Source organism: Haliotis rubra, unplaced genomic scaffold (genome assembly GCF_003918875.1).
Source record: "Haliotis rubra isolate DU_JTF1 unplaced genomic scaffold, ASM391887v1 Scf444, whole genome shotgun sequence".
NCBI lineage: Eukaryota > Metazoa > Mollusca > Gastropoda > Lepetellida > Haliotidae > Haliotis > Haliotis rubra.
In genome coordinates this window covers 167,300-239,388 of record NW_025767129.1, presented here as the reverse complement: position 1 = coordinate 239,388, position 72,089 = coordinate 167,300, and the positions used below count along the sequence as shown (strand labels likewise).

Below are 72,089 nucleotides of genomic sequence, written 5' to 3'. Positions count from 1 at the left end.
TATTCAGCAAATTACATTTTGTGATTATAACGGACAGATTAGATATTCAAACTGATCTTTGATCTTTAATACAATGGTTTCAATGGCATGAGCTGTAAGTGTCAAAAGTGTCAAAGTGTCCATGTGCGTTTTGTTCACTGAGTATGTTGTCAGTAGACATTAATTCACAATATTCTGTAGTAGAAATACAGCTGTTTAGAGGACTTTTTGTCCGCACACCGCGTGTCCAGATAATGAGACAAGTATCATCATAAGAGTGAAAACGTCTAGACGAAGGCTAGTAATCGTACACCATACAGTACCATTTGACAGCAGGTGCATCTAGACTAAAGGTGTAATTGAAATACTAGACCAGGAAGTTCAACCTCCTTATAAGTTGTTATCACATGTGCTACACCGTCAAGGTTTCCTAGATATTATTAAACTCAGGGATAGTGTCATGCTGTTCTACTGACCCCGTGTGGGTGAAGGTGTAAGTCGTCCACAAGCAGTAGCATATTACTGAGGCTAGCGTGTTATGTGACACAGTTTGTCAATTTAATCTTCTCGTGTTCTTAAGCTTGCTCTTAAAAAAGGTGTGTTGTGGGAGAGCGAGAATGGGATAGGAGTGTTCAAAAGACATTGAGGCGGAAGTACACTGTCAAGAGAAGATGCTACTTTGTGCACAAAAATCAGCTTTTTCCTTGGTTTTCTTTGTAGGAGCCATATGCTATTCAATTTACAAGACTTCAAATCCCTGGCCAACTCCTACCACACATAATAATGGATGGCACTTTTTGACACCCGGGCTCGGTACTAAGGGGATACAACAAGTAGCGACAGGCACAGGCAGCTACATTGTGATTCGTGGAGTATCCAAGCTGAACATCGATCTCACCTCACCTCATTTCTCACCCTACCTCACCTCACTATATCTCACCTCATTTCACCTTACAGCCCTCACCTCAACCCACCACACCTCACCTCATATTTCCGCTCTCTTCTCACCTCACCTCACCCACCGTACCTCACCTCACCTCATCTTACCGCCACATGGGTACAATGTGTGAAGCCCATTTCTGGTGTCCCCCAGCCGTGATATGACTGGAATATTCTCTCACTCACTCATTCATCTTACCGCCTTCACCTCACATCACCAAATCTCACTTCACCTCACCACACCACATCTCACCTCACCGCCCTCACCCGACCGTACCTCACCTCGACTTCTGCCCTCACCTCCAAATCTCTCACCACATCTTCACTTCACTGCCTCGCCTCCTCCTCACCTGCCTCACCTCACCTCCTCCTCACCACTCTTCCTTCACCCTCCCCTCTTCACCTCACCTCACCACACTTCACTTCGCCTCACTTCGCCTCACCTCACCTAAAACACCTTCCTCACCACACTTTACCTCACCAAGTTGCCTTAGTTTAAGTATCAACGTTCAGTGTTGCATCGTAATACTGACATTGGTTGTGTAAAACAGGGTAGTTTGTAGCGGAACGCCCATTACAATACTGCAGCGGCCTCGTCCCCTGTACGTGACCCTGGTGGACCAGGAAATGTCACGCTATGTCTGCTGTCTCTGTGTCTCCGTCAGAGTCAGCTGCACAACTGACATCTACAGAAATACAGAAATAGATACTAGGATGTACGTTGTGTATTAACTTACAGATAACAGATATGATTGATCACTAAAAGGTTCTCCTTCTAACACCTTCCTATTGTTGTTAGAGTCTATATAACCAATAAAACAACAGACTCTATTGTTGATAGAGTTTATATAACCAATGTAACAAGAGACTCTGTTGTTGCTAGAGTTTATACAACCAATGTAACAACAGACTCTATTGTTGTTAGAGTTTATACAACCAATGTAACAACAAACTCTATTGTTGTTAGAGTTTATACAACCAATGTAACAACAGACTCTATTGTTGTTAGAGTTTATACAACCAATGTAACAACAGACTCTATTGTTGTTAAAGTTTATACAACCAATGTAACAACAGACTCTATTGTTGTTAGAGTTTATATCACCATGTAACCACAGACTGTATTGTTGTTAGAATCTATATAACCAATGTAACAACAAACTCTATTCTTGTTAGAGTTTATATCACCATGTAACAACAGACTGTATTGTTGTTAGAGTCTATATAACCAATGTAACAACAGACTGTATTGTTGTTAGAGTCTATATAACCAATGTAACAACAGACTCTATTGTTGTTAGAGTTTATACAACGAATGTAACAACAGACTCTATTGTTGTTAAAGTTTATATCACCATGTAACAACAGACTGTATTGCTGTTAGAGTCTATATAACCAATGTAACAACAGACTCTATTGTTGTTAGAGTTTATACAACGAATGTAACAACAGACTCTATTGTTGTTAAAGTTTATATCACCATGTAACAACAGGCTGTATTGTTGTTAGAGTCTATATAACCAATGTAACAACAAACTATTATTGTTAGAGTTTATATCACCATGTAACAACAGACTGTATTGTTGTTAGAGTTTATACAACCAATGTAACAACAGACTCTATTGTTGTTAAAGTTTATATCACCATGTAACAACAGACTGTATTGTTGTTAGAGTCTATATAACCAATGTAACAACAGACCCTATTGTTGTTAGAGTTTATACAACCAATGTAACAACAGACTCTATTGTTGTTAAAGTTTATATCACCATGTAACAACAGACTGTATTATTGTAAGAGTCTATATAACCAATGTAACAACAGACTCTATTGTTGTTAGAGTTTATATCACCATGTAACAACAGACTCTATTGTTGTTAGAGTCTATAAAACCAATGTAACAACAGACTCTATTGTTGTTAGAGTTTATACAACCAATGTAACAACAAACTCTATTGTTGTGAGAGTTTATACAACCAATGTAACAACAAACTCTATTGTTGTTAGAGTTTATATAACCATGTAACAACAGACTGTATTGTTGTTAAAGTTTATATCACCATGTAACAACAGACTCTATTGTTGTTAGAGTCTATATAACCAATGTAACAACAGACTCTATTGTTGTTAGAGTTTATACAACCAATGTAACAACAGACTCTATTGTTGTTAGAGTCTATATAACCAATGTAACAACAGACTCTATTGTTGTTAGAGTTTATACAACCAATGTAACAACAGACTCTATTGTTGTTAGAGTTTATACAACCAATGTAACAACAGACTCTATTGTTGTTAGAGTCTATATAACCAATGTAACAACAGACTCTATTGTTGTTAGAGTCTATATAACGAATGTAACAACAGACTCTATTGTTGTTAGAATCTATATAACCAATGTAACAACAGACTCTATTGTTGTTAGAGTCTATATAACCAATGTAACAACAGACTCTATTGTTGTTAGAGTTTATACAACCAATGTAACAACAGACTGTATTGTTGTTAGAGTTTATACATCCAATGTAACAACAGACTCTATTGTTGTTAGAGTTTATACAACCAGCGTAACAACAGACTCTATTGTTGTTAGAGTTTATACAACGAATGTAACAATAGACTCTATTGTTGTTAGAGTTCATATAACCAATCTAACAACAGACTCTATTGTTGTTAGAGTTTATGCAACCAATGTAACAACAGACTCTATTGTTGTTAGAATTTATATAACCATGTAACAACAGACTCTATTGTTGTTAGGGTTTATATAACCAATGTAACATATGTGTCAATATGTGTGTTATCTACTGCCGGTCGCTGTTGGTTGTCAACCTGCTGTTTATCATAACTTAGATACAGATACATCTCAGTCCAAGGTTGTCACCGTGCTTGATAACAGTGCCAGAGGCTACATTGCAACTTTGCTGAAACCCGTGCTTGATAACAGTGCCAGAGGCTACATTGCAACTTTGCTGAAACCCGTGCTTGATAACAGTGCCAGAGGCTACATTGCAACTTTGCTGAAACCCGTGCTTGATAACAGTGCCAGAGGCTACATTGCAACTTTGCTGAAACCCGTGCTTGATAACAGTGCCAGAGGCTACATTGTAACTTTGCTGAAACCCGTGCTTGATAACAGTGCCAGAGGCTACATTGCAGCTTTGCTGAAACCCGTGCTTGATAACAGTGCCAGAGGCTACATTGCAGCTTTGCTGAAACCCGTGCTTGATAACAGTGCCAGAGGCTACATTGCAGCTTTGCTGAAACCCGTGCTTGATAACAGTGCCAGAGGCTACATTGCAACTTTGCTGAAACCCGTGCTTGATAACAGTGCCAGAGGCTACATTGCAACTTTGCTGAAACCCGTGCTTGATAACAGTGCCTGAGGTTACATTGCAACTTTGCTGAAACCCGTGCTTGATAACAGTGCCAGAGGTTACATTGCAACTTTGCTGAAACCCGTGCTTGATAACAGTGCCAGAGGCTACATTGTAACTTTGCTGAAACCCGTGCTTGATAACAGTGCCAGAGGCTACATTGCAGCTTTGCTGAAACCCGTGCTTGATAACAGTGCCAGAGGTTACATTGCAACTTTGCTGAAACCCGTGCTTGATAACAGTGCCAGAGGCTACATTGCAGCTTTGCTGAAACCCGTGCTTGATAACAGTGCCAGAGGTTACATTGCAACTTTGCTGAAACCCGTGCTTGATAACAGTGCCAGAGGCTACATTGTAACTTTGCTGAAACCCGTGCTTGATAACAGTGCCAGAGGTTACATTGCAACTTTGCTGAAACCCGTGCTTGATAACAGTGCCAGAGGCTACATTGTAACTTTGCTGAAACCCGTGCTTGATAACAGTGCCAGAGGCTACATTGTAACTTTGCTGAATGCTAAACACCAGAAGATGTTAGTTGTTAGTTGATGGTAGTTGATGTTAGTTGATGTTAGTAGCTGTTATTTACTGATCAAAGTAGTTCACTAGCTTGAACAAGTGCCAGTGAAGCAGCAAATTAACTGCTCACAACGGAGGGATAAGGTAACAGTATAACACAGGAAAAGGCCTTAAACGTGGTCAGATAACAACGAGCCACACTGCCTGTTGTCTATCTCATGTGCCCAGTGCTTAATGTAGGCCCCAGCCATGCCATGTGATCTGTCTCTCGCCGTGCCCCAACGGTAGAGGTTGATGCTCATGCTGTCAGGGACTGGCTATCCAATAGTTGGTTGTGTACAAGATGTGCGTGCGTGCGTGTGTTCGTGCGTTCGTTCGTGCGTGTGCGTGTGGGTGGGTGTGTCACCGTGCCCCAACGGTAGAGGTTGATGCCCATGCTGTCACTGTCTTTCTGTACAGTACCTGGTTGGGTACAAGCCGGTATACTGCTACTGTATTTGTAAGTCAGACAGTCAAACATAAAAATTTAACTCACAGATCTCTTCATTAATCCCACTAAGAATCAAAATTTGTCAAGATATATATTTCTGACACAGAGACGGACAGTGGCCTACAGCGGTACTGAAGACACAAAACAAACTGCCCCAACTGAAATCCAGACCCATCTAAAATCTACTGCGAAGAGAGCATTCATAAAGGTGGACTACTTGTTGCTAACGTGCACATAAAGTATGGCAGTAAGGCATGTTTGTAGGAAGTAGGAATAACGATAGGTGCTAATTGGGATGCCTTTCTTGCTGATCTGGTTTGCATTCGAATATATGATTATGTATATGAATGGCAAAGTCTTTAAGGATAATACTTTAAGGACTATCGATGATCTGATTTCGTTCAATAACCATAACATGTTTAGTTCCCTTTAACTGACTGAATCTGTAATATTAGATCAATGCATGAAGCTTCACAGAGCCATTCACTCTCCAAATGACTGCATGGCAAGAGTGGTGACTATATTTGGCAGGGCCACCCTTTGGTGTCCAAGTTTCACTAACGTTGGAGGTACATTATCTTTCAACCTGGGTTTCAGAGAGCGCCATACGTCTCTTATTCAAAGGTCTTAGCATTCAAGGCCCCAGTCAAGCTGTCAAAGTTTTTTTATGGCATACGCATGGTGGATATTTTCAATCTTGAGGATCAGTGACAAAATGATGCCTGATGCAATTCCTAATTTTTACTTATGCGATATGTTCCCGTGGGTTTGGTTGTTTTGTTGTTGTTGTTGTGTTGTTGTGGTTGTCTGTTGTGTTGTGGTTGTCTGTTGTGTTGTGGTTGTTTTTCAGGTAAACAATTGACTAGAATTTGCAAGTGTTTATGACGGGTGTCACCTGTTGGGCAGAGTGCAAACACCCGGCGTCACCTGTGGGGCAGAGTATAGACACCCGGGGTTATCGATGGGCAGGGTACAAACACCCTGTTTCACCGGTGGGCAGGAACGGACACCCGGTGTCACGGTGGTTCATGAACATATGCTCATGATAGTTGGATGTATACGGTCTGAAAAGACTTCCTGTGGATATGGAACGGGTTTAGATAAACTGAATAAACTGTCACGTCACATGTGCCTGTGGGTCAAACATTGTCACGGGTCATGCACGGGGGTAGGGGTGTGGTGGGGGTGGGGTGGGGATGATATATCAGTACAGTTGATATATACAGTACGTACGTCAGGGGAGCAGATGTCCCTCAATAATCAGGAAGTGGTATATATCTAGATTAATACACTGTTATATAACTGTAGTAGTACGTCATCCGGAAAGTAGGATAAGCCAATCAGGAAGCTCGGGTTATTCCGGTAACTCAAGGTTGCCACAAGTACACCAATCAAGATCTTGTTCCGGTAACCCAGAATATACCAATCAGGAAGTTCACCTCGTTTCGCTGTGTGCCTTCAACAAATACACTATGCTTTTTAGTTACGGCGGTAATGGTTAATATAACACTGAACAATTTTAAGATAAGAAGTCAATGGTTAATATAACAATGAACCATTTTAAGATAAGAAGTCAATGGTTAATATAACAATGAACCATTGTAAGGTAAGAGGTCAGTGGTTAATATAACGATGAACCATTTTAAGATAAGAAGTCAATGGTTAATGAGGCTAACTCTTCCGTTCAGTGATGCCCATTAGGTCAATCTCTTGACTGTCTGGTGTACACTCGAGTATGTACACATTTTAAATCTTATATAGCTGGAATATTGCTGCGTGCGGTGTTAAACAACAATCCAGAAACATCTAAACACAGATAAATACATTTTTGAAAAACTAGGAGGTGAATGGTGTTGTTTTTATTGATAGTTCTCATTGACTGATCGATCATGTATGTTTGTTAAAATGTGTCCCAGATGTGTAAGTATAGTCAAGCTTTTACTTCTTGACTTGTCAAGTGGTTTATTCGACAAGAGACGTAGGCCATCGGCCCCTGACACAGCAGTTGTACAGCAGCCACAATACATATTGCCTACATTAACAGATTTGTTCTCAATTGAAAAGATTCCTCAGCATACATAGCCAACTTTCTAATAATATCACTATTAGTTCATTTTACAAACATCACAAAACCTTTCTTTTCTTGGGACATTTGAATATCTACCCATGTAGACCGTGACTTGTCACTACCGCCTACATCTTCCGATTGAAATAACCGTTAGTCTGCTTCAAAGCTGAGGATGCTCGACCCTGTAACCCCATCAGTATCTGCTTGTGTTAACATTGAACAACAACGCTCAGCCACCGCCACCATCAACACGTGAAACACGAAACTTACAACTGCAGAATCTGGGAAATTCCTATTTCATGAAGGAAGTGACATACAACGGTTGTGAATTTGAGGGGATTCCCCTCACGGTATGGAAGTGTCACAGGTTGAAAGGAGCCCACGTACCGACCCGGAAGGTGAAAGAGCAACTCGGATTTACCGGAACGAAGTTTCAGTACGTTGCGATGCAAAAAGGTAGCTCGACATCGCCTTGCACCGATGTTACCCGTTAATTGTGCGTGTTACAACACATCATGACTCTCATCCTCAGAGAACTGTGACTGCTGCTGATGTCGCATTGTCATGCCTGAACACAATAATGATGAAAAGTGCTTTATCAACTCAGGCTTTTATAACAATATTTACGACTTGTAACATTGCACTTTCGTAAAAGTCTTTAATAATGCCAGGTTTGATGAGTTAATGGGTGTGTGATGTGCAGCCCGGCCACGTGAAAAGTGTGGATGAGTTCACAACACAAACAATATCTTCCACAAGACACTACTCAAATAAAAGCTGACAAATGGGTCAAATATGTACATGTTAAACACGCTATATGTGTGTCCAGCACGTCTACACGGAAAGTCATTTCAGTCTATATAAACATCCCTATACCTACAGATGATAAGCTGCATACAGTCCAGGTGTATTGTAGCTTTGATTAGCTTCATACCTTTATATCTATATATAAACATCCACAAACTAACAAATCGATGACGATGTGTAAGGAAATTAAAAATAACATTAAGCAAATATTGAAATATTCTTACATACAGAGTCTGTTTTGAGGCATTACAATTCATTTCCATTTGACTGCCGGCATATTTGACCGACTATCTCGGTGGCGTACCCCTGTCTCAACAAGGTGAGCGGGCCACACCAATGCAGGTCCAGTCTCGTTAAGTAATGGAAAAATATACTGTCGTAGAATAAACTGATTGAAATATACTAGACACTGGCATACATAGCAGAGTCATTATCAACAAACGAGACGCTCACAATAATCACGAAAACAACGCATTAATTAATATTCAGTTTCTAATTTAATACATAATAACTTGACACATACAATATAGGTATTTGAAGCAACCCTTTCTAACCTTCAATGACAATTGCAAATAGTATACACCATGATGTTCAAACACATATTGATGGAAGTGTTTGTTCTAAAATTGCTTTATGGACTGTCGCCAGTGAGCTAGGGATGCAGAAAAGTTGCCACATGGGAACAAAACGTCATTTACAACTGAGAAAAAGACCAAGGTTCAGAAACTGGATCACAGGTTGAAAGTCCCATGCAAGAGGCACATAACATATTCATGACATAGATATATAAATAAATATGATGAAAATTATAAAATTTTCTTCTGAGAGGAAATATACAAATGCATATAATTTTGCGAAAGAGAACAAGATGCAGGAACCTACCTTTTGAGCTCTCGGTTTCGAATAGACATAACATGCTCTAAATCTTCAATTCAAGTGGAACTTTGAAATATCATTAGGAAAGTCCAGAACTGCTGATTGGCTGGCAGCTTCACTGTTCCTTGCCTATGTGGAAATAACCGGACTCGGGCTTTTCCCAGGATCTATTAATAGACAGGGATTACCAGATACCTATAATATTGTCTGACGTAGCATCAGAAATACATTTCTTGGAAGATTTAATCATTTGGGAGGCGAAGGAGGATCGGAGAGGTAGGATAAATTTGTTTGTGAAACCATCAGTTCTAGAAGCTCGTTACTTGTATTCAACTGTAGTTAAAAGTGCTGATTAAGGGTAATATTGAAGTCGCTTCGTACATGGTGGCTCCTGTTATCAAGACGATTAGAAATATTTTACATTTTATAACAGGTGTGAATACAGTGTCTACTACTGGTCGTTTGTTTTCGTAGTGTACAAGCTGCGGGTTTATTGTCGACAATTTGATGTGTCCGATATGACGTTATATTTTGTTTGTGGTTGATTGTCGAGTGAGTTGTTCAGTTATCACCTGGGTATGTTTGATGGTTACTCGTGACCCTGCCACACTCCACAACAGGTCGTGTAAACATCGAGTGCAGTGAATTGGCTTTGACTTCCATCGCATGTATGATAAATGCTATAACGACTGAACTGATTGCACATAAGCTACACTTTCTGGTGTAGATATGTAAATATACATCATATGTCAGACAACAGACGTACAATAAGGCAGATGTTAAAAGTTTTCATTTTAGTTATATGGAAATAAATATCTCGGTTATTTTTTTTCCAATCCCACTTCGAACTCTTGTGACCTTATCATGTACGTTATATGACAAGAAAGTGTTGGCGACACGTGCTGACGGCTGTATATAACACTGAAGTGTTGGCAAGACACATGATCACGACTGTACATAACAGTAAATGTTGTAAGACACATGATCACGACTGTACAGAACAGTAATTGTTGTAAGACACATGCTCTCTACTGTATATAACAGTAAATGGTGTAAGAAAGCTGTTTAGGGCTGTACATAACAGTAAATAATGAAAGACAGATGATAATGTATTGTATATAACAGTACATTTTCCAGGACACATGCTCAGTGAGGTGTTTTGTTCGGTACCATCTCTATAATAATATGGTATATCTTGGAAGATCGTCTGAACCAAAACCCAATCAATACAAGTCAAAACACTGAATACACAACAGTCTCGTTTTCTGTTGACTGGGTTCCGCCCTATTGCGCAACTTAGTACAATAACCAGACCAGAATTTTGAGACCATTCATTTAACTTGATACATAAATATTAATCAGTTTTATTAGATACATCTAAGCATTTGTTTATTGCAACACTACGCTTCTTCTGATCCTTGCAAACACGTCGTGCAGCGTGCTTTGTCGTACAGCGAGCTCTGACAAACAGAAACCTGGAAATCGTGGAAATCTCAAAACGAGGCTCTGCCGCTAGAAACGTTTGGCGGTCTGGTACGAAATTGATATTATATCAACCACATTGTGCGTTACAGAACTACGCTGAATAAGCGCAAAACAATACATAACAAGTGTAACCAGTGAGTCAGATGCAATGTGAATCATTTTTCGACCTCATCAAACAAGGGCAGTCTTTGACGTCTTAGTTAAGGTTAAAATATAGAAATACGGTGTTATTAAAGTTTAAAATTAAAAATTCATTGTAACTACTATTTTGTTATGAAACAAGGAATTGGAATTCTGTGGTACCATAGTTGTTTGTGATGTTTATCTTCACTTTCACACGAGAAAATTCGGATCGGCTGAAATGTAGCTCATTGTCTGAATAGGCTAATGAGACTCATGTTTCGGTTTGACCCAACTTAAAGCCCGGATACGATGCCGAGTAGCCACAAGACACTCCCGTGACATGTATATCGACTCCAGTTGTGTCCGCTAAAGTGGTTGTTTTCAAGAATGGGAGTATTCTATCGAGAAGGGAAAGATGGTATTATAGAGAAAAACGTCTCGAGTGCGTGCCATCCTATAAATATTTGGGTGTTACATTTACTAAAACATTGTCGTGGGATAAACATACTAAAAGTGCAGCTGCCAAGGCTAGAAAAGTCATGTTAGGCATATTAAGGACATTACATAGATTTAAACCAATTCCGTTTGAAATATATTTCAGGATATTTGACACCAAAATTATGTCTATTATACTTTATGGGTCTGAGGTTTGGGGGTTAGATAGTGTAACAAACATAGAAACCATTCATATGTTTGCGTGTAAACGCTTCCTTGGAGTGAAGACATCGACACCAACTTACACAGTACTGGGTGAATGTGGCAAATACCCTGTGTGTATTTTTGCATTCAAACGTTCCATAAAATTTTGGATTAGATTCTTACAAATGCCTAATGTAAGATATCTACAGAAGTGTTATATCATGCTTTTACAAGCAGCTAATAATGGTAAAAATAATTGGGTTTCTAAATTGAAGTACTTACTGTTTCGACTTTGATTTGGCTATACATGGGAGTCACAAACAATAATTAGTAAAAGATCCTTTATTGCGGAAGTTATGGCAAGATTAAAATGATCGTTTGAACAGGACGAGCACTACTCTCTTCTCAGCAGTTCTAAAGCTAGAAATTATACTTTCTTTAAAGGTACCTTTGGAACGGGGTTATATCTCAAACGCCTAACAATTGTGTGTAATGAAGGCTACATCGAAGATGAGTATCACGCTTTGTTGGTTTGTGTTCGGTATAAAACACTGCGTGAGAGGTATATACCTACTACATTTATATCATACCCTACGCGTGATAAATTTAACATGCTTTTGGGATCAACTGATGTTAATGTAGTCAGAAAGCTGGCCATGTATATCTTTTATGCAAGCTGTTCCAGAATAACCTGCTGATTAATTATTATTCTTTCTTTTTCTCTCTCTCTCTCTCTCTCTCTATATTGTCATATACATTATATGCTAACTGGCCACGCGTATGTATGAACATTGGCCGGAGGCCTACATTCTTTATGATGAAAAAAGAAGAAGTACTAATTGTGTCGCCTCCTAGCTTGTCACTAGCTGTGTGCAGGCTTATCGTGTTATACACAGAGCTGACACGAACACGCGGGCAAAGTTCACCTTCTCTGACATATTAATCAGATATATGTTCTATTTCACATGTGCCCTTTTCTGTATTGCCGTGTGTACATAGACCTCTGCTGTTGATGACGGACAGTCAGTGGTTAGATCCACAGTGTCCTACCAGCTTCAACATGGTCTACCAGTCACGTTGTCATCCTATAGCTGGCTCTATCTGTCTACCCCTCACCGCGAGGTGGGTCACCGGGTCAGGGTGCTCCACACGTTACCTACCTGTTTGTTTACGATTGAAGGTCGTTGCTATGTGCGCCAACTCACGGTGTAGTGCATTTCAATGGCGAGTATTAGTGATTGCGACAATTGACTTAACAATATAGTTCCGAGAAAATTACAGACAGTGTTTACTCCCAGGGCCCCCGGTAGGTTAGGAGACTTGTGGTGGATACACATGCATAACATCGTGGTGGGATGACATCACATTTTCTCCTCCCGATTAAATATGGCCGTGACAGTCAGTAAACGTGTTTACGTTGATACAACACACCTACACCTCCTGCCTTACACCTCACACAATGGAACTGGTAACATACAAAGGACGTAGCAATACATTACAGTATTTTGAATTTTTGTTTACTCTTTCAAAAAAGATATTTTTCCAGGAATTTGGAACCCATATCTCAGAAATCGAATGGTCACCATACTCCTAGGTAAGAGGACCTTGAAGTATCCACCACCTGGTTACATTGACCAGAATGTAATTACGTACATCGTGTATTACATGCAATTACGTCATCTCGGTGTATAAGAGGCATTTGGCTTGTGGTATAACATATCACATGACCTGCAAATGCTATGAGTCAGTGTGAGGATAAGGTAAACAGTACTTGTCAGGTGAAGCCAAGTAGGCAGATTTTGTCTTAATGACTTACATCTCACATAAAATCAATGCCTTCTTTCAATCAGTATCCCATGAACATATTCATGTCTAAATAAAAACAAAGAAAGTATAACATTAGAAGGTTTTATTAATGACATATTTACAATGAGGCAGATGTCCAGTTCAGCTTCGTCTACCCACTGATAAATCTTACATGCAACGTTGTAATATTATCCCAGGGCAGAGACCACAACGTTGCAACACGACCCCCTGAAGAGACCACAACAGTGCAATATGACCCCCGTGAAGAGACCACAACACTGCAATATGCCCCCTGAAGAGACCACAACACTGCAATTTAACCCCCGTGAAGAGACCACAGCACTGCAATATGCCCCCTGAAGAAACCACAACAGTGCAATTTAACCCCCGTGAAGAGACCATAACACTGCAATATGCCCCCTGAAGAGACCATAACACTGCAATATGCCCCCTGAAGAAACCACAACAGTGCAATTTAACCCCCGTGAAGAGACCACAGCACTGCAATATGCCCCCTGAAGAGACCATAACACTGCAATATGACCCGGTGAAGAGACAACAACACTGCAATATGCCCCCTGAAGAGACCACAGCACTGCAATATGCCCCCTGAAGAGGCCACAGCACTGCAATATGCCCCCTGAAGAGACCACAGCACTGCAATATGCCCCCTGAAGAGACCACAGCACTGTACTATGACCCCTGAAGAGACCATAACACTGCAATATGATCCCTGAAGAGACCATAACACTGCAATATGCCCCCTGAAGAGACCATAACACTGCAATATGACCCCTGAAGAGACCACAGCACTGCAATATGACCCCGTGAAGATCCCACAACACTGCAATATGCCCCTTGAAGAGACCACAGCACTGCAATATGCCCCCTGAAGAGACCATAACACTGCAATATGACCCCTGAAGAGACCATAACACTGCAATATGCCCCCGTGAAGAGACCACAGCACTGCAATACGACCCCTGAAGAGACCCCAGCACTGCAATATGACCCCTGAAGAGACCACAGCACTGCAATATGCCCCCTGAAGAGACCACAGCATTGCAATATGACCCCTGAAGAGACTGGAACACTGCAATATGACCCCTGAAGAGACCATAACACTGCAATATGACCCCTGAAGAGACTGTAACACTGCAATATGCCCCCTGAAGAGACCACAACACTGCAATATGACCCCTGAAGAGACTGGAACACTGCAATATGACCCCTGAAGAGACCACAACACTGCAATATGACCCCTGAAGAGACCACAACACTGCAATATGCCCCCTGAAGAGACCACAGCACTGCAATATGACCCCTGAAGAGACCATAACACTGCAATATGTCCCCGTGAAGAGACCACAGCACTGCAATACGACCCCTGAAGAGACCCCAGCACTGCAATATGACCCCTGAAGAGACCACAGCACTGCAATATGCCCCCTGAAGAGACCACAGCATTGCAATATGACCCCTGAAGAGACTGGAACACTGCAATATGACCCCTGAAGAGACCACAACACTGCAATATGACCCCTGAAGAGACTGTAACACTGCAATATGCCCCCTGAAGAGACCACAACACTGCAATATGACCCCTGAAGAGACTGGAACACTGCAATATGACCCCTGAAGAGACCACAACACTGCAATATGACCCCTGAAGAGACCACAACACTGCAATATGCCCCCTGAAGAGACCACAACACTGCAATATGACCCCTGAAGAGACCACAACACTGCAATATGACCCCTGAAGAGACCACAACACTGCAATATGACCCCTGAAGAGACCACAACACTGCAATATGACCCCTGAAGAGACTGTAACACTGCAATATGACCCCTGAAGAGACTGTAACACTGCAATATGACCCCTGAAGAGACTGTAACACTGCAATATGACCCCTGAAGAGACTGTAACACTTCCTGATAGCAGTGTTGTTGTTCAATACTTGAAAGGAGAATTATTCGGTTTATTTACATATTTACATATAACTGCCTACCGTGTCAAAAGGCACCTTTAAGAACAATGACATTCTCTCCATGTTGTTCAGACGTGTTGTTCAAAATGCATTAAACCTTCTCATGGGTCGTCCAACGGTTGTGTGATGTACAGCTCGATATTTACAATCCGTCTCTGACAGTGTAGTGAAAGCACTGACGCGTCTATAATGATGAATATGTACAAATATATGATCATCATAATAAGTTCAAGACTGAATGCTGTCATGTCACGTGCATGCCAACCCTTAACAGCCTTTCTAACTGCATGAATGGGCGAGGTTAATTACATAGTGTAGATTAGTTTTGTTTGTATGAACACATGTCATTGTACATATATGATACTGGAATGAGTGTAAATGGATCCAATGTTCGTTAATGTGTGGGCGGACTGAATGTCAGGCAGAACATCACAACAAACATAGTTGTATGAACGCGAAATGTCCTGTGAATAATGACGCGAAATTTGTATGTACAGAGATTCTGAAATATAGCAGCTATATACACGTTCGAGTGCTCGTTTCTGATATTTACAGTGCAAACAAACTGTACACATTGTTGTCCTGGGTAGGACGGGAGTGGCCTACCTACGTCTTCCCTCAGCCCTGATTACGTCAAGAATGACGTCAATACTGTCAGCATAGTTCACGCACACACTGCTGTTGTTGCCGCTACTGTTGTTGCTGATGTTGCTGCCAGACGAGTGTTCTCTATGCTGTAGGGTACTGGCTAAGATCGGGATTTCTTCTTCTTCGGACCCGGAAGTAATTGCACCAAGCCAAAGAATGTCGAGTCTTCTGATAGGTCAAGGACAGTGTTGTCATAGAGGAGATCCACGGATATCACATCTCCCTTCTCGAGATATGTCACACCTGGGTTTTACAAAATAATATCATTATTTATTACACTGTCATTTGTTGAAGCAAACATTACCAGATGTCCTTCATTTACTGTTATTGTATTCTACATAACGGGGAAACACAGAATAGCATTACATATATTCTTATGTCTTCACACTTAAGTCATTATACACGGTATCATATCGTCCATTGAGTACAGCGATACACACTTGTCGAGTCCAGCTCCTAATATTCTGGAGGGAGGCATTATGTACTCAGAATCCCGTCAGGGTGTTTTTCAAGACATATTGAGAACAAATGTTTGATCCTTTGATCCGAGCTGGCCTCACCTGAGTTACTGCATGTTCTGTATTTGGAGTTGAAGGTCTTCCCAGCTGTCATGTTGATGTAGTCCACCCCCTCCATACACTTAAACAGTCGCTGGCCGTTCTTAATGATCGCCTGGCTTTGTTTCAGCTTGCTGTCGTAGAACAGAATCTGTAAACAAAAAGCATTTTTTTTGATTAATCATTAAGATTATATTATATCATAATAGACTATATTGTGTCTTCGTAAATTGACAAATGTGAAAATTGGCAAAAAACTTTCTGACATGAGTAATATCTGCCATGTATGTAAAGTTATGCTGCAAGTAGATTCATAAATATTGTCAAGAGGTTTGAATTTAGATGGACAGATAACCGTATACATTCAACTTTGCAAACATGTTGCAACTAATCGGATGGTATCGATATGGAATTAATTGACAATATATAATATCACAGTTTAGGTGATATAAGATCTCATAACGTGTCTCCAGTATAAAACAAGTATTCAGGACATGTTGGCGTGTTTTCGGTAACACGTGTACTGATGCAGTAACTTGACGATGTTGCTGTACCACTGCACCAGGAAGTTACTGAGATGTTACTACGGTCTCAATAACGCACCGTACCGTAGACGTGGACATGTGTCAGATAAGCCCGGGTTTAGCCTTACTCCAAGGCTGTACTGAATGCTACGTCCATGGATGTATAGTATTGCTATCGTTTAAAGAGGCACATCTAGACAAGCAGACAGCACAGGACACCAGTCTGTTAGAGGGTTAATGGGTTCTTATTATTTATAGTTTTGGAAATAATTAACTAATGGTGATTGCCTTAGAGACTTGTGCAAGTCTACATGCCACTATCTGGAAAACTATATTTTACTGAATGTGTCCTTGCACGTGAATTGTTGTGATTACAGAATTAGTACAGTCACCGCACTGTATGCTACTCCTAAAATGAATACGGCAATTGTTTCTTGATATGAACATCATTCTGTGCCCCTTTACGTACAAGTTATACCTTCTGCTTCTTATTGGACTTTTCCAATGCATATTTTAGACGGACGTTATGCATGGACGTAGTGCAGTTAATTAGAACCACTCACACTCCACACTCCCCCACGCTCGTGACACTCACACTGGCACTCACACTGCTATATAACAGGTACAGGCCGCTCTCCGTGATCGTGAACTTCCCACTGTCCTCGTCCTGTGTGGCGGGCATGTTGATATGGCGGTTCCTGGCCACCCAGTCGGCAGGGTGGAAGAACTTCATACTCCCAGCTGAACAGAAAACAACAGTATGTAATACGGTGAAACTTACAATACTTTTAATGACGATAACATTTTGGTAGATTATTTTATGTATAATATTTACACGTATGATTTCATTTGTTTTTGAAGGTTTCTGAGTGAATATAGTATCTCATTTGGCACTTTTGTCGAATCCGTTTACACTGCCAGTTCTAATCTAAATTAAACTATATAACAGTTTCGTATCTTTTATTTTGCGGAATGACATCAGAATCTACTCCAATCTAAAGGGTTTCCAAAAGCACCTAAATTGTGTACTTTGCAAATAGGCAAAAAAAACTTCATAAAGTGCAACCTTTTGTCTAGTGCATTTATATGCAGAAATATCTGCAAGCATCTGCTATATGCAAACGATGGCTTTCGAATGTTTAAAAATATTAGCTATAATTATCAAGTGAAATTTTAAACAATTAAACTGAAAAGACCCATATACAGTTCAGGAATGCCAATAAACAAGTAAACGTTTAATTGGAATGTTATATCTCTATATCTATTGATCATAGAAAAGTCAAGAAGAATATTACATTTCATTTCAAGAGTTCGGTTTCTGCATGCCCGACCGCCCCATTTAGCCACACTAATGCACATTGTATCTGCAACGAAAGGGTACAACTTTCCTTCAAAACATAATTTATTTGTGTATTTTGAAACTAAAAAGACACAATGCACCGAACCTAAAAGTTATAGTTCAAAAGGGAACCGTTTGCTTGATGACTCGGCGTTATTCCTACTCTAGTATTTCTAAAGACGAACAGCGTGGGGGAAATAGGTCGGTCGACACTATATCAAGTATTTACAGACATATGTTAGTCCACCACAAACTGATAATGTGTAAAAGGCATAAATCCGGATGACGAGACAATACTTTGAACTAGTTGTGTTAAGTCAACATCAAAATGGTTTGTTATGAGAGTAAAACTGTCAAATCTATATTATATGTAACGGCCAAGTACATCAGTAGTAGCTCATTTGAACAGCCAGCATATTAGAACTATTATTCGTAAACCACATGATTGAGACTAGCTTGTGTAAAGGGAAATGTGAGTGCACGTGAAGGTGACATGAAGATTGTCAAGTTGTTAGTTATACTGACCACGCCCAAACTCCTCCTCCGTCCTGTCTTTCCAGAACTTGGGGATGTAGTGGGCCGCACGGATGGACTTGGACTTGGACTTGGACTGGGAAACAAAGTTCAGCTACTAATACTTGTTACAATCGTAATGGTTAAGGTCTCTTGCCACTGACACAAAATATTAATTCTTCTTTAGCTGTTTAATTTTTAAAAATTGTAAACTAAAATGTGAAAGGAATCCTTTATCAGCGTGCCCTTGATTGCTATTGCTATTGCTATTGTTATTGCTGTTGTTATTGATAATAACCAATGACACATAATTCAGAAGACAGCAGTAAACTTTAATAAACTTCAATATATTTAGTTGATATGTCCTCAGAATATTGTCAACAAATAAAGATGCACTCACCTTCCTCCGCCTTTTAGCTGACAAGAAATGAGAAAAACTAATTAACAGTTATCAATAAATAAACATTGCTGATTAAAAGCAATTAACAAAACAAATATGTGTTACATGACTATTTTAATCTAATTCAAGTTGTCAAAATATCGATAAAAAATTACACTTGTAATAGATAAATGTCTTTATGTTTAAAAGTTCTGTGTAAAATCTGTAAATACATAGCTGATTTCACCGGACAAATATGAAAGTTCTCCTTATTCGAAAAATAAACATTGACATTATGCCATGTGTTATGTACATGTGTGAGCGAGCAAAGCTACAGTGGACGGTTGATGTTGCCCAACAAACGCTGTGACATACAAACGCGACCATCTAAACACTTACATTTTTTGGACTTGCGCCGAGGGGCCGCTGTCGTACCTGCCGCTCGTGCAACACGGTGCAGGAGAGACAAGCCGCCCACGGTGTCGCCACCGACATCATCCTCAACCACGTCGTTGATCTAAAATGAACAAAACGAAATCAGATTATATCTACATTACAATGTGGGGTAGAAAGATGCCAGAAAGAAGAATGTCACATCCCCACCCCTACACCCACCAATAAACCCACACACCCACCAGCTGGGCTCGTAAACATGTGTACAGTATCTTCCTGACGTCACATTGTAACATCTCCATAACACAGTGTGTGTGTGTGTGTGTGTGTGTGTGTGTTCGTGTGTGTTTTCAGTGTATTTTTGAGTATGTTTGAATCAGTGTTTGTGTGCGTATGTTTCTGTATGAACATTATATGTAAATGTGAGTGTATGCTTGTGAATGTATAATGTATATTATTAATGAATTGTTTTAATGCGCAGTCATTGTATAAATGTGAGCACATCATTTATTCCAAGCGATAGTTTGTGAGTTTACTTGTTGAGGGGCAGCTAGCTACATCGTAAGGTATAGCCCACATACGCCAGTACCGACACCCTGGGTAGTTGATATCTGACACACACTTCAAAGCAAGCGACATCTAGTCTAGCGTATTTGTGACTCTAAGTAATGCCGTGTTTGTTTACATGTTTTCTCCACCACAGTGATCTCTACAGTCAGCTCCCGGGTAGCTGATCACACAAGGAAGTGCATTTGCTTATCGACAGTTTCTTACCTGAACAAAACGCAATGCTACGGCTGAGCTCGAAAATAGATACGAGGAAACTAATTCGTGGAAATACAACCTTGTCATGGGGTATTATACTCACGTGAGTTGCCTCCCCTTTGTTGACATACTCCACACAAACAGACAACATACAGACAGAAATATCATGTTAAATGTTGTCCAAATTGACCTACCTGCTGAGAATGACTTGTCAGGAATTCTTGGGGGCTAAGATCAATTTCCTCTGTTTCCTCATCTTCACCCTTGTGTGGAGTATTAAATGATTGTAATTTTTGCAACAATAGTTTATCCTCTGCACTTAATCTGCACGTGCTAACCTCTCTGAAATTTGCACGTGCAGCAACCAGAAGTCCGAGCACCGCTATACCAAGAGTCAACGGCAGCAGAAAGTTCTGCAACCTGGCGTGAGCGCACCTGCACCTACACTGTCCGATACTGGACCTGTGGACAGGCTGCGGTCCATCTCCTTTCACAGCTGATGTCCCCTGGATGTCTGGAGAACAGTCCACAGACATCTGAACAGTTGCCCCGGTATTTGAGCCCGCTGGTACTTTCATTGTCAATGACACATCGAGACCAGCGCTGCTTCGTGAACGACTGTTCTGACGGTATTATTGTATCGTGTGTATATACTGTAGTGCTCGGCCTTCCGGGAAACGATCGTCTTCCGTGGATAGTGGGCTCCCAAATATGGACAAATGGGCGGAGTCACTGGGTTAATGTAATGCAATCTCATGCAAGTGTAACTTTAGATATGGGTTACTCATATCAGCTGACAAATCGATCGGACGTCACAACATCAATTACAGAAATTTAAAGGACAGGTGCACATATTCTTTGTTGGGGGGCGGGTCATCGCGACATTCGGACGGTTTCTTTCAAACAGTAAATAATAGAAGGTTCCTGTGTACCTGGGCCAGAGTTGTTGTATATGTAGATTTGAGGACATACAGTCCATTGTCTTTATCTCGAAATCGGTTGTCTCAAACTGAAGGGTACAGAATGGATAATCCCGCGGTGCATATTCTTGTCACTTTCGTGTCACTAACGCGACCCTACATTATCCCACTCTGTTCATTAAGACCCCTGGAGGGCCACGTGGGAGCACAGCCACGTGTTTATTGGAACCCCACATTGTTCCTAGTATCCTGATCCAATGGGCACGGTGTGGTCGCCTAATTGGTAAATTGTACGATCCGGGATTGATTCCTCTCATGGGTACAACATATAGGAGTCCTCTTCCGTAATGCTGCTGAGATAACGCTTAAAGCAGCATAAACCGATACTCACTCCCTCACACAACCGAACCACACAGAGTAAAAGAGCTAACTCAGATGTCCAAATGTCACTTGTTTCGTCTCCTGGCCGACCGTTAATATTTGTCTGTTTGATTGATGTTGAACAAGAATTCAATCCCTATGACATGGTGTTTAAATAATCCGGTCTGGACCGGACAATCCAATGACTGGCATCACAAGCATTGATCTAAAATGAATGGTAATCCTGAGATTCTGTAAATGACACGGTTCCACGTTTGTCATGTTCTCTAAAACGTAACTTGTTCTTAATCAGGTACATTATCAGGGTTCATTTGTGCAAACCTCCGCTTGAAACTTTAAGGTCACATGCAACGTAAAACACAACTTTGCAGATTCTGATAGCTTTCGGTATGGACTTACCGAAACAAATCATCAAAAATGCAAATTCAACTTAAAAAGTTGAAAAATAACGAGGTGAAAAAAAATGCGCGAAATCGTAGTTCAAACAATTTACTAATTTTCCCCCAGCGCTTGGGGGAATTCAAGTGGTTTTAACAGCTGGGCTGCACAGTGAAATAGGTTCGCTGAGCTGGGAAGCGGGTTGTCCGGTGAATATTCGGTGAAGGCTTTGGTGTGAGCTATTTTTCTAATATTTTGTTGATATTTCACAGGCGCGAGCTTTTTATATGTTATTACAGTACATTACCGATTTAACTGTTTATATAATTTCATTTGTCTATTTCACCACACGTTCTTCTTACCTAGTCACTTTCTCAGTTCGATACTTAAAAGCAATGTCATTATTTAGCGTTGACAGAATTTCTAACTGTGATTAGATATGTTGTTGTCACAGACAAAACTCAATGTCTGTTTTATTGACACCTATGTGTCTGCCTGCCTGTCTGCTAATGACAATATTCAATACACAACTTCGATCACTGACCACATGCAATTTGAACTTAACACCTATCAGGCTATACACCATAAACAAAACCGCATTGATTTATGGCCCGAGTTCGGTCTCTGTCACATTATGTAATTACACAGACAAGCAGGTGTGATACTTCTTCACATGACATGTTGTGATGTCTGTTGACTGCAAAATGTTATACACAAAAAATGAGCATGTATTTACAAAACCCAACATCTCTATATACACACACGATGAGCCGTGAGGGCATCTGCTAACGAACCAGCCGTTACACTTGAGTGCACACCCACCCACTCTGACTGGGTTCGGTATCCCTGCTGCTTCGTTTCTTGGGAAGTAAACCCAAGTACACAATATTGCACTTTTGATTTGCGATTGTACGCTTATAATTTTGTTTATATGCTTTTTCATAACCAGCAATGTATGTTATATGTCATGAATAAGTGATAATTGTGTTTTAATTATGTTTGATTTTTTGGTTGCATGTGACCTTTTTAAAGACTTCTGTATAGTGTGCGGCGTTAAACAACATACAGTGGCGGTGGGGTACCATCATTGTTACAGCATCCACTCGCTGCAGACACGGGTTCAATTCCTGACATGGGTTCAATGCGTGAAGCCCATTTCTGGACCTGAAATACGGACCCACCGTGCTATAACTGAAATTATATGAAGTGATATAGCTGAATTACTCACATGCCGTGATAGAACTGAATTACTTACATGCCATTATATAACTGAATTACTTACATGCCGTGATAGAACTGAAATACTTACATGCCGTGATAGAACTGAATTACTTACATGCCGTGATAGAACTGAATTACTTACATGCCGTGATATAACTGAAATACTTGCATGCCATTATATAACTGAATTACTTACATGCCGTGATAGAACTGAATTACTTACATGCCGTGATAGAACTGAATTACTTACATGCCGTAATAGAACTGAATTACTTACATGCCGTAATAGAACTGAAATACTTACATGCCGTGATATAACTGAATTACTTACATGCCGTGATAGAACTGAATTACTTACATGCCGTGATAGAACTGAAATACTTGCATGCCATTATATAACTGAATTACTTACATGCCGTGATAGAACTGATTACTTACATGCCGTGATAGAACTGAAATACTTGCATGCCATTATATAACTGAATTACTTACATGCCGTGATAGAACTGATTACTTACATGCCGTGATAGAACTGAAATACTTACATGCCGTGATATAACTGAAATACTTACATGCCGTGATATAACTGAAATACGGACTCATCGTGTTATAACTGAATTACTTACATGCCGTGATAGAACTGAAATACTTACATGCCGTGATATAACTGAAATACTTACATGCCGTGATATAACTGAAATACTTACATGCCGTGATATAACTGAAATACTTACATGCCGTGATATAACTGAAATACTTACATGCCGTGATACAACTGAAATACTTACATGCCGTGATATAACTGAAATACGTACATGCCGTGATATAACTGAAATACTTACATGCCGTGATATAACTGAAATACTTACATGCCGTGATATAACTGAATTACTTACATGCCGTGTTATAACTGAAATACGGAAACAGCTGCAATTCTTGTGTTTCAGCTCCCGGCTCGACTCATTGTCTTAATTGCGAGGCAATGGTTTCATGATGTTGTAGTGGAACAGTTATCACAAACAGTTGGCGTCCTAGTTAATATTTGTTTATGTTTGACCTAAACGTAGAGGAATGTTGCAGCTGACATCAGTCCTGAACAAAGTTGTCAAAATATGCAGGCCCATGTTAATTACCATGCTTAGGTACCTGGTTACTGTTGGCGTCTGGACCTTGACATTGTGACAATAATGATGATAGCCCCATTCAAGGACAGTAGTTAGTATATTCTTGAAAGACGGAAGTAGAATATCCAGACTGCTTTTCAGAGAACTGTTTGCTGACCCTGCTGTGGCAGTGACCCTGACGGGAAGCAAGCGATCCGCTCACTGATATACTATCTCATCCTGTGGGTAGCTGGAATTCCTGGTACAAACATTAAGTGATTGTCTTCATGGAATTAACACACAAAGAGGAGTTGTCGACATTACCAGGAAGAATATATGAATGTTGTGTTATACTAAATGTCTAATTCTGAACTACTCACATAGGAATGGTCCGGCTGTGTGACGACAGCTTGTACAAATCTGAGACAAACGTAGTGGTTGATAGTATGAGCAAACATGCACGTCGACTATGTTCGTTTACAGGTCACCGTGAGTGATCATTAGATCCTGTCAGTCCCCTCCAGCGAATACTCATGCATTTGTTTCGTGGTGATATTCCGGCTAGCTGAACAGATGATCGAACCTAGTGTATGGCCACCAATATGTATGTTTGTCGGCATTACCCGTATTTGACAGGTACAGTTATAACGATGTAACTTCTACACTTCACTATGAAGTTAAGAGGAGAGGTTGATACCAAGGGATGCTCACGTGACACGTATGTTGTATATGGAGCCTTATTACTCGCCCGTTGATGATACTGCAGTGATAGACGTTTAGGGCAATATTACACTAGTGTAATACCGCTAGACGTATGACGTCATAATGGGTTACAATATGACGTCACATTGCTAATACCTCTGTCACAATGGTATTAGACCTTGCTTGACTTGCGGAAAGCTAAGAGTCATCACGCTGCAGGCAGTTTCTATCAATTTATATTGGAGTCAGTGTTTGCGTTAACGCAGAAACCTGCGTTTTTCACGCAACAAAATCATAAAAACGCGCATAACATATTTTGCACAGATTCTGATATACAGTTTATATTGTTATTTACAATACTGCGTTATTAGACACGTCTCTCTAAACTGAATATAATCGACATTCAAATAGATCATAAGACTTGTCACAAATATTTCCACAATAATATATGTAATACATACACTGATTACATAACAATAACATCATATTATTATATTTCTCCATGTAAGTCGTTTATGTCTTAGCAGTCGACATCATTAGTAGTCATAGGTTATAATTATAATTATTTGTTATGATAATGATGTTATTGTAACGAAAATTTCACACGCAAAAGATTTGGACTACATATATATAATTGTATTTCTGCCGCACTGATATAAAACCTACCGCGAATATTGTTGGAGAGTAATAAACAGAATACTAAACTCGCTTCCGTGAAATACTATTTTTATTAAACTCGTGAAATATTTAGTATCAAACTCGTTAGATACCAAATCATGAACTCGTTAAATGTAATGGAATTCCACGGAAGGTTGCTATGTCCTGGCACCCATGGCGTCAGTGGTTGCGTGGCGGCACCAGCATCTCGACAGTAGACAAGGCAATGAAGTCTCTGAGGACCTTACGAAGAATGTCCTTAAGCTACCATTTTGGGTACGGTGATATCATGTTTATTCTGTCTGACATTTTCCTTACGAAGGATGCGATCGCGTTTGCTGTTACAGTGTCTCGTATTTTGTCCCGATAGATGGTGATATCATAGCTATTGTGTCTCATATTTGTCCCGATAGATGGTGATATCATAGCTATTGTGTCTCATATTTGTCAGGATAGATGGTGATATCATAGCTATTGTCTCGTATTTTGTCCCGATAGATGGTGATATCATAGCCATTATGTCTAATATTTTGCCCCGATAGATGGTGATATCATGGCTATTGTGTCTCATATTTTGTCCCGATAGATGGTGATATCATAGCTATTGTGTCTCGTATTTTGTCCCGATAGATGGTGATATCATAGCTGTTGTGTCTCATATTTTGTCCCTATAGATGGTGATATCATAGCTATTGTGTCTCGTATTTTGCCTCGATAGATGGTGATATCATAGCTATTGTGTCTCATATTTTGTCCCCATGGTTGGAAATATGATAATTATTGTGTTTCGTTTTTTAGTGATATCATTGTTACTGTGTGTGATATTGTCCTGATGGTTGGTGATATCATTGTTACTGTGTGTGGTATTGTCCTGATGATTGGCGATATCATTCTTACTGTGTGTGGTATTGTCCTGATGGTTGGTGATATCATTGTGATTGTGTGTGGTATTGTCCTGATGGTTGGTGATATCATTGTTACTGTGTTTGGTTTTGTCCAGATGGTTGGTGATATCATTGTTACTGTGTGTGGTATTGTCCTGATGGTTGGTGATATCTTTGTTATTGTGTGTGGTATTGTCCTGATGGTTGGTGATATCATTCTTATGGTGTTTGGTATTGTCATGATGGTTCGTGATATCATTGTTACTGTGTGGTATTGTCCTGATGGTTGGTGATATCATTGTTACTGTGTGTGGTATTGTCCTAATAGTTGGTGATATCATAGTTACTGTGTGCAGTATTGTCCTGATGGTAGGTGATATCATTGTTACTGTGTGTGGTTTTCTCCTGATGCTTGGTGATATCATAGTAACTGTGTGTGGTATTGTCCTGATGGTTGGTGATATCCTAGTTACTGTGTGTGGTATTTTCCTGATGGTTGATGATATCATTATTACTGTTTGTGGTATTGTCCTGATGGTTGGTGATATCATTGCTACTGTGTGTGGGTTTTTCTGATTGTTGGTGATATCATAGTTACTGTGTGTCGTATTTTCCTGATGGTTGGTGATATCATTGATACTGTGTGTGGTTTGTCCTGCTGGTTGGTGATATCATAGTTACTGTATGTGGTATTGTCCTGATGGTTGGTGATATCATTGTTACTGTGTGGTATTGTCCTGATGGTTGGTGATATCATTGTAATTGTGTGGTATTGCCCTGATGGTTGGTGATATCATAGTAACTGTGTGTGGTATTGTCCTGATGGTTGGTGATACCATAGTTACTGTGTGTGGTATTGTCCTGATGGTTGGTGATATCATTGTTACTGTTGGTGGTATTGTCCTGATGGTTGGTGTTATCATTGTTACTGTGTGTGGTATTGTCCTGATGGTTGGTGATATCATTGTTACTGTGTTTGGTATTGTCCTGATGGTTGGTGATATCACTGTTACTGGTTGGTATTGTCCTGATGGTTGGTGATATCATTGTTATTGTGTGTGGTGTTGTCCTGATGGTTCGTGATATCATTGTTACTGTGTGTGGTATTGTCCTGATGGTTGTTGGTACCATAGTAACTGTGCGTGGTTTTGTCCTGATGGTTGGTGATATCATTGTTACTGTGTGTGGTATTGTCCTGATGGTTGGTGATACCATAGTTCTTGTGTGTGGTATTGTCCTGATGGTTGGTGATACCATAGTTCTTGTGTGTGGTATTGTCCTTATGGTTGGTGATATCATAGTAACTGTGTGTGGTATTGTCCTGATGGTTGGTGATACCATAGTTACTGTGTGTGGTATTGTCCTGATGGTTGGTGATATTATAGTTACTGTGTTTGGTATTGTCCTGATGGGTGGTGATATCATAGTTACTGTGTGTGGTATTGTCCTGATGGTTGGTGATATCATTGTTACTGTGTGTGGCATTGTCCTGATGGTTGGTGATATCATTGTTACTGTGTGTGGTATTGTCCTGATGGTTGGTGATATCATTGTTACTGTGTGTGGTATTGTCCCGATGATTGTTGATATCGTTGTTACTGTGTTTGGTATTGTCCTGATGGTTGGTGATATCATAGTAACTGTGTGTGGTATTGTCCTGATTGTTGGTGATATCATTGATACTATCTGTGGTATTGTCCTGATGGTTGGTGATATCATAGTAACTGTGTTTGGTATTGTCCTGATGGTTTATGATATCCTAGTTACTGTGTGTGGTATAGAAAGATGATAACAAGGTTAGCAAACAACAAATTGAAAAAGTAGAATCGGTTAAATCAATTACCAGCTTGTAAGTCATCTTTCGGTGTTGAAAATATAGAGCATGAAACAGGTATTCTCTGAACATTTAGCAATCAAAGCTATACCTAAATGTGTTTATTTTGCAAGGATCTAAATACAGCGTAACTATACATGTATATCCCGCAGACAGTTGTGGATTTACGTTAACAGTTCTGTACGAAGTATTTGGGGGACACAAAACAAACTGTGTCTATTATATCACCATAAAACAGGAGAATAACATCTGAGATATAGTGCGTGTAACTGCTCCTGTTCGTGGAAGAGCGGCTACACACAAGGGGTATGCCACACGTTCATTGTGCTCGAGGAAGCGCTCAAGGCCGACAGATTGTCACCTTCCAAGAAACGTTCTTTTCTACTTTGACAAAACATTATGCAACCTTCCTGTCGCCCTGTCACGTGACAAAACGGTGACATCCTGTAACACAAGCAAGTAGAGAAGTTAAATGAGATTTTAATAATGCAAGGAGAACTCTTGTATCAATATATTCTATGTATCCTGATCACTGCCACAGACCAGCATCTAAACCAGGCTTCCCCCAGCCAGACTCTGGGCCTATATTTTCGAAGCTCTCCTAGCGCTAAGGTAGTCGGAAGTTTATGCTAATGTATGGCACTTACGACTATCTTAGCGCTAAGAGAGCTTAGAAAATATAGGCCCAGAGTCTGGCTAGGGGAAGCCTGGTTTATAAAGCGTCACGCTGAAGACCCGGGTTCGATTCCCCACATGGGTACATTTCTGGGTATTGCTAAAAGCTGCGTAAAATCACACTTACTCACTCACTCACTCGGAGGGTGGAGCACTCAACGTCTCTGAACACAGCACAGTTCACAATTTACTACTCTGTTGTACAAGTGATAGAACCACATTCAAATTATTTTATACGTATGTGGTGCCCTCCGACATAACGCAGACATGTCTCCACCCGTAAGTGTCATTCTGTGGGTACCTGCTCTGTGCACGTCACCCCGCCCCCACCCCCCACCCCCAGTGCTTCAATACCCCGGCTCATTTGTTCAGGTCATGCCGTCTTAGTCTCGCTGGCTAAAGGACTACACGAGTCAGGGCCTAGATTTTTTAAGCTCTCTTAGCGCTAAGATAGTATCGTAAGCAAATGTAAATGTATGTCACTTACGACAATCTTAGCGCTAAGAGAGCTTCGAAAATCTAGGCCCAGGTTTTCAGTCGACCATGGAAATATCACATCTTCTAGTGCCCCTATGGTACGCAGAACGCACTCAACATAGAGACATCCTGAGAGAACAGTTGTATATAGAGCGACAGTTGTACACAGTTGTATATAGAGCGACAGTTGTACACAGTTGTAGAAAGAGCGACAGTTGTACACAGTTGTTTATAGAGCGACAGTTGTACACAGCTGTATATAGAGCGACAGTTGTACACAGCTGTTTATAGAGCGACAGTTGTACACAGTTGTATATAGAGCGACAGTTGTACACAGTTGTATATAGAGCGACAGTTGTACACAGCTGTATATAGAGTGACAGTTGTACACAGTTGTATATAGAGCGACAGTTGTGCACAGCTGTATATAGAGCGACAGTTGTACACAGCTGTATATAGAGCGACAGTTGTACACAGCTGTATATAGAGCGACAGTTGTACACAGCTGTATATAGAGCGACAGTTGTACACTGTTGTACATAGCATAAGAAATATGGTGGTAAATGTGGACACTGACTAAACTTTAGCTTGGAGTGGAAAGTATCTCTAAGCAGTTCGGGTATGAAATATTTTATAACTGAATCAGAACGTCATGCCGCGGGCCATAGGTAGCCTACTTGAGTTGACATGGACAAACAGTGTGTCATGAACATTGAAAACTTGTTTCCGGTTATGTCATAGATACACAGAAACGGAGATTATATTATTTCTTGGAAAGAGTTTATTGACACACAAATCACAGCAAGCTTCAGTTAGATGTGAGAACACATACACACGAGTAACTGAATGTACAATAGAGAAACATACAATCTGACACCCCAGTACAAAGTCTAGAAGGTCATGCTTGAGGAACTTCTGATAGGCCCAGCTTCCTTGGGGATAAAGGCAGTGGACGTTTGTGTTTATGTTTAAATGAAAAATGAACTCTGTTTACGTCGACCTTCCTACAGTGGAACCTCGGCAATCAGGACTTTACATCTTTGGTCCTGGCGTGATCAGTCACGTTATTAGGTCCTTAGCGTTACTATTGCATGGCTCTATGACTTGGCAGGTCGCTTGTCACACCGGATACCCGAGTTCGAATCTCAAAGAGGGTACAGTGTGTGAAGCCCGTCTCCGGTGTCTCTCACTGTGATATTGCTGGAAACATTGCTTAAAGATACGTAAAACCATACTCACATACTACGACTGTCCTTCTAAGGAAACGATTTGATTATTGAGGTTTGAGATCATTTAGCTTCAAAGATCTTCAAGAGTGGCTAAACGTTTGCACAGAATAATGCATTATACACGTAATAATGTGTTGTGCTGTAATTGTTAGCGCTATGAGCATTTACATAGTGAATGGAGTTTAGCGCATAATAAATGCCCATATAAGAAATATTTTCCCTCATCTCTTTCATTTGTAAAGAGGCCGTTTTTATCAGAATGAATGAATGTACAGCATGAATGTAAATAATGAAATAAACGTAAATAAAGGTTCAACAGGAATGGGCTGTAATCACGATATAGTGTACCATGGGAAAGCCACATTAACTCGATGCGCCTAGTGGCTGCAAGAGTTGTATGATCCTCAGGGACTTGAGATTGATAATACGATGTGCCGTTTGAAACTGACATTCAATGATCGAGGGGAAAAACAAAACGCCTTTGAGCAGCTGAACTGGATATTGGCGCTATACAAATATTAGCATAATAATAATAATAATAGTTTTAAATGTGAAACCGAGGGCTTCCTTTTGCTCCTCAGGACCAGTCACTTCCCACTCGTAATCGCCAAAATGTGATTCTTAAAGAAAACATTGACATGAAATGCTGACTGTGCAATAAATTTACAGAGACTGTCCAACACCTTGTCAGTGGATGCCCTTGATGGCATGGCTCGTTGCTTTTACTATCGTCTTCGCCATGCCTGTGGCTTTGACTCTGAGGTCCATCCATGGTACGACCCTGAACATGTCCAGGGCGTCATGGAAAATGATGCTTGTGGAATAGGCCCATATAGTCTGAGCAGAATTCCTGCCAACAAACCTGATCTTGTCCTCTTTGATAAAGCCAATGAATTCATTTATATCATTGAATTTTCTGTCCCTTTTGACAGCAATATGATTGGCAAGAGTCAGGAAAAGCATGCTAAATATGCGGACCTCGCCTTTGAAATGTCTCGCTTGCATCCCAAGTATACTGTCGTCAGACTCTCCATTGTTCTCGGTGCCCTTGGGTTGGCACCTCCTAATCTCTTGGCGCAGATCAGGAGAGTGCCCGGGTTCTCCACCTGGAGCACAGCCCTTCTGACACTCTGGGTAATGCAGAAGGCTGCAGTGTTGGGGAGTCTTCATATTCTCCGGAAAGTTCTTGATGGGTTCGACTGGCAGTGTTTTCTGGGAGAAGTCCCATTCGCTGTCTGGGCTGCGTGTAGAGGGGGCAAGGACCCTGAGCTGATGATGAGCCTTACCAGCCTGACTGTGCCAGGATCACCCGAACCCTCTCTGCTGCATTTTCATGTTAATCTGTAAACCATGATGATACCATATAGGTTTCACCACATTACTATGGGCGGTGTTTTTGTGGCAATGTATGTTTAGCTGCCTCAGTAAAATATTGAGTGTGAAGGTTACTTGACTCCAGCAGTACCTGTCCACGTGTACTACGGTATACAGAACAGTATTCATGCTGTTGGTTCCTCGCATGTTACAAGTGTACAAGATGTGTAGTGTCTCTGTCTAGCCTGAGAATATTTAAATCAACATGCGCAAAACCAACCTGGTATTTCGAGATGTATTTCTCATGGAATAAAGTAAATGCAGATCTGACGCATGTTTGGTATCTGTATAAACGTCCACGTGGCTCATTTCGTTATTTCCTGATAAGCGTCTAACTAAGCCCTCCTGTATATGTACACCCACAATAGTTTAAACAGAGACACACACGACACCACTCTGACTCACTGCACAGTTAAAGGTCATCTCAGTCAAACAGCTCGTATCTCACACTTACCCCGAAGTACTTCTTACAAATATACATCAATACATTGTTATCTCGGAACACTGTGAGTACATCTTTAACTGTTTACATCTCACGAGTAGGTCAGACGTCGAGGACGCCGACGTTCACTTATGTGATGGTGGATTCTAGTCCCAGTCCGCGGTCATTGTTTCTAGATTTTACCATGTCCATGCGCATGGGATTCTCCGTCACTTCCGAGTTTGGTTCGAGCTGAAGCTGACAAGACGAGAATACTCACTCACTTCAGCTCATCAGGTCACGAACAGTCGTCACTACACAGACACGGTAATGTTGATTGTTTTACACACTTTCAGAACTATTCGTCTCATAAATGCTGATGTTTTAACTAATGATATGGTTAGTTATCTCCCGAGTCACATGGTAGTGGTTCGGTAGTGGCTCGGGTAGTTAGTTCGGGTCTGTCGAGGGAATCAGTTGCACCAAGCCGATGAATGTCGATCCTTTACTGACATCGATGTTAGTGTTGGGGTAGAGATTCACTAACCGTAGGTTGTCTCCCTTGGAAAGATAGGCAATACCTGAACAAAACAGAAACGAACTGGCGCGTTATTTTGTCCACAAATTTCCCCTCGTTGTCTTCAAAATGGCTTAGAGCAATGAAACCATTACATATAGTGTGACTCACATTCCTCAAACAGAAAACATCAGTGACGGATATTTATTTTTCAGTTTAAAAGCCACAGAACCACTGCCCTACTATTCCGATTTATCAACAGTATGTCACTTAAGTTATCGTGGAGTTGTTTCCAGCTGACAAACCTGATACACTGCATGTCTTGAACTTGAAGTTCTGCTTCCTCTCCTTGCTGTGGTCGATGTAGTCAACGCCATCGAAACACTTGAACAGCTCCACGTCATTCCTGGTGACCAGCAACCCCTCGCGGAACTTCGTGTCGTTGAACAACACCTGGATAACAGTCAGTGAGTGTCAGAGCGGTTGTGTCGGTGTGGTTGTGTCGGTGTGGTTGTGCGATGCCTTGAAAAACACTTAGATAACAGTCAGTAAGATTGAGTCGGGGTGGTTCAGCTATGCCTTGAATAAAACTTAGATAACAGTCAGTAAGATTGTGTCTGTGTGGTTGTGTCGGTGTGGTTGTGCTATGCCTTAAACACCTGGACAACAGTCAGTAAGATTGTGTCTGTGTGGTTGTGTCTGTGTGGTTGTGATACATATTGAGCAACACCTGGGTAACAGTCAGTAAGATTGTGTCTGTGTGGTTGTGTCAGTGTGTTTGTGCTATGCCTTAAACACCTGGACAACAGTCAGTAAGATTGTGTCTGTGTGGTTGTGTCGGTGTGGTTGTGATACATATTGAGCAACACCTGGGTAACAGTCAGTAAGATTGTGTCTGTGTGGTTGTGTCAGTGTGGTTGTGCTATGCCTTAAACACCTGGACAACAGTCAGTAAGATTGTGTCTGTGTGGTTGTGTCGATGTGGTTGTGATACATATTGAGCAACACCTGGACAACGGTCAGTAAGATTGTGTCTGTGTGGTTGTGTCAGTGTGGTTGTGCTATGCCTTAAACACCTGGACAACAGTCAGTAAGATTGTGTCTGTGTGGTTGTGTCGGTGTGGTTGTGATACATATTGAGCAACACCTGGGTAACAGTCAGTAAGATTGTGTCTGTGTGGTTGTGTCAGTGTGGTTGTGCTATGCCTTAAACACCTGGACAACAGTCAGTAAGATTGTGTCTGTGTGGTTGTGTCGGTGTGGTTGTGTTACATATTGAGCAACACCTGGGTAACAGTCAGTAAGATTGTGTCTGTGTGGTTGTGTCGGTGTTGTGCTACATACTGAACAACACCTGGATAACAGTCAGTAAGGTAGTGTCATTTCGGTTCGCCAGTGTCGTTGTGTCAGTAAATAGATTCTGTTCACGCCAGGTGCTAACTGTAACCTGAAGGATATCTTATTGGAATACAAGCTAGACTTTCATCACGACACGCGAGTTGTTTACCTACACACCCCGCCTCTATCAACACGGTAAACTTAACAATTCTTGACAACGTAAATGACCATTTGTCCATCAGTTTCATATAACACTGGTCATTTGTCCATATATCGCCAATGATCTACGTCGAGTTGAAAAAACAAGAACAGTAATATCTTACCAGTAATCTTGATTCAAATTTATTTGCCTTATCTTTCCATATATTATCAATAGTAATGCATTTATATTCAAACGAATGTTTTTGATAAATTTAAACACGATTTCAACGACAATTATTCAGTTATAGAGAAGTATATCAATCAGGTGATGAGGAGGTCATTTACCATATCTCCAATACATCTTAATTGTCTGAACTGTTTGAATAACCAGAACAGCTGAGTTTACATGAAATGAAATTTAGGTCTGATTCCAGCTGATTATTAACCTTGTGAGCCTCAACAGACCCACGGGGTGTTTAAATGTAGTTATTCTTGTCTTGAGCATATTCAGTGCTCAAATGTTTCCAATTCTTTATCCTTTAAGTGTCACCTGTTGAATGTTTCTTCGAAACACATTGTTGTTTTTTATAACAAATTCAGTATGTTTCACATTTCGGAGGTCGATGTTTTCGGTGTACAGTGACCTCTACTGAACAAGCCTTGACCTTTACGGCCGAGCGAAATGCAGTCGTTATACTCACTAACACTCGCCTGTTGATGCACGGGTACGAAGTTTGACATTTTGGGCGTGGCTGTTTCCTCCCGACCCAGATATCAATGCCAAGAGTAACAGAGCTATTCCTCGGGAAGTCTTTTCCTCGAGAAGTCTATTCCTCGAGAATCACTCTTCATTTCTTAGAAATGACTCCCGTCCTATTATGCAGCTGCACACTTTAATGCATACATGGACATGAACGTCCTGTATAGTGACAGCTGAGGGGTTGGTCGCGGAAACGCCATCACGTGACAACAACACCGGCGACAAGCCGTGAACAAAATCAGCTGATAAGCTTGATCAGTCTAGCACTGATCTCGAATCCTCACGAATCACATCACGAAAAAATATGACAGTCTTCACACAGCTATACCATGATGTTATATATCTAATCCTAAATAACATGTTATCCGATAGTAGTATCAGCCATCCCGTGGTGTTTTCGGTATATAATCCTAAACTCCATGTTATCCCATAGTGGTAAGAACCACCCCGTGATGTTAAAGGTATATAATCCTGAACAGCATGTTATCCCATAGTGGTATCAACCATCCCGTGATGTTATAGGTATAAAATCCTGAACACCATGTTATCCCATAGTGGTGTTCACCATCCCGTGATGTTATAGGTATATAATCCTGAACATCATGTTATCCAATAGTGGTATCAACCATCCCGTGATGTTAAGGTATATAATCCTGAACACCATGTTATTCAATAGTGGTATCAAATATCACGTGATGTTATAGGTATATATTCATGAACACCATGTCATTCCATAGTGGTATCAAATATCACGTGATGTTATAGGTATATAATCCTGAACACCATGTTATCCCATAGTGGTATCAACCATGTTATCCATCAGCCATCCCGTGATGTTATAGGTATATAATCCTGAACACCATGTTATCCAATAGTGGTATCAGCCATCCCGTGATGTTATAGCTATATATTCATGAACACCATGTTATTCCATAGTGGTATCAAATATCACGTGATGTTATAGGTATATAATCCTGAACACCATGTTATCCCATAGTGGTATCAAATATCACGTGATGTTATAGCTATATAATCCTGAACACCATGTTATCCCATAGTGGTATCAACCATCCCGTGATGTTATAGCTATATAATCCTGAACACCGTGTTATCCCATAGTGGTATTCACCACCCAATGATGTAAAAGGTATATAATCCTGAACACCATGTTATCACATAGTGGTATCAGCCATCCCGTGATGTTAAAGGTATATAATCCTGAACACCATGTTATCCCATAGTGGTATCAGCCATCCCGTGATGTTATAGCTATATAATCCTGAACACCATGTTATCCCATAGTGGTATCTGCCATCTCGTGATGTTATAGCAATATAATCCTGAAATCCATGTTATCCAATAGTGGTATTCACCGTCCCGTGATGTAAAAGGTATATAATCCTGAACACCATGTTATCCCATAGTGGTATCAACCATCCCGTGTATATAATCCTGAACACCATGTTATCCCATAGTGGTATCAACCATCCCGTGGTGTTTTCGGTATATAATCCTAAACTCCATGTTATCCCATAGTGGTGTTCACCATCCCGTGATGTTATAGGTATATAATCCTGAACATCATGTTATCCCATAGTGGTATCAACCATCCCGTGATGTTAAGGTATATAATCCTGAACACCATGTTATTCAATAGTGGCATCAACCATCCCGTGATGTTATAGGTATATAACCCTAAACACCATGTTATCCAATAGTGGTATCAGCCATCCCGTGATGTTATAGGTATATATTCATGAACACCATGTCATTCCATAGTGGTATCAAATATCACGTGATGTTATAGGAATATAATTCTGAACACCATGTTATTCCATAGTGGTATCAAATATCACGTGATGTTAAGGTATATAATCCTGAACACCATGTTATCCAATAGTGGTATCTGCCATCCCGTGATGTTATAGGTATATATTCATGAACACCATGTTATTCCATAGTGGTATCAAATATCACGTGATGTTATAGCTATATAATCCTGAAAACCATGTTATTCCATAGTGGTATCAAATATCACGTGATGTTATAGCTATATAATCCTGAACACCATGTTATCCCATAGTGGTATCAACCATCCCGTGATGTTATAGCTATATAATCCTGAACACCATGTTATCCCATAGTGGTATCAACCACCCCGTGATGTTATAGCTATATAATCCTGAACACCATGTTATCCCATAGTGGTATTCACCACCCCATGATGTAAAAGGTATATAATCCTGAACACCATGTTATCACATAGTGGTATCAGCCATCCCGTGATGTTAAAGGTATATAATCCTGAACCCCATGTTATCCCATAGTGGTATCAGCCATCCCGTGATGTTATAGCTATATCATCCTGAACACCATGTTATCCCATAGTGGTATCAACCATCCCGTGATGTTATAGCTATATAATCCTGAACACCATGTTATCTCATAGTGGTATTCACCACCCCATGATGTAAAAGGTATATAATCCTGAACACCATGTTATCACATAGTGGTATCAGCCATCCCGTGATGTTAAATGTATATAATCCTGAACACCATGTTATCCCATAGTGGTATTCACCACCCCATGATGTAAAAGGTATATAATCCTGAACACCATGTTATCACATAGTGGTATCAGCCATCCCGTGATGTTAAAGGTATATAATCCTGAACACCATGTTATCCCTTAGTGGTATCAAATATCACGTGATGTTAAGGTATATAATCCTGAACACCATGTTATCCAATAGTGGTAAGAACCACCCCGTGATGTTAAAGGTATATAATCCTGAACAGCATGTTATCCCATAGTGGTATCAACCATCCCGTGATGTTATAGGTATAAAATCCTGAACACCATGTTATCCCATAGTGGTGTTCACCATCCCGTGATGTTAAAGCTATATAATCCTGAACACCATGTTATCCCATAGTGGTATTCACCACCCCATGATGTAAAAGGTATATAATCCTGAACAACATGTTATCACATAGTGGTATCAGCCATCCCGTGATGTTAAATGTATATAATCCTGAACCCCATGTTATCCCATAGTGGTATCAGCCATCCCGTGATGTTATAGGTATATAATCCTGAACACCATGTTATCCCATAGTGGTATCAACCATCGCGTGATGTTATAGCTATATAATCCTGAACACCATGTTATCCCATAGTGGTATTCATCACCCCATGATGTAAAAGGTATATAATCCTGAACACCATGTTATCACATAGTGGTATCAGCCATCCCGTGATGTTAAAGGTATATAATTCTGAACCCCATGTTATCCCATAGTGGTATCAGCCATCCCGTGATGTTAAAGGTATATAATCCTGAACACCATGTTATCCCATAGTGGTATCAAATATCACGTGATGTTAAGGTATATAATCCTGAACACCATGTTATCACATAGTGGTATCAGCCATCCCGTGATGTTATAGGTATATATTCATGAACACCATGTTATCCAATAGTGGTATCAACCATCCCGTGATGTTATAGTTATATAATCCTGAACACCATGTTATCCCATAGTGGTATCAACCATCCCGTGATGTTATAGTTATATAATCCTGAACACCATGTTATCCCATAGTGGTATCTGCCATCTCGTGATGTTATAGCTATATAATCCTGAAATCCATGTTATCCCATAGTGGTATTCACCACCCCATAATGTTATAGTTATATAATCCTGAAATCCATGTTATCCCATAGTGGTATCAGCCATCCCGTGATGTTTCGGTATATAATCCTGAACACCATGTTATCACATAGTGGTATTCACCACCCCGTGATGTTATAGGTATATAATCCTGATCTCCATGTTATCCCATAGTGGTATCAGCCATCTTGTGATGTTATAGGTATATAATCCTGAACACCATGTTATCCCAGAGTGTTATCAGGTCTGATATGGTTATAGGTATAATTAGGGGCATGTTGCAAGACGTCACCCCGATACCTCCGTGGACAGAGAGATTCAGGGTGCACAGGCAGCAGGGTGGACTGCAAGACGTCACCCCGATACCTCCGAGGACAGAGAGATTCAGGGCACACAGAGAGCAGGGTTGCCAGCAAGACGTCACCCGATACCTCCGAGGACACAGAGATTCATGGGGCACAGGCAGCAGGGTGGACTGCAAGAGGTCACCCGATAACTCCATGGACACAGAGATTCAAGGACCACAGGCAGCACGGTGGGTTGCAAGACGTCAACCCATACCTCCGTGGACACAGAGATTCAGGGCACACAGACAGCAGGGTCGGTTGCAAGACGTCACCCGATACCTCCGTGGACACAGAGATTCAGGGACCACAGGCAGCACGGTGGCTGCAAGACGTCGCCTCGATACCTCCGTGGACACAGAGATTCAGGGACCACAGGCAGCAGGGTCGGTTGCAAGACGTCACCCGATACCTCCGTGGACACAGAGATTCAGGGACCACAGGCAGCAGGGTGGGTTGCAAGACGTCACCCGATACCTCCATGGACAGAGAGATTCAGGGACCACAGGCAGCAGGGTGGACTGCAAGACGTCACCCGATAACTCCATGGACAGAGAGATTCAGGGAGCACAGGCAGCAGGGTGGGTTGCAAGACGTCAACCGATACCTCCATGGACAGAGAGATTCAGGGAGCACAGGCAGCAGGGTGGGTTGCAAGACGTCACCCGATACCTCCGTGGACAGAGAGATTCAGGGTGCACAGGCAGCAGGGTGGACTGCAAGACGTCACCCGATACCTCTGTGCACAGAGAGATTCAGGGACCACAGGCAGCAGGGTGGACTGCAAGACGTCGCCTCGATACCGCCATGTACACAGAGATTCAGGGTGCACAGACAGTAGGATGTATGGCAAGACGTCACCCGATACCTACGTGGACAGAGAGATTCAGGGTGCACAGACAGTAGGATGGATGGCAAGACGTCACCCGATACCTACGTGGACAGAGAGATTCAGGGCACACAGACAGCAGGGTGGACTGCAAGACGTCGCCCCGATACCGCCATGTACACAGAGATTCAGGGTGCACAGACAGTAGGATGTATGGCAAGACGTCACCCGATACCTACGTGGACAGAGAGATTCGGGGAACACAGACAGCAGGGTGGACTGCATTACGTCACCCCGATACCTCCGTGGACACAGAGATTCAGGGCACACAGACAGCAGAGTGGACTGCAAGACGTCACCCGATACCTCCGTGGACACAGAGATTCAGGGTGCACAGACAGCAGGGTGGACTGCAATACGTCACCCCGATACCTCTGTGCACAGAGAGATTCAGGGTGCACAGGCAGCAGGGTGGACTGCAAGACGTCGCCCCGATACCTCCGTGGACAGAGAGATTCAGTGTGCACAGACAGCAGGGTGGACTGCAAGACGTCACCCCGATACCTCTGTGCTGTCATGTCGCCTCAATATCTCCAGGTGTGATGCCAATGGCTTGTACCTATTGGACAAAGCAGTGTTAAACCCACTCCCTCACTCACTCGTTGATTTGATCACGTTTACTAAGTTCCGAATGTATTGATACGTTGTGCTCGTGCATTTCAGCCTCTAACTACAGACAAATGTGATGCAAAATGGACGTGTTTACATTTATATACACTTGCTTTCTTGACCCAGGCTTCGTGTCATTGAACGAATTTTTGTTGTATTCGTGCAATCATAGTATTTCACCGCGATTTCATTATTTTTCTACCGCATCAAGTCATCAGACAATAACCTTCTTTGAGTTCTCTCTCAGCTCAAGTCCATTCTAAGGAACATGTAAAATGGTGAATCCGACCCCCGAAAGCAACCCAGTCCTCAGCAACTCAGCTTTGTTGTAAAGGGCGACCAGGGCCCCGTTTCACAAAGCGATCGTATCGCTAAGGTGATCATAACCCCCATACTTTAACATAGACTTACGACAGCGCTACGATCGCTTCGTGACACGGGCCCCTGGCTGATACATGTTGTGGTATCTACATCCGCACTACAAAGCTCATAATTTCAGTAACTGGACTGACCAGGCCAAGAGTACACAAACCGCCGTCATAGAGCTGCAATATACGGCTGAACAAAGGGTGATTAACAGGGGTTAGGTGGGGGAATTTGCCTGGTACACCGATGCGTTTCCGAGGTTATTACGCAATAAGAGGTTAATAAAACCAAACTGGGCCTCGTGACCAGGTGTGTTCAGGTGACAGCAGCGTATCACGTGACAGACACGCGTGTTATCACCTACTTGTAACACATACATTACAGAGTGACATCACCGTGGGTATATTTACCAGGGGGTTGCAGTTATTAACCACATCACGTGCACTATGTAGAGGCTACAGCACGCTTTACAGATAATAAGATGACCACATGTCGCTCCACTGTTTGTTCGGTGAGGGGTAGGTAACAGTTTCAGAAACCCCTATACCACTTCAATAACACTGCATTTACCTTAATAGATATGCTTTGTGGTTGTCAGCTATGGCATTAAAATACCATTCAACCAACATAAATAAACTCACACACGCACACATACATACACGCACGTGCAGACATACACATACACGTGCACGCATGCACACATACACACACAGACGTACGCACGCACACACACACATACATACATACACACACATACATACATACATACATACATACATACACATACACACACACACATACATACATACATACATACATACATACATACATACATACATACATACATACATACATACATACATACATACATACATACATACATACATACATACATACATACATACATACATACATACATACATACATACATACATACATACATACATACATACATACATACATACATACATACATACATACATACATACATACATGCATACATACATACACACACGTGACATACACACATACACACACACATGCACACATACATACATACATACACGCACACACACACACATACATACATACATACATACATACACACACACACACATACAAACATACACATACACACACACACATACATACATGCATACATACATACATACATACATTGTACATACATACATACATACATACGTACATACATACATACATACATACATACATACATACATACATACATACATACATACATACATACATACATACATACATACATACATACATACATACATACATACATACATACATACATACATACATACATACATACATACATACATACATACATATCGGTGTTCAGGTATACACCGACGTTGCCATGTACACAGATGTTTACAAAATGGTAGCATTATCTTGGCCACAGATATCAATAACTGTACATTACCGGGCAGGGTTCAGTAGGTCAGTTTACCAGGTCACCGTTACTGTGACTGTCACATTGGACACGGATATTACACCAGTCAAAGTGTCCCAGTCCTAGAGGTCAACCCAGCCTCACGTACTTCACCACTACAATACCAACATCACAGGGACGATATTGTAGCTGGAAACCTATCCGGAGGCAATGACAAAAGCCGGTTTAGCATTGTCGTCTCTTTTACGTATAAATTGTTAATATTTTTCTGAGGAATCGTTCACCTCAAACTAAAGCAAATGGAATTGGAGCACCATTCAACCAGTCATTAAAGACACTGTTCCGTGTTTAAGAGTGAGTGAGTGTGTTTAGCATTTCGCCGCATTCTGCAATATTCCAGCTATATGGCGACGGTCTGTAAATATCGAGTCTGGACCAGATAATGCAGTGATCAACAGCATGAGCATCGATCTACGCAATTGGGATACGATGTCATTTGCCAACCAAGTCAGCGAGCCTGACCACCCCATCCCGTTAGTCACCTCTTACGACAAGCATGGGTTACTGAAGATCAATTCTAGCCCGGATCTTAACGGGTCTACGTGTTTAAGATCTGTTTGATACAAATATGATCCTAACCCTAAACCTTTCAAGGCAACCGGTGTATCACTAAATCTGTCTTGGGTTCAGTTTCAAAACTCGGGAGTCATATCAGCGTGCGCAGTGGGTGGAAGTGAATTAGACTGGAACTTTACACAGACGATGCCCATTGATAAACATAATTAATTTACAGTATTTGAAGCACACGGTACATTGTCTTGGTATTGGATGCTGATTTGGCATATTATCTCCGACCCGTATGACAGTATATACATATGCATGTTCACGCAGGAACAACGCGGTGTAGGGGTCGTCATACCAGTCCCACAGTCAGGTGGTGGCATCCATTATCACACACCAAGCCGCGAGACAGATGCTCAGAACCAGACAACACTGTCCACATACCGAGATGTACGTTACTGCGCTGGCAGTGTGACAGTAAACTTCTCTCATTTAGGAACATATATATTATTTCATTCAAAATAAACATCAATTTTGCATGTTACAACCTCTTTTAACCTCATTAAATATGAAATGTGAACGACAGATAATGATCATCGGGCCAAGCAGATTTCTTTGGGCGTGAAGGGAAAATATCGGTGAAATGTATCTGGGTGACTGAATTACAACATTGATTGAAACTCGTTATTTGGTTCTATAACCGTTAAAATGTTTTCAGGCATGTATGTTTCAACCAGGTTTTCTAGATGGTCAGATGAGATAGTTTTCTGGCACTAGGGGTTTCACCTGCATCACTCTATCAGGGCGACCTATGGATTGGATCCATGACCCGCGGCTCCCTGCTAGGGAGTACCACGTTGGACCACGCGGCAACAACAGCTCACATTCGTAATTCATAATCGATTCATAATTCTTGCAGAATTTTCCAGCACTCTATAAAAGTCCCCGATGGTTCTTCAGGAACACAGTCCATGTACTTTACAAAAATATGTATACTGACTTACCAAAGAAATCACACCTTGTGCGTCACAATGAAAACACTATTGAAACACTATTTCATAAATACCCACAGTACATTATTTTGTACAACAACTGAATAGCTCAACGTTCAGATTAAATGATTTGATTATTGGTTTTCTAAATTAACATCTAGATGCAAGTTTATTTTAATATCATAGACATTTTATTATCTGGAGGTCGACTTTCACATCTCACAGGGTATGTTATAAATAATATACTGACATCCTTCTTCTGAAGGCTTCTTCCTAAGCATGTATTATCAAGGTACTTGTGGCACATCTTAAAACGCCCTGTCTGTCTAATGTTGTCCTGTCTGTATAGGTCCATGTATTTGTCGTATTGCTGGATTATTGCTGAGTTTGGCGTTGAACTACAAACAAATTAGGAAATCGGGTACTTACACTTGTGTAGACGAGGTACACGCCACTCTCCACTACAAACAAACTACTGTCACGTGAAATGGCCGCCTCTGTGACATGCGCATTGATCCAGGGTGCCGGATGTAGAGACCCGATGGTCTGACCTGAGCACAAGAAACAGTAATTACCAGTGGAGTTCAGTTATAGAAAGGTTAAGGACGCTGCAAAATGATAACCTTCGTGAGCTAAGTGAAACCAGGATTCTGGCGTGACAGGCGAACACTTGAACCACTAGGCTACCTCATGCAAGTGTCAGGCAAAGCGTCTACACCCGTGTGTTTCACTGACGGTTAGCAAAGAGAGGATATTGGCTGTAAACTGTTGTCGCTGTCGACAGGTCAAATACATACACAATAAACTTTCACTTCAGTATCAACAATGCAGTGAGCGGGGTTATACTTAATGTGTGGTGATCGTACCGCTGCGTCAGCGCGGGGTACACACGGAACCACTGTGAGAATCGAACCCAGATCTACAGCCTGACGAGTGTACGTCTTGACTACTACGCCGCCAACCGCAGTACAGTCTAAACATTAATGTAAGCAGCACGTTGAGAGTTTCCAAGTAACACTGGTATTAGGTGTGCTCGGTTTAGCTTGCGAGATGACACAGAACACATAACAGACACATGACGGATCAACTAGCGACACAGGGACCTACCAGACACGAAGGATCCGTCCACAGTGAAATGTGACGCTCTCGGGGAATGAGTCTGCAACGAGAAAACGTTCATTTGTTACCTGACGAGTCACACGTGAGAGTGATATTTACACTACAGCCACATCGCAGATAGTTGTTGACCAGCAACTCAGTGGCTGGTGGTGTGGGGAACAGTCGACATGGTTGTACGATGACAATCACTCGACTTAGGCCAACAACATGGTTGTACGATGACAATCACTCGACTTAGCCCAACAACATGGTTGTACGATGACAATCACTCGACTTAGCCCAACAACATGGTTGTAGGATGACAGTCAGTCGACTTAGCCCGACAACATGGTTGTATGATAACAATCAGTCGACTTAGCCCGACAACATGGTTGTACGATGACAATCAGTCGACTTAGCCCGACAACATGGTTGTACGATGACAGTCAGTCGACTTAGCCCGACAACATGGTTGTATGATAACAATCAGTCGACTTAGCCCGACAACATGGTTGTACGATGACAATCAGTCGACTTAGCCCGACAACATGGTTGTACGATGACAATCAGTCGACTTAGCCTGACTTTCTGTAGTTCGGTTCTAGCGTTACAACTGAATAACGGTTCCGGAATCCATGACAATTGCAAGAGTTAATGATTATTGTCTCTTTGTGCATGTGCATGTGTGTGTGTGTGTGCGTGCTTGTACTACCACTGGAGTAGATACGATTTGATACCGCTACCAAATGAGATACCATGCCGCAACCATGAGCTACCATGACCATGGCTACTCCAGCATGGCCACACACACGACAGAGGGATCTCTGATACGGACACAACTGCGATATTGGACCTTTAGTTGGCCGTGATTCGGCGACTGTTTTCAGTAAAGTCATGAACATGTTAGTGATTTTCTTTGTGTGTCACAATCCACTTTGTATATCCTTTCCTGTACCTGAAGTGTCCAGCTGATCCACACGGTGGAGGAGGAAAGTGTCATACGGCCTGACGGGACGTGGGCTTACCTGTGTGGAGTAGGAGCTGAGAGTGTCCTATAGACTGACGGACATGAGCTTACCTTGGTTGGAGATGGAGCTGAGAAGTGTCCTACAGACTGACGGACATGAGCTTACCTTTGGTGGAGTTGGAGCTGAGAAGTGTCCTACAGAGTGACGGACATGAGCTTACCTTTGGTGGAGTTGGAGCTGAGAAGTGTCCTACAGAGTGACGGACATGAGCTTACCTTTGGTGGAGTTGGAGCTGAGAAGTGTCCTATAGACTGACGGATATGAGCTTACCTTTGGTGGAGTTGGAGCTGAGAAGTGTCCTACAGAGTGACGGACATGAGCTTACCTTTGGTGGAGTTGGAGCTGAGAAGTGTCCTATAGACCAACGGACATAAGCTCACCTTTGGTGGAGTTGGAGCTGAGAAGTGTCCAACAGACTAACGGACATGAGTTTACCTTGGTTGGAGTTGGAGCTGAGAAGTGTCCTACAGAGTGACGGACATGAGTTTACCTTTGGTGGAGTTGGAGCTGAGAAGTGTCCTACAGAGTGACGGACATGAGCTTACCTTTGGTGGAGTTGGAGCTGAGAAGTGTCCTATAGACTAACGGACATGAGCTTACCTTGGTTGGAGTTGGAGCTGAGAAGTGTCCTACAGACTAACGGACATGCGTTTACCTTTGTTGGAGTTGGAGCTGAGAAGTGTCCTACAGAGTGACGGACATGAGCTTACCTTTGGTGGAGTTGAAGCTGAGAAGTGTCCTACAGACTAACGGACATGCGTTTACCTTTGTTGGAGTTGGAGCTGAGAAGTGTCCTACAGAGTGACGGACATGAGCTTACCTTGGTTGGAGTTGGAGCTGAGAAGTGTCCTACAGACTGACGGACATAAGCTTACCTTGGTTGGAGTTGGAGCTGAGAAGTGTCTTATAACTGACGGACATGAGCTTACCTTGGTTGGAGTTGGAGCTGAGAAGTGTCCTACAGACTCACGGGACAGGGGTTTACCTTTGGTGGAGTTGGAGCTGAGAAGTGTCCTACAGACTAACGGACATGAGTTTACCTTGGTTGGAGTTGGAGCTGAGAAGTGTCCTACAGACTGACGGACATGAGCTTACCTTTGGTGGAGTTGGAGCTGAGAAGTGTCCTACAGAGTGACGGACATGAGCTTACCTTGGTTGGAGTTGGAGCTGAGAAGTGTCCTACAGAGTGACGGACATGAGCTTACCTTTGGTGGAGTTGAAGCTGAGAAGTGTCCTACAGACTAACGGACATGCGTTTACCTTTGTTGGAGTTGGAGCTGAGAAGTGTCCTACAGAGTGACGGACATGAGCTTACCTTGGTTGGAGTTGGAGCTGAGAAGTGTCCTACAGACTGACGGACATAAGCTTACCTTGGTTGGAGTTGGAGCTGAGAAGTGTCTTATAACTGACGGACATGAGCTTACCTTGGTTGGAGTTGGAGCTGAGAAGTGTCCTACAGACTCACGGGACAGGGGTTTACCTTTGGTGGAGTTGGAGCTGAGAAGTGTCCTACAGACTAACGGACATGAGTTTACATTGGTTGGAGTTGGAGCTGAGAAGTGTCCTACAGACTGACGGACATGAGCTTACCTTTGGTGGAGTTGGAGCTGAGAAGTGTCCTACAGAGTAACGGACATGAGCTTACCTTTGGTGGAGTTGGAGCTGAGAAGTGTTCTACAGAGTGACGGACATGAGCTTACCTTTGGTGGAGTTGGAGCTGAGAAGTGTCCTACAGAGTGACGGACATGAGCTTACCTTTGGTGGAGTTGGAGCTGAGAAGTGTCCTACAGAGTGACGGACATGAGCTTACCTTTGGTGGAGTTGGAGCTGAGAAGTGTCCTATAGACTAACGGACATGAGCTCACCTTTGGTGGAGTTGGAGCTGAGAAGTGTCCTACAGACTGACGGACATGAGCTTACCTTTGATGGAGTTGGAGCTGAGAAGTGTCCTACAGACTCACGGGACAGGGGTTTACCTTTGGTGGAGTTGGAGCTGAGAAGTGTCCTACAGACTAACGGACATGAGCTTACCTTTGTTGGAGTTGGAGCTGAGAAGTGTCATACAGACTGACAGACATGAGCTTACCTTTGGGTGGAGTTGGAGCTGAGAAGTGTCCTACAGAGTGACGGACATGAGCTTACCTTTGGTGGAGTTGGAGCTGAGAAGTGTCCTATAGACTAACGGACATGAGCTTTCCTTGGTTGGAGTTGGAGCTGAGAAGTGTCCTACAGAGTGACGGACATGAGCTTGCCTTTGGTGGAGTTGGAGCTGAGAAGTGTCCTACAGACTGAAGGGACAGGGGTTTACCTTTGGTGGAGTTGGAGCTGAGAAGTGTCCTATAGACTAACGGACATGAGCTTACCTTGGTTGGAGTTGGAGCTGAGAAGTGTCCTACAGACTAACGGACATGAGTTTACCTTTGTTGGAGTTGGAGCTGAGAAGTGTCCTACAGAGTGACGGACATGAGCTTACCTTGGCTGGAGTTGGAGCTGAGAAGTGTCCTACAGAGTGACGGACATGAGCTTACCTTTGGTGGAGTTGGAGCTGAGAAGTGTCCTACAGAGTGACGGACATGAGCTTACCTTGGTTGGAGTTGGAGCTGAGAAATGTCCTATAACTGACGGACATGAGCTTACCTTTGGTGGAGTTGGAGCTGAGAAGTGTCCTACAGACTGACGGACATGAGCTTACCTTTGTTGGAGTTGGAGCTGAGAAGTGTCCTACAGACTGACGGACATGAGCTTACCTTGGTTGGAGTTGGAGCTGAGAAGTGTCCTACAGACTGACGGACATGAGCTTACCTTTGGTGGAGTTGGAGCTGAGAAGTGTCCTACAGACTAACGGACATGCGTTTACCTTTGTTGGAGCTGGAGCTGAGAAGTGTCCTACAGAGAGTGACGGACATGAGCTTACCTTTGTTGGAGTTGGAGCTGAGAAGTGTCCTACAGACTGACGGACATGAGCTTACCTTTGTTGGAGTTGGAGCTGAGAAGTGTCCTACAGAGTGACGGACATGAGCTTACCTTGGTTGGAGTTGGAGCTGAGAAGTGTCCTACAGACTGACGGACATGAGCTTACCTTGGTTGGAGTTGAGCTGAAAGTGTCCTACAGAGTGACGGACATGAGCTTACCTTTGTTGGAGTTGGAGCTGAGAAGTGTCCTATAGACTGACGGATATGAGCTTACCTTTGGTGGAGTTGGAGCTGAGAAGTGTCCTACAGAGTGACGGACATGAGCTTACCTTTGGTGGAGTTGGAGCTGAGAAGTGTCCTACAGAGTGACGGACATGAGCTTACCTTTGGTGGAGTTGGAGCTGAGAAGTGTCCTACAGAGTGACGGACATGAGCTTACCTTTGGTGGAGTTGGAGCTGAGAAGTGTCCTATAGACTAACGGACATGAGCTCACCTTTGGTGGAGTTGGAGCTGAGAAGTGTCCTACAGACTGACGGACATGAGCTTACCTTTGATGGAGTTGGAGCTGAGAAGTGTCCTACAGACTCACGGGACAGGGGTTTACCTTTGGTGGAGTTGGAGCTGAGAAGTGTCCTACAGACTAACGGACATGAGTTTACCTTTGTTGGAGTTGGAGCTGAGAAGTGTCATACAGACTGACAGACATGAGCTTACCTTTGGTGGAGTTGGAGCTGAGAAGTGTCCTACAGAGTGACGGACATGAGCTTACCTTTGGTGGAGTTGGAGCTGAGAAGTGTCCTATAGACTAACGGACATGAGCTTTCCTTGGTTGGAGTTGGAGCTGAGAAGTGTCCTACAGAGTGACGGACATGAGCTTGCCTTTGGTGGAGTTGGAGCTGAGAAGTGTCCTACAGACTGAAGGGACAGGGGTTTACCTTTGGTGGAGTTGGAGCTGAGAAGTGTCCTATAGACTAACGGACATGAGCTTACCTTGGTTGGAGTTGGAGCTGAGAAGTGTCCTACAGACTAACGGACATGAGTTTACCTTTGTTGGAGTTGGAGCTGAGAAGTGTCCTACAGAGTGACGGACATGAGCTTACCTTGGCTGGAGTTGGAGCTGAGAAGTGTCCTACAGAGTGACGGACATGAGCTTACCTTTGGTGGAGTTGGAGCTGAGAAGTGTCCTACAGAGTGACGGACATGAGCTTACCTTGGTTGGAGTTGGAGCTGAGAAATGTCCTATAACTGACGGACATGAGCTTACCTTTGGTGGAGTTGGAGCTGAGAAGTGTCCTACAGACTGACGGACATGAGCTTACCTTTGTTGGAGTTGGAGCTGAGAAGTGTCCTACAGACTGACGGACATGAGCTTACCTTGGTTGGAGTTGGAGCTGAGAAGTGTCCTACAGACTGACGGACATGAGCTTACCTTTGGTGGAGTTGGAGCTGAGAAGTGTCCTACAGACTAACGGACATGCGTTTACCTTTGTTGGAGCTGGAGCTGAGAAGTGTCCTACAGAGTGACGGACATGAGCTTACCTTTGTTGGAGTTGGAGCTGAGAAGTGTCCTACAGACTGACGGACATGAGCTTACCTTTGTTGGAGTTGGAGCTGAGAAGTGTCCTACAGAGTGACGGACATGAGCTTACCTTGGTTGGAGTTGGAGCTGAGAAGTGTCCTACAGACTGACGGACATGAGCTTACCTTGGTTGGAGTTGGAGCTGAGAAGTGTCCTACAGAGTGACGGACATGAGCTTACCTTTGTTGGAGTTGGAGCTGAGAAGTGTCCTATAGACTGACGGATATGAGCTTACCTTTGGTGGAGTTGGAGCTGAGAAGTGTCCTACAGAGTGACGGACATGAGCTTACCTTTGGTGGAGTTGGAGCTGAGAAGTGTCCTACAGAGTGACGGACATGAGCTTACCTTTGTTGGAATTTGAGCTGAGAAGTGTCCTACGGACTGACGGACATGAGCTTACCTTGGTTGGAGTTGGAGCTGAGAAGTGTCCTACAGAGTGACGGACATGAGCTTACCTTTGGTGGAGTTGGAGCTGAGAAGTGTCCTACAGACTAACGGACATGAGCTTACCTTTGTTGGAGTTGGAGCTGAGAAGTGTCCTACAGAGTGACGGACATGCGCTTACCTTTGTTGGAGTTGGAGCTGAGAAGTGTCCTACAGAGTGACGGACATGAGCTTACCTTTGGTAGAGTTGAAGCTGAGAAGTGTCCTACAGAGTGACGGACATGAGCTTACCTTTGGTGGAGTTGGAGCTGAGAAGTGTCCTACAGACTGACGGACATGAGCTTACCTTTGTTGGAGTTGGAGCTGAGAAGTGTCCTACAGAGTGATGGACATGAGCTTACCTTGGTTGGAGTTGGAGCTGAGAAGTGTCCTACAGAGTGACGGACATGAGCTTACCTTGGTTTGAGTTGGAGCTGAAAAGAGAAATGGTGTAAATAGTGAATGAATACTACCATAATGTCTGTCGAATGTTTAACAATGTGTCAAGTAGATCAAGACTGTTCCATATCTGTTGTAGTAGATTCAGAGAATCTGTGATGGACGATGTATACTGTGTGATACATTGACTACGATATTAACATTCGCTTTTACTTATAGGTAGATACACATGTGACACTAGAGCGACAGTGGGTAAGTGTGTGCGTGCGTGTGTGTGTGTGTGTGTGTGTGTGTGTTCGCGTGGGTGTACATGCGAGTGTATGTATGTTTCTGTGGTCGTGTACTGTATTTTATAATATACATTTTTCAATAGTTGTTTGTTTTTTGTTTAACGCCGCACCTAACAATATTCCAGCTATATGACGGCGGTTTGTAATCAATCTAGTCTGCACCAGACAATCCAGTGAGTGACGATATTGTGCCTCAACCACTGGATCCCGTTAGTTGTCTTTTACGATAAGGATGGGTTGCTGAAGACAAATTCACCAGGCCCATGAACATTTTGGAGATAAAGACGTCAGATCCCTGTGACAGCCTAGTTCTATATACAGCACAGCCCGTGCGTCAACACACAGATACACACCTGTCACTGATGGGGACGGCGGTGGCTGACACTTGGCTAGTCTCTTACAAACTGAAAGTATACAAACACTGGTTCCAGTAGGTTCTCTAACAATAAAGCTTTGCTAATCGGCCAGTGAAACTGTCAGATGTAGTTAAATTTGCACGAAGTTTACATTTACATCTCCTGTGGAAAACATTGCAATCTACCCCTTCATGAAACTTTGATCGCCACTCAACTTACATTTGCCGCCTCCCTTCTTGGATCCTTTCTTTCCATTTCGCCCATTCTGATTTTTCCTTCTCTTCTTTTTAGGTTTCTTGGTGGCTGGGTGAATCTCACGGCGCACCCTAGGAGGCCCAGGGTAAGGGAGCTTACCCACAAACCGCCCCTCCTCGCTTGACCTCTGGAGAAGATATACAGGCATCCAGTGTCTACTACTCTAAGTAACCGGTTACTGTAAACATATACAGGTATTGATGATGGGCTGCGGTAGTAACTATGTTGACCAGGATACCGGATACCGCACATTGTCTGGGATGCTGAACACAGAAGGTGAAGGTGCATGAGATATTTCTGAGAGGACACGTGCATCAGGTGAAAGTAAATTTGTCCTCAGATGGCACGTGTATCGGATGAAAGTGATTTAATTCTGAAGGGACACGTGATGCGGACGAAAGGGAATTAGTTCAGAGAGGACACGTGCATCAGGTGAAAGTGCAGGAATTAGTTCTGAGAGGGCACGTTCTTAAAGTGAAAGTATAGGAATTAGTTCTGAGAGGGCACGTGCATCATGTGAAAGTGCACGAATTAGTTCTGAGAGGGCACGTGCATCATGTGAAAGTGTAGGAATTAGTCCTGAGAGGGAACGTGTATCATGTGAAAGTGTAGGAATTAGTTCTGAGAGGGAACGTGCTTAAAGTGAAGGTGTAGGAATTAGTTCTGAGAGGGAACGTGCTTAAAGTGAAAGTGTAGGAATTAGTTCTGAGAGGGTACGTGCTTAAAGTGAAAGTGTAGGAATTAGTCCTGAGAGGGTACGTGTATCGGATGAAAGTGATTTAGTTCTGAAGGGACACGTGATGCGGACGAAAGGGAATTAGTTCTGAGAGGACACGTGCATCATGTGAAAGTGTAGGAATTAGTTCTGAGAGGGCACGTTCTTAAAGTGAAAGTGTAGGAATTAGTTCTTAGAGGGCACGTGCATCATATGAAAGTGCACGAATTAGTTCTGAGAGGGCACGTGCATCATGTGAAAGTGTAGGAATTAGTCCTGAGAGGGAACGTGCATCATGTGAAAGTGTAGGAATTAGTTCTGAGAGGGTACGTGCATCATGTGAAAACATAGGTGTTAGTTCTGAGAGGGAACGTGCTTAAAGTGAAAGTGTAGGAATTAGTTCTGAGAGGGAACGTGCTTAAAGTGAAAGTGTAGGAATTAGTTCTGAGAGGGCACGTTCTTAAAGTGAAAGTATAGGAATTAGTTCTGAGAGGGCACGTGCATCATGTGAAAGTGCACGAATTAGTTCTGAGAGGGCACGTGCATCATGTGAAGGTGTAGGAATTAGTCCTGAGAGGGAACGTGCTTAAAGTGAAAGTGTAGGAATTAGTTCTGAGAGGGTACGTGCTTAAAGTGAAAGTGTAGGAATTAGTTCTGAGAGGGTACGTGCTTAAAGTGAAAGTGTAGAAATTAGTCCTGAGAGGGTACGTGTATCGGATGAAAGTGATTTAGTTCTGAAGGGACACGTGATGCGGACGAAAGGGAATTAGTTCTGAGAGGACACGTGCATCAGGTGAAAGTGCACGAATTAGTTCTGAGAGGGCACGTGCATCATGTGAAAGTGTAGGAATTAGTCCTGAGAGGGAACGTGCATCATGTGAAAGTGTAGGAATTAGTTCTGAGAGGGTACGTGCATCATGTGAAAACAAAGGTGTTAGTTCTGAGAGGGAACGTGCTTAAAGTGAAAGTGTAGGAATTAGTTCTGAGAGGGAACGTGCTTAAAGTGAAAGTGTAGGAATTAGTTCTGAGAGGGCACGTTCTTAAAGTGAAAGTATAGGAATTATGTCTGAGAGGGCACGTGCATCATGTGAAAGTGCACGAATTAGTTCTGAGAGGGCACGTGCATCAGGTGAAGGTGTAGGAATTAGTCCTGAGAGGGTACGTGCATCATGTGAAAATATAGGAATTAGTTCTGAGAGGGAACGTGCTTAAAGTGAATGTAGGAATTAGTTCTGAGAGGGAACGTGCTTAAAGTGAAAGTGTAGGAATTAGTTCTGAGAGGGTACGTGCTTAAAGTGAAAGTGTAGAAATTAGTCCTGAGAGGGTACGTGTATCGGATGAAAGTGATTTAGTTCTGAAGGGACACGTGATGCGGACGAAAGGGAATTAGTTCTGAGAGGACACGTGCATCAGGTGAAAGTGCACGAATTAGTTCTGAGAGGGCACGTTCTTAAAGTGAAAGTGTAGGAATTAGTTCTGAGAGGGAACGTGCATCATGTGAAAGTGCACGAATTAGTTCTGAGAGGGCACGTGCACCATGTGAAAGTGTAGGAATTAGTCCTGAGAGGGAACGTGCATCATGTGAAAGTGTAGGAATTAGTTCTGAGAGGGCACGTGCATCATGTGAAAACAAAGGTGTTAGTTCTGAGAGGGAACGTGCTTAAAGTGAAAATGTAGGAATTAGTTCTGAGAGGAACGTGCTTAAAGAAGTGAAAGTGTAGGAATTAGTTCTGAGAGGGCACGTTCTTAAAGTGAAAGTATAGGAATTAGTTCTGAGAGGGCACGTGCATCATGTGAAAGTGCACGAATTAGTTCTGAGAGGGCACGTGCATCATGTGAAGGTGTAGGAATTAGTCCTGAGAGGGTACGTGCATCATGTGAAAATATAGGAATTAGTTCTGAGAGGGAACGTGCTTAAAGTGAAAGTAGGAATTAGTTCTGAGAGGGAACGTGCTTAAAGTGAAAGTGTAGGAATTAGTTCTGAGAGGGCACGTGCATCATGTGAAAGTGCACGAATTAGTTCTGAGAGGGCACGTGCATCATGTGAAAGTGTAGGAATTAGTTCTGAGAGGGTACGTGCTTAAAGTGAAGGTGTAGGAATTAGTCCTGAGAGGGTACGTGCATCATGTGAAAATATTAGTATTAGTTCTAAGAGGGAACGTGCTTAAAGTGAAGATGTAGGAATTAGTCCTGAGACGTGCATCAGGTGAAAGTGAATTAATCCTGAAGGAACACGTGCATCAAGTGAAAGTGAATAAGTTCTGAGAGGGCACGTGCATCAGTTCGAGTGGCAAGAAATAGCTGTGAAGGTGCACGTGCATCAGGTCAAATGGTAAGTGACACTGACAAGTCTGTGTATATGAGATTGGGAAATTGCTTTATAGTCAGTTCCATGTGACGTGTATATCTATATCCCCAAAAGTAACTCAAATGTTCCAGCAAGCGTAGGTGACCATCCTTGTACACTGTGGTTGTATGCTAATTCTATATGTGCTGCCGTGCTTGGTCCGACGATAAACGATTCACAGACTGGGGCGCCCCGCAACCATGACAATATGCCACCACGAGTTATCTACCTTTACTGTTACACCACAAATATGTGTCACACACCGAGTGTGACCCACTTTTAAACATGGCATGCACTTCACGTCCACTTACCTGACCAGGGTACATCTGGACAATCTCGTCAGAATCGTGGTAATATTCACTGTCACCATTGTGGGTCAGTGTCTGCAACTTGTGTAGCAGAATCACCTGTTCGGTGACCTGGCGTGAACACACGACTGTGTACAAACACGCGGACAGAGTCGTCAATGTCAACAACACACAAACAACAACACATATATTCACGTGGTGTCTGCAGTTGCACGTGTGTCTGGGTGCAATGCCGTTAACGCACTGGAGGTAGCGGTTATCTGAAGTAGGAAATCCATTTCCAAGTCTGGCGACGTCTTGCCTCTCCATATCTCTTACGCCGGTAAATATCGCCGTGTCTGCATTGATCGGTAATTACAAAAACAATTCTATCTGTTTGGGGTGCTTGTCGATGTGAGCTGATATCATTGTACACATTAGTATTATTTGGTAGTAATTCCCTGAAAATGGTGCCTTATAAGGAACTGTGGGCGGAGATTTGAAATGATTGACAGACTGACGACTCGACGCAAGGTGTCGCGAACCGCGGTGTATCTACATGTGTTCGCCCCCTTGCAGCTGGTAACGTGCACAGAGAATACTGCATATCTTCCCATCAGCGTTGTATTTATAGTAACAGGGGGTACAGGAAGATGTGACCTCAGTACAGATACAATGAGATAAAGAGATCTGTTTTGATATGACCCCTGTAAGGCGTGGATGTGACTGGAGAGGAGGGCCCATAGACAGAACGTTTCTGGATTGGACGGATTGTAGTGTTGGGATCGCTGTGTACAAGGGTGTTGGGGTGGACGGTTTTGTGAGGTGTGTGGTTTGTGGGTCGCTGGGATGAGGGCTTTTGGGGTTAAGGGATTTTATGTTTAAATGGACTGCTGGGTGGATGGATTGTGGGGTGGATGGTTTGGGGGCTGGTGGATTTGATATTTAGGAGGAGGGTTGGAGGGTTGGTGGGTGAGGGTTCGGAGTTGGAAGAACTTGGGGTGGAGAGTTTGTCGTAACGTCTAGTTTCAGGAATGAAGATAGTTTACAGAAGAAAATAGTTATTAAATCATCTAAATTGAATATAATAAATAGGAGCCCAATGAATTTCTTCACCCTGAAACTGCATTAGTGTAGACTTACTATGGGCACTACTGGGTATGTTTGACGGTGGGAAAGATGAACAGTCAGGGAGGGTTTCGTGGGGACGAGATATACAGGGTTGATTGTTGGTGGGTCATATTTATTGTAGAGAGGGTGGTGCGGGTAGGTACAAAATTACCTTGGAGTATATGTGGGGTGAAGAGTCGGGGTGTATGTTGATGGCAGGTTGATGGGTGTCGGACTTGTGGGTGGAGAGTCGGGGTGTATGTTGATTGGGTGTCGGAGATGTTGATGGGTTGATGGGACTTGTGGGTGGAGAGTCGGGGTGTATGTTGATGGCAGGTTGATGGGTGTCGGACTTGTGGGTGGAGAGTCGGGGTGTATGTTGATGGCAGGTTGATGGGTGTCGGACTTGTGGGTGGAGAGTCGGGGTGTATGTTGATGGCAGGTTGATGGGTGTCGAGACTTGTGGGTGGAGAGTCAGGGTATATGTTGATGTATGTTGATGGCAGGTTGATGGGTGTCGGACTTGTGGGTGGAGAGTCGGGGTGTATGTTGATGGCAGGTTGATGGGTGTCGGACTTGTGGGTGGAGAGTCGGGGTGTATGTTGATGGCAGGTTGATGGGTGTCGGACTTGTGGGTGGAGAGTCGGGGTGTATGTTGATGGCAGGTTGATGGGTGTCGGACTTGTGGGTGGAAGTCAGGGTGTATGTTGATGGCAGGTTGATGGGTGTCATGGGTGACTTGTGGGTGGAAGTCAGGGTGTATGTTGATGTTGATGGGTGTCGGACTTGTGGGTGGAAGTCAGGGTGTATGTTGATGGCAGGTTGATGGGTGTCGGACTTGGGTGGAAGTCAGTGGGTGGGACTTGTGGGTGGAGTCAGGGTGTATATTGGTGTTGATGGGTGTCGGACTTGTGGGTGGAGAGTCGGGGTGTATGTTGATGGCAGGTTGATGGGTGTCGGACTTGTGGGTGGAGAGTCGGGGTGTATGTTGATGGCAGGTTGATGGGTGTCGGACTTGTGGGTCAGGGTGTATGGATGGAGTTGATGGGTGTCGGACTTGGGGTGGAAGTCAGGGTGTATGTTGATGCTTGGTTGATGGGTGTCGGACTTGTGGGTGGAGAGTCAGGGTGTATGTTGATGGCAGGTTGATAGGTGTGTCAGGGTGTATGTTGATAGCTTGGTTGATGGGTGTCTGACTTGTGGGTGGAGAAGTCAGGGTGTATATGTTGATGGCAGGTTGATGGGTGTCTTGTGGGTGGAGAGTCAGGGTGTATGTTGATGGCAGATTGATGGGTGTCTGACTTGTGGGTGGAGAGTCAGGGTGTATGTTGATGCAGGTTGATGGGTGTCAGTGGGTGGAAGTCAGATGATGGGTTGATCGGACTTGTGGGTGGAAAGTCAGGGTGTATGTTGATAGCAGGTTGATGGGGTGTCTGACTTGTGGGTTCAGATGCAGGTTGATGGGTGTCGGACTTGTGGGTGGAGAGTCGCGGTGTATGTTGATCGATGGGTGTCGGACTTGTGGGTGGAAGTGGTGTATGTTGATGGCAGTTGATGGGTGTAGGACTTGTGGGTGGAGTGTATGTTGATGGCAGGTTGATGGGTGTCAGACTTGTGGGTGGAAGTCAGGATGTATGTTGATGCAGGTTGATGGGTGTCGGACTTGGGGTTGATGGTTGTGCAGGTCGGACTTGTGGGTGGAAAGTCAGGGTGTATGTTGATAGCAGGTTGATAGCAGGTTGATAGGATAGGTGTCTGACTTGTGGGTGGAAGTCGGGGTGTATGTTGATGGCAGGTTGATGGGTGTCGGACTTGTGGGTGGAGAGTCGGGGTGTATGTTGATGGCAGGTTGATGGGTGTCTGACTTGTGGGTGGAGAGTCGGGGTGTATGTTGATGGCAGGTTGATGGGTGTCGGACTTGTGGGTGGAAGTCAGGCTGTATGTTGATGGTTGCAGGGTTTATGGGTGTCGGACTTGTGGGTGGAGAGTCAGGGTGTATGTATAGATAGGTGTCGGACTTGTGGGTGGAAGAGTCAGGTTGATGGGTGTCGGACTTGTATGGAGAAGTCAGGGTGGTTGTGGAGTTGAAGTCAGAGTGTTTGAGTCAGGAGTGAATGTTGATGGCAGGTTGATGGGTGTCGGACTTGTGGGTGGAGAGTTGGGGTGTATGTTGATGGCAGATTGATAGGTGTCTGACTTGTGGGTGGAGAGTCGGGGTGTATGTTGATGACAGGTTGATGGGTGTCGGACTTGTGGGTGGAGAGATGTGTTTTGATGGGTGGGTGGATAAGGAGGATGTTTCGTAGAACGAGTGATTGTGCAGTGGGCGTTCTCTGGGGCGGATAATTGTTAGGTGCAGAACACAATGGGCACTTAATGATTTCCTACCGTTGAACTCCGTATCCTTGTTAAATATAACCTAGTCATTAAATATATCACCATTGACTATATCCTTGATCCGTGTCTCGTCTGTACTGACACTAAGGCACGAGTCATCAAATGCTTGTGATACTCACTGGTGAGTCAGTGTTGCTGGAAGTCCTGATATAGACTTTAAGTTGTAACTGTCTCTCATACCCTCGTCCTCGCCCACATCCCGACAAGTATCTTTCTGGTATTCCTGCACGAGTTTTGGGACGTGAGGTGTATCTCACGTTGCGGTGCTCACTTGTACGTGCAACAGACGTATCCCGCTCAGCAGCTGATGACACCAATAGATAACGTGTCCGCTAGGACCTGTCTTTGAGAGTCCATCGCTGCAGCTGTAATAGGCAGGTAAATAACGTGTCCATGAGGACCTGTCTTTGAGAGATCGTCGACACCTCAGCTGTAATAGACGGGCATACAACATGTCCATTAGGACCTGTCTTTGAGAGATCTTCACAACAGGTGTAATAGGCAGGTATATAACGTGTCAGCTAGGGCCTGTCTTTGTGAGATCATCGCTGCACGTGAAATAGGCAGGTATATAACGTGTCCATAAGGACCTGTCTTTAAGAGATCGTCACTGCAGCTGTAATAGGCAGGTGTATAATGTGTCCATAAGGACCTGTCTTTAAAAGATCGTCACAACAGGTGTAATAGGCAGGTATATAACGTGTCCATTAGGACCTGTCTTTGTGAGATCATCGCTGCACGTGTAATAGGCAGGTATATTACGTGTGGATTAGGACCTGTCTTGGAGAGATCGTCGACACCTCGGTTTTACTAGACAGGTATAAAACGTGTCAGCTAGGACCTGTCTGTTAGAGATCGTCACTGCAGGTGTAATAGACAGGTATATAATATGTCTATTAGGACCAGTCTTTGAGAGATCGTCACTGCAGCTGTAATAGACAGGTATATAACGTGTCCATAAGGACCTGTCTTTGAGAGATCGTCACTGCAGCTGTAATAGGCAGGTATACAACGTGTCCATGAGGACTTGTCTTTGAGGGATCGTCACTGCAGCTGTAATAGGCAGGTATACAACGTGTCCATGAGGACTTGTCTTTGAGGGATCGTCACAACAGGTGTAATAGGCAGGTATATAACGTGTCCATTAGGACCTGTCTTTGAGAGATCATCGCTGCACGTGTAGTAGGCAGGTATATAACGTGTCCATAAGGACCTGTCTTTAAGAGATCGTCACTGCAGCTGTAACAGGCAGGTGCATAACGTGTCCATAAGGACCTGTCTTTAAAAGATCGTCACAACAGGTGTAATAGGCAGGTATATAACGTGTCCATTAGGACCTGTCTTTGTGAGATCATCGCTGCACGTGTAATAGGCAGGTATATAATGTGTCCATAAGGACCTGTCTTTAAAAGATCGTCACAACAGGTGTAATAGGCAGGTATATAACGTGTCCATTAGGACCTGTCTTTGAGAGATCGTCACAACAGGTGTAATAGGCAGGTATATAACGTGTCCATTAGGACCTGTCTTTGTGAGATCATCGCTACACGTGTAATAGGCAGGTATATAACGTGTCCATAAGGACCTGTCTTTAAAAGATCGTAACAACAGGTGTAATAGGCAGGTGTATAACGTGTCCATTAGGACCTGTCTTTGTGAGATCATCGCTGCACGTGTTATAGGCAGGTATATAATGTGTCCATAAGGACCTGTCTTTAAAAGATCGTCACAACAGGTGTAATAGGCAGGTATATAACGTGTCCATTAGGACCTGTCTTTGTGAGATCATCGCTGCACGTGTAATAGGCAGGTATATAACGTGTCCATTAGGACCTGTCTTTGAGGGATCGTCACTGCAACTGTAATAGACAGGTATATAACGTGTCCGTGAGGACCTGTCTTGGAGAGATCGTCACAATAGGTGTAATAGCCAGGTATATAACGTGTCCATTAGGACCTGTCTTTGTGAGATCATCGCTGCACGTGTAATAGGCAAGTATATAACGTGTCCATAAGGACCTGTCTTTGAGAGATCGTCACTGCAGCTGTAATAGGCAGGTATACAACGTGTCCATGAGGACTTGTCTGCGAGAGATCTTCACTGCAGGTGTAATAAACAGGTATATAATATGTCTATTAGGACCTGTCTTTGAGAGATCGTCACTGCAGCTGTAACAGACAGGTATATAATATGTCCATTAGGACCTGTCTTTGAGAAATCGTCACTGCAGGTGGAAAAGACAGGTATATAACGTGTCGACAAGGACCTGTTTTTGAGAGATCATCACTGCATTTGTAATAGACGGGTATATAACGTGTCTATTAGGACCTGTCTTTGAGAGATCGTCACTGCATCTGTAATAGACAGGTATATAACGTGTCAGCTAGCACCTGTCTTTGAGAGATGGTCACTGCACGTGTAATAGACAGGTATATAATGTGTCAGCATGGACCTGTCTTTGAGAGATCGTCGACACCTCAGCTGTAATAGACGGGCATATAACGTGTCAGCAAGGACCTGTCTTTGAGAGATCGTAACTGCAGCTGTACTGCACAGGTATGTAACGTGTCCATTAGCACCTGTCTTTGAGAGATCGTCACTGCAACTGTAATAGGCAGGTATATAACGTGTCCATGGGGAACTGTCTTTGAGAGATCATCGCTACAGGTGTAATAGACAGGTATGTAACGTGTCAGCATGGGCCTGTCTTGGAGAGATCGTCACTGCAGGTGTAATAGGCAGGTATGTAACGTGTCAGCAAGGAACTGTCTTTGAGAGATCATCGCAGCAGGTGTAATACACAGGTATATAACGTGTCCATAAGGACCTGTCTTTGGGAGATCGTCACTGCAGCTGCAATAGGCAGGTATTTAACGTGTCCATGAGGACCTGTCTTTGAGAGATCACCGCTACAGGTGTAATAGACAGGTATATAACGTGCAGCTAGGACCTGTCTTTGTGAGATCGTCACTGCAGGTGTAACAGACAGGTATGTAACGTGTCCACAAGGAACTGTCTTTGAGAGATCGTCGCAGCAGGTGAAATACACAGGTATATAACGTGTCAGCAAGGACCTGTCTTTGAGAGATCGTCACTGCAGCTGTAATAGAGAGGTATATAACGTGTCAGCTAGCACCTGTCTTTGAGAGATCGTCACTGCACGTGTAATAGACAGGTATATAACGTGTCCATTAGGACCTGTCTTTGAGAGATAGTTGACACATCAGCTGTAATAGACAGGCATATAACGTGTCAGCAAGGACCTGTCTTTGAGAGATCGTAACTGCAGCTGTACTGCACAGGTATGTAACGTGTCCATTAGCACCTGTCTTTGAGAGATCGTCACTGCAGCTGTAATAGGCAGGTATATAACGTGTCCATGAGGAACTGTCTTTGAGAGATCATCGCTACAGGTGTAATAGACAGGTATGTAACGTGTCAGCATGGGCCTGTCTTTGTGAGATCGTCACTGCAGGTTTCATAGACGGGTATGTAACGTGTCCACAAGGAACTGTCTTTGAGAGATCATCGCTACAGGTGTATTAGACAGGTATGTAACGTGTCAGCAAGGACCTGTCTTGGAGAGATCGTCACTGCAGGTGTAATAGGCAGGTATGTAACGTGTCAGCAAGGAACTGTCTTTGAGAGATCATCGCAGCAGGTGTAATACACAGGTATATAAAGTGTCCATAAGGACCTGTCTTTGAGAGATCGTCACTGCAGCTGTAATAGGCAGGTATATAACGTGTCCATGAGGACCTGTCTTTGAGAGATCACCGATACAGGTATAATAGACAGGTATATAACGTGTCAGCTAACACCTGTCTTTGTGAGATCGTCACTGCAGGTGTAATAGACAGGTGTGTAACGTGTCCACAAGGAACTGTCTTTGAGAGATCATCGCAGCAGGTGAAATACACAGGTATATAACGTGTCAGCAAGGACCTGTCTTGGAGAGATCGTCACTGCTGGTGTAATAGACAGGCATGTGACGCGTCAGCAAGGACCTGTCTAGGAGAGATCGTCACTGCAGGTGCCCGGCTGACACATTTATTTACTCGACTGTCTCAGACAGCCTTGTCGTCTGAATGAGTGAGTGTGGTTTGACTCCGCCTATCACAATATTCAGTGAGTGAGTGAGTTTAGTTTGACGCCGTTTTAGCAATATTCCAGCAATATCACGGCAGGGGGCACCAGAAATGGGCTTAACACAATGTGCCCATGTGGGAAATCGAACCCGGGACTTCGGCGTGAAGAGTGAACGTCACTAGGCTACCTCACCGCCCCTACAATGTTCAAGTAATGCCACGGGGGCGGACACCAGAAATGGGTTTTACACGTGTTGGTGTGGTGCCGTGTGTTTTGTGGTGTGAGTGTGAGTGTGTGTTTCACGTTATGACGTAAATCAGCCTTTGATCTTGAAGAATCTTAGAAATAATTTTATACCAATATCCAATTGTCAATGCAATAGCTCAGGAATAAACCACAATAAGTTATAGTCACCTGTTTTTCAAGTTATTTGTTTCATGTTTACAACATTCTAACAACACATCGGCGGCCTGCAATTGATCAGGGCCCCGTTCCTCAAAGCGATCGTAGCTTTACGACTGTCGTAAGTCTATGGGAGTTATGGTCGTCTCAGGGTTACGATCGCTTTGAGGAACGGGGCACTGGAATTGAATCTGTAGTGACTGAAAGGTCAATATTGTACACCGCTTTCACTGATATTCCAGCAATAACATGGTGGGAGACACCAGAAATGGGTTTCATACATCTACACATTTGGTGATTCGAATCCGGATGTTCCGAGAGACTAGTGAACGCTGCAACCACTAAGCTAACCCCTGGCCTCTGTTTCAGTCTGGACTAGAGAAACCAGTGGTTTATTGTGAGCTGCGATCCGTCTCATAGGGGCGCAAGGACACGCTATGAACTAAGTCGCAGAGCCTGATCACCTGGTCACTGTCAACCAATGCCAACCCGGAATACCCACTGGTACAACTGGGTGATTTCTCTGGTGGAAGTCTGTGGTGATTGCCCCCACATTGTGTCGTGGTGCAACACACAATCAATTGTAACCAGTTGATCCTCAGCTACAGTCCACACACGATACGCTGTAACTAATTAATACTCAGGTACAATCCACACACAATCAGTTGTAACTTATACATACTCAGCTACAATCCACACACAATCATTTGTAACTACCTGATCCTCAGGTACAATCCACACACAATCATTTGTAACTACCTGATCTTCAGGTACAATCCACACACAATCATTTGTAACTAGCTGATCCTCAGGTACAATCCACACACATTCATTTGTAACTAGCTGATCCTCAGGTACAATCCACACACAATCATTTGTAACTACCTGATCCTCAGGTACAATCCACACACAATCATTTGCAACTAGCTGATCCTCAGGTACAATCCACACACAATCATTTGTAACTAGCTGATCTGCAGGTACAATCCACACACAATCATTTGTAACTAGCTGATCCTCAGGTACAATCCACACACAATCATTTGTAACTAGCTGATCCTCAGGTACAATCCACACACAATCATTTGTAACTAGCTGATCTGCAGGTACAATCCACACACAATCATTTGTAACTAGCTGATCCTCAGGTACAATCCACACACAATCATTTGTAACTAGCTGATCCTCAGGTACAATCCACACAAATCATTTGTAACTAGCTGATCCTCAGGTACAATCCACACAAATCATTTGTAACTAGCTGATCCTCAGGTACAATCCAAACACAATCATTTGTAACTAGCTAATCGTCAGGTACAATCCACACAGATTCATTTGTAACTAGCTGATCTTCAGGTACAATCCACACACAATCATTTGTAACTAGCTGATCCTCAGGTACAATCCACACACAATCATTTGTAACTAGCTGATCTGCAGGTACAATCCACACACAATCATTTGTAACTACCTGATCTGCAGGTACAATCCACACAAATCATTTGTAACTAGCTGATCCTCAGGTACAATCCAAACACAATCATTTGTAACTAGCTAATCGTCAGGTACAATCCACACAGATTCATTTGTAACTAGCTGATCTTCAGGTACAATCCACACACAATCATTTTAATTAGCTGATCCTCAGGTATAATCCACACAATTATTTGTAACTAGCTGATCTTCAGGTACAATCCACACACAATCATTTGTAACTAGCTGATCCTCAGGTATAATCAACACAATTATTTGTAATTAGCTGATCTTCAGGTACAATCCACACATAATGATTTGTAACTAGCTGATCTTCAGGTACAATCCACACACAATCATTTGTAATTAGCTAATCTTCAGGTACAATCCACACATAATGATTTGTAACTAGCTGATCTTCAGGTACAATCCACACACAATCATTTGTAACTAGCTGATCTTCAGGTACAATCCACACACAATCATTTGTAACTAGCTGATCTTCAGGTACAATCCACACACAATCATTTGTAACTAGCTGATCTTCAGGTACAATCCACACATAATGATTTGTAACTAGCTGATCTTCAGGTACAATCCACACAATTAACTGTAACCTGCTGATCCTCGATATTTTACTTGTATGGCAAGCATGGGCAGTGTGGGGAGTGTTCAGTCCCTGAATCCTCTCAATGATCAGTGTGTGTTGACCCCTCTTCAGTAATATGGTACAATCAAGGTAAAGTCACCACATGCCCTTCAGGTATACCGGCTTGACCACACAACACTTATTTGTCCAGCAAGGATGTCCATCACACCTGTATCAACAACTTATCACCATGACAACTTGCACTGGACAAGTGAGTGGCTGTTCTGTAGCGCTGCAATCAACAATATTAAAGTTGTAACCAAGCAACAACAACTTATCACATGACAACTTGCACTGGACAAGTGAGTGGCTGTTCTGTAGCGCTGCAATCAACAATATTAAAGTTGTATCCAAGCAACAACAACTTATCACCATGACAACTTGCACTGGACAAGTGAGTGGCTGTTCTGTAGCGCTGCAATCAACAATATTAAAGTTGTATCCAAGCAACAACAACTTATCACCATGACAACTTGCACTGGACTAGTGAGTGGATGTTCTGTAGCGCTGCAATCAACAATATTAAAGTTGTATCCAAGCAACAACAACTTATCACCATGACAACTTGCACTGGACTAGTGAGTGGATGTTCTGTAGCGCTGCAATCAACAATATTAAAGTTGTATCCAAGCAACCGCTGGTTGACAGCACACACAGTGCCACATCCCAATCCCATGACACACACACGGGACATGACACAGAATATATAATAAGGATGTCTAAGAAAGAAAACAAACACTTCAGCAATTGTTCACTTTTTATTGCACTGCTTGCAAAATATCGACAATAACGTTCATGTGGACATTGTACTGAGTAACAAACGACAACACATACTTAGAAAACTAGTGCATATCTAATGGCTGGTAAAGTTATAAAAACTGTATACGTATAAATATGAAAACAGTAGAACATTCCTAAACAATGGAAGTAGAAATGTCCTACAATCACTAACATTGGCAGGTAGAGACAGGCAATCGTAGAGACAGGTGAGAGAAATGTCACAGATGGTGGGGCTGAAGTGAAAAAACTCAAACAAGAAAAAAACCGAAAATGAAGACACCATGTATAGTCTGTTCAAGGATGGAGAACATGAGGAGGCGTCTCCGCCTATTACACACAACAACGCATGTTAATGTATGTGAGTTGTGATAACCATAGCACCAGCCTAGCTTCGAGGAACAGGGCTCTACTCTCTGGTGGATGTGATCACATCAATGTGACTACTGCAATCTATAATTGCAGGAGCTACAATTACTTTGTGAACCTTAAGGCCTGTAGTAATGTATGACAGTTCCAGTACGGTGGGATAGCCTATTGGTTAAAGCATTCGCTCGTCACGCCCAGGTTCCCCACATGGTTACAAAGTTAGAAGCCCATTTCTGGCATTCCTCACTGTGATATGGCCGGAATATTGCTAAAAGCAGCGTAAAACTTTACTCACACTAACATAACGCAAGTACGAGTGAGTGAGTTTAGTTTTACGCCGCACTCAGCAATATTCCAGCTATATGGCGGCGGTCCGTAAATAATCGAGTCTGGACCAGATAATCCAGTGATCAGCAGCATGAGCATCGATCTGCGCAATTGGGAACCGATGACATGTGTCAACCAAGTAAGCAAGCCTGACCACCCGATCCCGTTAGTCGCCTTTTACGACAAGCATAGTCACCTTTTATGAAACTCAAGTACGACCATTGTTTGTATGGCTGTTTGGTGAATGTGTATCATGACATCAGCCCATGTCAGTCAATGTGAATACAGGCTGCAGATGCTTATCAGGGCTCGATTTAAGAGATGTTAACGTACTTGCACCAGGTGCAACCTAAGATAAAAACCTAGTTGGACCAGCCAAATTCCAGTTGCACTGCTTTTATTGCAATATGTCATGAAAGACATTTGCTAAATTATTTAGATTTTTATTCGAAGGTTTACCCACTCAAATATTGACTTACACCTGGTGCAAGTTAGACTAATAACTAGGTTGCACTGTGTAAGATTGGGTTGCACCAGTGAAAGTAACAAAGCCCTAAATCGATCCCTGCGTATATATATATATATATATATAAGCCAGGCTTTGTAATCTGTGTGTGTTGTGTGTGCGTGTGTAGTATTTTTTGCCACTTTTAGTAATATTCAAGCAATATCATGGCCAGGGACACCGGAAATGGGCTTCATTTATTGTACCCAGGTGGGGAATCAGACTCACACTGGCACTATCACCTACTTATATAGCATTCTACTTGTAAAGTCTCAGTTAACACACACACAACGTCGACTGATGTTTGGAGTGGACACTGACCCGGCACTGAAGCTCACCTATATGTGTAGTCAATGGTACAGAAAGTCAACAAGCCATACAATCTGTTTTATATCCCTGAATTATTAAACATTTCATGGCCCTTCAGGGACCTTCCCCGTTTAATCCCCCTCTGCTGCAAGTAAACATGAGTTACAAGAACTGTTCTCAAGAGCGAGACATCAAACTAATGCCGGACATCCAGTTTGGTAAAACAAACAGTTGATGAGATGAAGAAGCAATATGCTAATATAAAGGAGAGCGGTAAGAAAAAATATTCAATAAACAATCATAATTTGCAAAATAAAAAGAGAATAATTGGAAAATAACAATTAACGGAAGACATACCTTATGACAAGTTTAACAATTTCAAATATAGACTGAAATCCCATATACAATATAGTTACACATTTTCATGCATTTCATTTATACATAATGTCATGCATATGTATGGTAATGATATTTACTTATAAAAAGTGATTCAGAGTAAGTAATTTAAGTTTTTACGTCTTTTGCAATTCATAGCTGGTAGATAATTTAAAATTTAAATGTAATATAGTCATAAATGCCAATACGACAGTGTTTTGTAAGATTGTTATGTTAGTTAAGATATATGTCCATACATTGTACATATTTGCCAGCGAAGGACAAAGCAGACGCAATACGCTGGCCAAAGACAGGTGGCGGACCGAAGCCCCCCTCACCCTCTCTACCTGAGGCTATGGTGCTGAAGGATTTGGGAGACAGGCCTACCTCACAAGACCTGGTAGATGGCTTTGACTCGGAAGGTAAGTGATGCTCTTTTAACATGATGAAACAATATATTCAAGGTCATACTTTTATATATTAATTTTGGAAGATCCCTTTTCACCCTTGATACTCAGCCAAGGCCTATTGGTGAATATTACCATGGTATTATGCACATTACACTGTTTTCACAATATACTTCAACTGTATGTGTACAGCCCTAGTAACTCCTTTGTAGTGTTATGCAGCAGTGGTATTCATTCTGTAGAAATATTCTAAGTGTAATACATAACATATGCCTGCGGATATGAAGGGCAGTGGTGTGCTGTGTTAAGACTTGTGCTATAATTAAACTTGTGCTATATTTGGACTTGTGCTGTATTTGCACTTGTGCTATATTTAGACTTGTCCTGTATTTAGACTATCGATAATCTCCAGGGTATACGTTTCGATCACTCTCCACTATACCCTGGATGCATCCACGGCTTGGGGCGATGACTTGACCGAGACAGAAAGCATCCCAGTGGATGTATTTCTTCACGGACTGGGTGACAGTAGAATAAGAAGTAGGATTTGAAGCATGTAGGTACAGGGGACAAGTAACATTTGAAATGCAGAAAATAATATACAATTAATGAACTTTCTTCCATGTGATTGAGGACACTTTATTTGTTAAACACTTTTCGTTTTGTATGTATTAAAATTATTCATTTTTTAAACAAGCATCCTGTCTTTATTCATTAACCATACTAGAGTTTTACAGGACTGTTACAGTCAAGGTTTATTCCATGCAGTCACAATCTTATAAACACAACACACCATTTACAATCTGCTCATACAATTCTTCCAGTGACAGTGACAGTCAGATATTATAAATACAGGACAAGTATCAAAACATATCAAAGATCAATAAGAACAAACTATCCAGAATGAAGTTATACTCTCAAACTGACACTTGTCCTGGAGATGGGTCTGGGGGAGTTTGGCAAGGTGAACAATCTTGTTCTATATGTGTCCAAACAATGGACAAGCTCTCCAGAATGAAGCCATCACTTTCAAACTGATGGGTACTGGAGATGGGCGCAGAGAGATTTGTCCTGGAGATGGGACTATGTGAGTTGGCAACGTGAACAATCCTGTTCTAAATGTGTCCAAAGAAAGGAAAGCTCTTAAGAATGAAGTCATCACTCTCAAACTGATGTATGTCCTGGAGATCGGTGTGGGAGAGTTTGTCAAAGTGAACAATCTTGTTCTGAATGTGGCCAAAGAAAGGACAAGGTCTGCAGAATGAAGCCATCACTCTCACACTGACACATGCCCTGAGATGGGTGTGATGGAGTTTGGCAAAGTGAACAGTCTTGTCCAAATGTGTCCAAACAAAGGACAAGCTCTTCAGAATGAAGTTATCACTTTCAAACTGATGGGTTCTGGAGATGGGCATGTTGAAGTTTATCCTGGAGATGGGACTAAGTGAGTTTGGCAGGGTGAACAATCTTGTTCTAAATATAGGCAAACAAAAGACAAGGTCTCCAGAATGAAGTCATCACTCTCAAACTGATGCATGTCCTGAGATGGGTGTGATGGAGTTTGTCAAAGTGAACAATCTTGTTCTGAATGTGGCCAAAGAAAGGACAAGGTCTCCAGAATGAAGTCATCACTCTCAAACTGATGCATGTCCTAAGATGGGTGTGATGGAGTTTGGCAAAGTGAACAGTCTTGTCCAAATGTGTCCAAACAAAGGACAAGCTCTTCAGAATGAAGTTATCACTTTCAAACTGATGGGTTCTGGAGATGGGCATGTTGAAGTTTATCCTGGAGATGGGACTAAGTGAGTATGGCAGGGTGAACAATCTTGTTCTAAATATAGGCAAACAAAAGACAAGGTCTCCAGAATGAAGTCATCAATCTCAAACTGACATCCTGGAGATGGGTGTGGGGGAGATCAGCAAGGTGAACAATCTTGTTCTAAATGTGCCAGAGTATCATCTAGTGAAACGGACTGTGCTCATCGAGCTTGTGGAGAGGTGACATCGGTGTTTTATGAAACGGCATATAGTGACGAGAGGTGTGCATGATTAACGGGCACTGATTGGATGCTGTTGATGTCTTAGCAGTGCTGATTGGTTGAGAGGGACCGTTGGTTGGGCCTCCATGGAAGTCAACAGGGTTTTCGTCAGAGAGTTGCAGGTGGTCAGACGAACCAAACATGGCCTTATGCTTTCTGGTGTTTGAGTGAACATCATGGCCACGTGGAAGCAGAGGGCATGTTGGACTTTAATATGATATTGTAGACAAATGTCTAGGGCTCTGGTAAGTTTTTGGTACAAGTTAGAAGTGCTCACTTAGGGTTTGTTTGGTCTAAACTTTCCTGTGTAGAATATCATTTTCTACATACAAGTGAATTTGGGAGATATTTTTTGTTTGCTTCGTGTGTTCACGTATACTGTTGCATTTACTTTTGTATGCTATTGCCACATTTGTCACTAAATACTTAAACTCTTTCATTGTTATTCTTTCACTTTAGTGTAGTCAGTTCCAACCTATTATTTGGTGTAACTGACAGTGTGTAACAACTTCCTAGAACCTGAGTTCTTATTGTAACATTTGATGTGAATCCAGGTGCATAGCACATCCAAATCTGGCTGCAGAGTTACATAGACAACGTGAGGATAGGCAAATTGATCATGTATTGAATGAAGCTGAAAATACAGCATTTGAGACTCAAATTAATGCTGAACAGGAACTATCTGGAGCATGTATTCAAGAGAGGAACGTAAGTGAGGAAAGGGAGAGAATTAAGAGTAAATTAAGTCAACAGAAAGATATTAGAAATGCAGATAGAAGGCTAGCTGAGCTTGACCTTCTTAATAATGTTAGTGACTGAATCTGTACCTTCACCTGGAAAGCATGATTCACCTCTCAACCCAGTATGTACCTAAACCCATACCTCAAACCCCAGGTGTTACTCAGAGACCTGTTCATTAGTAGGTGTAAGATAAGTTTCAATTTTATGCAAGCTTCTCAGCTCAGGTTTAATTTCTTGCGGTCCGTCCTGATTGATCCGGGGTTTCAGAAGTGTGTAGACTGGGCTCTGCCACGTAAGTGTAGTGTAGCGCAGTGCAGCTAAGCAGGAGAACTAGAAGAAGTAA

General features: G+C 42.6%; 2 protein-coding genes and 3 long non-coding RNA genes across 16 annotated transcripts; 3 read left to right on the top strand and 2 right to left on the bottom strand.

Annotated features, from left to right (window-relative positions):
- Window positions 1-13,827: 13,827 nt before the first annotated feature.
- Window positions 13,828-20,878, bottom strand: LOC124289590. 9 transcript variants are annotated; one of them, XM_046726171.1, is made up of 10 exons: window positions 20,409-20,877; window positions 19,456-19,573; window positions 19,078-19,094; window positions 18,690-18,780; window positions 18,121-18,189; window positions 17,421-17,566; window positions 16,305-16,452; window positions 14,335-15,987; window positions 14,044-14,088; window positions 13,828-13,980 (listed from the first exon to the last, which is right to left on the bottom strand). In XM_046726171.1, exons 1-8 carry the CDS (start codon window positions 20,790-20,792, stop codon window positions 15,845-15,847), a joined length of 1,116 nt encoding a protein of 371 aa, XP_046582127.1. In that variant the 5' UTR covers window positions 20,793-20,877; the 3' UTR covers window positions 13,828-13,980; window positions 14,044-14,088; window positions 14,335-15,844. The 9 variants fall into 9 exon arrangements, with proteins under 9 accessions (XP_046582127.1, XP_046582128.1, XP_046582125.1 ...); XM_046726172.1 differs by having other exon boundaries at window positions 14,044-14,150; window positions 14,355-15,987; XM_046726169.1 differs by having other exon boundaries at window positions 13,828-14,150; window positions 14,355-14,492; window positions 14,739-15,987.
- An 11,392-nt stretch (window positions 20,879-32,270) lies between these two features.
- Window positions 32,271-56,183, bottom strand: LOC124289601. 4 transcript variants are annotated; one of them, XM_046726193.1, is made up of 8 exons: window positions 55,801-56,183; window positions 52,392-52,554; window positions 52,170-52,220; window positions 51,545-51,561; window positions 45,193-45,244; window positions 44,515-44,636; window positions 33,293-33,440; window positions 32,271-33,051 (listed from the first exon to the last, which is right to left on the bottom strand). In XM_046726193.1, exons 1-8 carry the CDS (start codon window positions 56,104-56,106, stop codon window positions 32,921-32,923), a joined length of 990 nt encoding a protein of 329 aa, XP_046582149.1. In that variant the 5' UTR covers window positions 56,107-56,183; the 3' UTR covers window positions 32,271-32,920. The 4 variants fall into 4 exon arrangements, with proteins under 4 accessions (XP_046582149.1, XP_046582151.1, XP_046582147.1 ...); XM_046726195.1 differs by lacking the exon at window positions 51,545-51,561 and adding an exon at window positions 51,490-51,506; XM_046726191.1 differs by lacking the exon at window positions 51,545-51,561 and adding an exon at window positions 51,435-51,451.
- On the top strand, window positions 33,450-33,957 carry LOC124289602. The gene is made up of 3 exons (XR_006901708.1): window positions 33,450-33,693; window positions 33,737-33,832; window positions 33,876-33,957. It is a non-coding gene; the product is annotated as an uncharacterized LOC124289602 (long non-coding RNA).
- LOC124289603 lies at window positions 34,004-34,556 on the top strand. The gene is made up of 3 exons (XR_006901709.1): window positions 34,004-34,110; window positions 34,154-34,249; window positions 34,293-34,556. It is a non-coding gene; the product is annotated as an uncharacterized LOC124289603 (long non-coding RNA).
- A 1,017-nt stretch (window positions 56,184-57,200) lies between the features above and the next one.
- Window positions 57,201-63,786, top strand: LOC124289606. Its single transcript, XR_006901710.1, has 6 exons — window positions 57,201-57,275; window positions 57,832-57,884; window positions 58,682-58,787; window positions 59,067-60,956; window positions 61,019-62,459; window positions 62,525-63,786. It is a non-coding gene; the product is annotated as an uncharacterized LOC124289606 (long non-coding RNA).
- Window positions 63,787-72,089: the final 8,303 nt, after the last annotated feature.

Coding starts and splice junctions, on each gene's coding strand:
- LOC124289590 (XM_046726168.1), bottom strand. CDS start 20,792: ATGAAAGTACCAGCGGGCTCAAATACCGGGGCAACTGTTCAGATGTCT. Junction 17,567..18,120: donor CCGAACTCTTGAAATGAAAT/GTAATATTCTTC, acceptor TTTTCTGTTCAG/CTGGGAGTATGAAGTTCTTC. Junction 16,453..17,420: donor ATAGCAGTGTGAGTGCCAGT/GTGAGTGTCACG, acceptor TTTTGTTTACAG/ATTCTGTTCTACGACAGCAA.
- LOC124289601 (XM_046726193.1), bottom strand. CDS start 56,106: ATGGAGAGGCAAGACGTCGCCAGACTTGGAAATGGATTTCCTACTTCA. Junction 52,555..55,800: donor TCCAGATGTACCCTGGTCAG/GTAAGTGGACGT, acceptor TATCTTCTCCAG/AGGTCAAGCGAGGAGGGGCG. Junction 33,441..44,514: donor TGTACCTCGTCTACACAAGT/GTAAGTACCCGA, acceptor ACTGTTATCCAG/GTGTTGTTCAACGACACGAA.